We start from the raw sequence: 72,089 nt of genomic DNA, 5'->3' as shown, positions 1-72,089 counted from the left end.
CAAAAAAATGACAATATCCACAAACCCACAAGAATTTATTGTTTCTTCTCCGATCTAGAGGGTACCTAGCAGAAATCTTCGGGTTTGAATTTAAGCTATTTATAGTTGATAAGATTCAGAGTAAAATATAAGGACAATAAAATCAAAATTTAAGTAGTGTACAAATGAAAAAAGTTTTACAACAATGAAGATTTAAATGTTCTACAAATGGTTATGCCATATTTAGAGGACTGTGTCGTTTACATGTGAAAATTCTTACAAGGAGAAGTCAAAAGGTGAAAGAGGAGAAAGCAATAGGTAAAGCATTTAAATGTAAAAAATCAAGAGTTAATATCTAAAATGACAAATTTTGTGAACTTATTTTTGCTCACGTTTCAGCAATATGAAACAATTCCTTAACCCCAATCAATAGACCCGATCACACTAATTAATCATACACACCACTGTCACAATAAAGACCAAATCATATTCATATAAACAGCAAAACTAAGCACATCATATACAATAAAATAAAGGGAAAAACAACATATCAATTATCATAAAATAAATATTACCATATGCATATATATCCCAACGGAAACAAATTATCTCAACCAATAATTCCAATAGCACAAATTCCAGAATTAATAATTATATAGATTTCATGTGCACATATCTCAATGGCAGCAGTTTATCTCAATAATAAACCAGAGCATATAATAAAGAAGAAACTTACCATCTTCTCCAACTGTGGATTTTCAGATTCAACTATTTCTTTCATGTACTTCATCACACATATTCATACATCAACGTATGAATATGGACTCATAGGCACCGCACATGTTTCTTTCCAGGATGTGTACGGCTATAAGATTGAAGTTGGGCCGGTATTTCACACAAAATTCACTTTATGTAGTTATTCGTCTTTCTCTATAATAACATAATATTAAATAATAGTGTCTAAATTAAAATGAGGATGTTGAGATCCAAAGGTCGATATGAGGATTTTGAAATAGGTTATGTTATGTGACGCTTTTTTATTTTGAGTCTATTTTTCGCCAAAGTGTCAAAAAATTTTCGGATATATCGATTAGATGGGAAAATGATATTTTTATCTACTTAGTTGTTTTATATTTGTTCGATAGTTCACGAGCCGCTCGCAGGTCTTAATATATTTCTAATATAATTATATATTAAATATATATACATTTCAAGTCTTTCAGACATTCCGTGTCTTTCAAACTTTCGTTCTCGAAACTTACTGTCCAAATAGTAGTTCGAATAGCTCGCTTATAGGTTCAAAGATTTCATCTGAATTCGAACGCGAACCAAAAAATTAAAAATTTCGAACTACGAATTGAGCTCAACTCGAATATATTCAATTTTAGCAGAATTCGAATATATTCGACCTGAGCTAGCCCATCCACTATGTGTTTATATATTTATACTAGACCATCTAATAGTGAGATATATATGTGATGTGCGTAGATTCATGTTGGCCCATCCAATAAATTTCGTTGGACCGTTTCGAGGGGGTAGCATCGGCCTTTACCAAAAATTCCACCGATTTTTTTTTTTGTAAAATTTTTCATTTTACCAACCAGATTATGAACCTGACAGCTCTGATACCACATAAATGCCATGTCCCAAAATTCAGGGTTGGCACCAGCATTGTTTAACAATCACACAATAAAAAACAACCAGCCTCGTAGCACAATACAAACCAAAACCAATTTATATCATAATTTCAAATAGAAATAACATTGTCTTTACAACTCAATAACCCAAAAAAAAAAGATATAATCTAATGTGGAAGCGTTACAACTGAAAGTTAATAAACTTAAACTAAAAACTTGAAAGTTCACCAGCCCCAAAACTAGTCTGAGTCTTCTTCCTCGGGTTTATCTAAGAAAAGATTGTAAGGGGCTGAGCATTTTGGGAAATACTCAGCAAGTGGAGGGCGAATCGAGCACAATATAATAACATGAATAAATTTCGAAAATCACTTGATTTCATACATAATTCATAACTCATGCATAACATTGACCATGCACTGAGATTCCTCTTCTCTATGTGGTTTACTGATATTAGTCTATAATTTTTATTCCTCTAAGGGTCGAGGTCATATAACGATTACAATCTCACGTTGTAAGCAGAGACGGATTTAATCTAGGGTTGTACAAGGCTGTAGCCCAGCCCACTTTTTTTTTAGCAACGGTTTTTCAGCAACCGTCGCTAATATTTGCGACGGTTTTACTAAAACCGTCGCCGATGTGGATCGGCGACGGTTTTAATTCAAATAGTCGCTATTAGCGACTGTTTTTTTAAAAACCGTTGCTAATAGCGACGGTTGTTTCAAAAACCGTCGTACATCAATGTCTTAGTCCAATCATGTCCCGTCCATTTACAAGGATGAGACCAAATTCATCCCATATCCTCTTATCCGCCCCACATTTTCTCTCCCAAGTCCCAAGCCCTTTAGCGACAGAATAGAATTGCGGACTCCCGAAGAAATCGAATTGCTCATCGGCAAGGCAACAATCCAGGTAAGAATCGGATATACATTTTTTATTTTGTTTTTTATAGCTTCTCTGTGCATGATTTGTGGTTTCTTGATTGTTTGTTGTTGAGTTGTTGATTGACTATTACTTGTTTATTTGTTTAATAATTATTTTATTCTTGTTTAAGATTATAACTTGAACTATTTCAAAATGGAACATCAATAGAACATCATTACCACTTTGATGTTTTTAATGCAGCAATAGATTTCATTTTGATGGAGTTAAATTGTAGAACCCGTAAATCAGTCTACGTATAAGCCATGCATAATTCTAGACTTTTAAAAATTTAATTGACTTCATTGCATGATTATTTTAAATGCATTTCTTTGAAGTTAGTTATTTTATTATTTCAGTTCAGTAGTTTGATTTTTTAGCATTTCAGTTATTTCTGTGAGGCCGGACCGAAGTTGGAGTTTAGAGATAAATTAAAGATTTCAGAAAATATATCCAGGATTTTATTTAGCTAGCAAGTAAGTTAATTTAAGTTAAAAAGAAGTTTAAGGAATTATTTAAGTTATTTGAGCTGAGTAGAATTGGAATATCCAAAGTTTTTATTTTGCTATGATCAATGATTTCATGTGTTATGGTTATGGGATATTCATAAATTGATATGGTCAAGTTTTGGGAGATGATTTTATGCTTGATTTTAGAAGGAGTTTGGTTGTTATAATCCATAAGAATTGAGTGGAATAAGAAAAGGTTGGATAATAAGTCAAGTAAAGGCGTTTTTAGGAGTTCGTGTCGGAGGAGTAGCGCTCGGGTGCAGCAGCGCCGCACCTGCGCTGCCATTGGCAGCGCACCTCGGCCAGGCAGCATTGGCAGCGCAGGGGCGCTGCCTGTGCGGCAGCAGGCCGCACCCGCGCTGCCATGTGCAGCGCGGGTGCGCTGCCTGTGCGGAAGCAGCGCTGCTCCAGCGCTGCCCATACGAGTGCGGGTGCGTTTCGTTCGATTTTTATACGGAAAGTGCATTTTCAAAACACACTTTTAAGGTTGGGAAGGAATTTATATTGCATTTTGTTGAGATCCATCTTCATTTCTTCCTTTCTTCTTCTCTCTCATACGTTTCTTTCTCATCTTCTTCCCCAAAATTTTCTCTTCCAAATCTTCAACCAAGTTCAAGGATTTTTGAGGAAATCTTAGCATCTCCTAAGTCTAGGTGCAAGCTACAAGGTAAGATCTTAGTTATTCTTTGGTTTTACAAGGAATTGTTGGGTTGAAGGTTTGCGTTGACTTTATAGATCTATGTATATATGGTGTTAATTCATAGATTTTATGGTGTTTATTGTTGTAGGGATTCTTTTGAGGTCGTCTTTGCCACCAAATGTTGATTGGGTTGTAAGTAGGGGCTATTTCTTGTGCTCACATGATATATATGTATCCAAGCCATTTTTATTGATGTCTAGCTTCTTTCATGGACATGTTATTGTCATATTTGTTGATATATATTCATTGATCCAAGAATTTCATTGATTTCATTGATAAAGAAGCTAGCAAGATATTGTGCCTATCAAGTGTTTGTTCAATTGTCCCAATGAATTTCATATGCTATAATTCAAGGAATGATAGTAATTCATGCATGTCATTGGCCAATCACATGAAGAGTATCTCTCACAGTCTGGTATATATTTTCATATATCACAGAGATACTATCCATAGGTTATCTCTCACAGTCCGATATATATTTATATATATTAACAGAGATAACATTCACAGATTACAGATCATTGAGCTATTGTTTCATTTCCTTTCATTCATGTTATGAAATACCATCTATATCGATTTTATCATTATTGTTCATTGAAGATGGTATTATTCAATGTTTATTGCCATTGCAATGTTTCAAGCCAAGCCATATAAATATGTATTTGTTATGTAAAGTTCTCTACTTACTGAGTTTTATCTCATTTCAGTTAATGTCATGTGATGCAGGTAATAAAAAGATTTGAAGCAGATTGTCCAAGGGGAAGAAGTCATATAGCTACTGTATTGGAAAAGTTTTATTTGAATATGTTAATGATTTTATTGTGGTGTGATGAACATTTAAAGTTTTTAAAAATATCATGTATTTTATTATATGTAATATTGGTATTTGAATTAGATGTTTGAGATTATGTATGGTATGTATTGTAAGATAATGTTTGTAATGTATATACAGTATAATTATTTTTATTTTAAAGATAAATGCTTCCGCTGATGTCAGGTTATTTTATATTTTAAAATGTTTATTTAAGCGGGTTGTTTCAAGAATAATAATTTATTTAAGTTCCTAAATTAAGGGGTTAGTTCACTAAATTATTTAAAGAATAAGTAAGGCTTTAAAGGTTTAGAAATTCATCAACTAGATAATATTTTCTCTCCTATTTTATTGAAATTTTCTGCCACCCTCATTGACTAGATAATTCATTTGCCAACTCTCCACATTTAACCCCTTTCTTTGTATTTAATTAGTAGGATAATCTTTTAATTTTTGGGAGCACCATTTAATTAACTAATAAGCATTATCTTAGTCTAGCTATCAAAGAGAAAATCGGCCCCCTTTTTATTTGAAAGATTTTATTAGTTGGCAATCTATTTCTTAATTATCCTTCCCTTAAAAGTTTCTAGGTAAATATTCTCCTAACTTTTAAATCCCTATCAAATAATTAATTTAGCACCATTCCTCCCTTGTACCTAGACACCATGATCGACCCTATGCACCCCAATATCCCCTCAAAATCTTTGATATCATTCTTGTTTCCTATCTAGCAAATAAACTAGGATAGAAAGATTATTCTCCTCCCTCTTTCTTGCAATCTTCCCATATATTCCCTAGCCTTCCTCCCCATCTCAGCCACCGAAATTTGAGAGAATTGAGAGCATTTTCAGAGAGGGAAAAACCGTGAGGAAGTAGAGAAAAAAAAGGGTGAGAAATCGAGTAGAAAGAAACAAGAGAAACATTCCACTCCTCCGCGTCGCGTCGTCGTTGTTTTATTCGTTTTTCGTTCGAAACAAACCAGGCATGTATATACTTTTTCTAAACCTCAATCAAGTCATATTATCATTATTTTTTTAACATCACATGATCATCTTTATATGCAAAAACCGAAATACATCAAGGATTTTCAGAAAAATGCAACATGCAGATTTTTCGGCCCTTCATTACATGCTTCACGGGTTTGCTCTTGTTTTGATGTTTCAGATGGATGGCTCGACTCCAGGCTCACTAGGCTACTTCTAGACACATACTAGGGTGTTTCAAGACCATGATGGTCCATTCAAACAAGCCCCATGCATGATAGAAATCGAAAATGACAGCAGCTTTCTTTCTTGTCATTTGAGTTTCGAAAATTCTGTTCTGGGCTGCCAAGGGGGTGGATCTGATCTGGGCTGCCACAAGGCATATAGCCATGGTTAGATCACTCCCCTAGCATGTCTAAGACGTGACTAAGTCGCCCTTTTGGTGGCTTGGTCGGTGGTGCATCGGTTTTAAAATAAACTGCAAGAACAGCCCCTCCCCTCTCGGCCTTCAGTTTTTGACAGCAAGTGTGTTCGTTTTGTTGAGGCGTGGTGTGAATCTTGTTTGGCCTAGGGCCCTTAGCCACGGTTTACACCCTTGCCCTAGATGTCTAGATCGTGCCATGGTCAATGAAATGGCCATTGGAACGACAGGAGACAACAAGCGAAGCCAAACTCCCTACGCGCGCAGAATTTCCTTCTCGGCTAGGTGTGTAGTCTCGTTTCTGGTGTGGTGCGAATTGTGGCTGGTCTTGTGCCCTTAGCCATGGTTCAAATCATTCCATGGAATGTTGGTAAGAGTCTCTGGTCGGTGGTTCACGCCCCTAATGGCCGATAGTCTCGAAACCAACGCAAGTCTTGTAATTGCGCAGCTGCTGGAAATTCACAGCAAGTTGTTGTGACGGTGCGAAGGCTCGTTCGAGTTCTTGGTTGGCTTTTAGCCTATGGCCTTGGACTGGACAGTGTCTCATCGAGTTAGAAAGGTCACGTTTTTGACCGTTCGTGATTCGGATCATTTTTGAGGTCGTACGAGAATTTACGGTGCGATGTGTCAAATTGACTCTCGAAAGAGCGTTTCTTGTTTTGGCCTCCATTTCACCTAGGTTTCGACCCTCATAATTTTAGGAGCATAAATTCATAATTTTAAGTGTATTTTAATCATGACGTCACGTTGGTTCAGTGTTGGTTCGGGTTGGTTCAAAGTCATGATTAAAGTACGAGGTCGTTAGACGTTTCTGTCGCATTTTCAAAAATTTAATTGCATAAGTTTGCCCAAGAAAATCCATTGCATATTTTCATGGCATATTTAGGTTGCAGCGAGCCTGGGGACGATCCAATCCAGTTGGTAACATATACAAGAATTTTCATTATGCCAGTTAATTATTTTACGTGCATTAAATAGAAAATGATTATTTTTTAGATTTATGCGATATGGCTTGTGGTTCATTCACTATGTGGGAGTATTATTTTATACGATCGCCAGTGACCGCTCAGTTCAGTTTGGTACCACCTGGTCGCCAGTGACCGGCCAGCTCAGTTCAGTTTCAGACTCCCCGGTAGCCAGTTACCGATCAGTTCAGCTTAGTGCAGTGGCCACAGGCGTAAAACATAATCTCAACCGAACATTTTTACCAGTTATTTCAGTACAGGGCTCCAAGGAGCAAATATTTTTACTGTGATTTTCAGTTCAGTTAGGCACGTATTATAATTGCTCAGTACAGATTATTTTCAGCATGTCTCATGACATGATATTTTATCCCATGCACATTTTACTTCAGTTTTTACTCGTTACCTGCGATATATGCATGCTGAGTCTTTAGGCTCACTAGACTTGATTGTTGTAGGTACTGATGAGGCCAGGGCCGAGGGCGGGGACCAGTGAGTCAGCTTGGGTTGGCAGTAGTGGCACCCGAGGACCTCAGTGCAGCAGTTGTTATTTTATTCCGCAAACAATTTTTATCAGTCATTGGATAATTTTCAAATTGTTATTGTTGGCAAAACTTTATTTTCTTCCGCTGCTATTATTTTAAACTTTGAACTGGATTTATCAGTTTATTTTATGAATGATGCCATTTAAGTTCTTTTAAAAAGAAAATTTTAATTTTCCGCAAAGTTTCAAGCAATATTTTCGGGCTTTTACAGTTGGTATCAGAGCCTATGTTCTTGTAAAGGGTTACACTACTACTGACCACGAGAAGCTCACGAAGTCACGCCTTCGGTCTGTAAGTGTTACTTTTCAGCATTTTATTTAAAGCATGAATTATTTTGCCAGCATGCTTCCATGAAATAATTTCGACCAGATTTCAGTATTTCAGTGTTCATTTCAAATTAATTATGGAATTATGCATGTTTGTTACGTATGGGTTATGTTGGAACAGTATGCCCCCTAGACGCCAAGTAGGATGCCCGAGAGGTGGTGGCGAGCACCGTCGCGAGGACAAAGACGATCAGAGACAAGAGAGGCAGACACCTCCTCTTCCTCCTCCACCTCCACCTCCACCGGACATGAATGCCCAGATGCTAGCTGGGATGACGCAGTTCTTCGCACGGTTTGCGGGGAACAATGCCGCAGCCGTAGCCGCAGCCGCAGCCAGGCCGACAGGGCCCGAGGCTGTTTACGAGAGGTTTATGAAAATGCGTCCAAAGGATTTTTCTGGGACGTCTGACCCCATGATTGCTGAGGGATGGATCAAATCCCTCGAGGTCATCTTCGAGTTTATGGAGCTAGGAGATGCCGACAGAGTCAGATGCACCACCTATCTATTCACTGGAGACGCCCACTTATGGTGGGAAGGAGCGTCGGTAGCCCTGACCTTGGCTACACTGTCATGGACCCGCTTTACGGAGGTTTTCTACTCCAAGTATTTTGCTGAGGAGGTTCGCACCAGGCTGACCACCGAGTTCATGAGCCTGCGACAGGGTGATATGACGGTTACGGAGTTCATCCGTAAGTTCGAGAGGGGCTATCACTTTGTGCCCCTGATAGCGAATGATGCCAGAGCCAAATTGATGCACTTCCTGGTGGGTTTACGGCCGATCTTGCGCCGGGATGTTAGGGTGTCTGACCCTGCTACATATGAGATTGCCGTCTCCAAGGCCCTAGCCGCATAGCAGGATCTGTGGGACATCGAGAGGGATCGCCAGGGCAAGCGCCCCGTCCAAGTACCACACCGCCCTCCTCCTCATCAGCATCAGCAGCAGAATAAGAGGCCATTTCATGGGCCGCCTATAATCAGAGGCCAGCAGCCGCAGCAGCAGCAGGGGCACCCAGCCCCGAGGACTTTTGAGCACCCAGTCTGTCCCAGGTGCTCACGCCGCCATCCTTGAGCGTGTATGGCTGGCTCAAGAAAGTGTTTTAAGTGTGGCAGTCCAGACCACGTGTTGCTGCAGTGCCCTCAGAGACATTTGCCTACTCAAGGCAGAGTTTTTGCTCTCCATGCAGCGGAAACAAACCCGGAGACTATGTTGTTGACAGGTACCTTTAAGCATTTAGTTATTATTCGAATTTCAGTTTTTTGGGAATCGGGATTTAGAATTTTGAACCTAGAACTGTTATAGGATTACATGCTCTACTCAGATTTATTTCGGGGGAATTAAACTAGAAGAACCTTGACCTTTGCATGTCTATAAGTTTAGTCCTTGTAGTGGGATTCAACTTAGAGTTCCGATCTTTCAAGGAGAATTTTTATATCCGGTTCCGCCACCAAGGCCTTAATAGATTCAGGGGCCACTCACTCGTTTATTTCGGAGGTCTTTGCAAACTTTCTCAAGATCAAGACCATTGGGCTAGACATAGCCTTTTCAGTAGTGTTGCCGTCAGGCAAGGAGATGGCAGCCACCAATGTTATCCGAGATATAGATATGGAGCTGCACGGTAATCTTGTTTATGCGGATCTGATCGTGCTACCGATGCCAGAATTCGACATCATCCTAGGGATGGACTGGCTATTGAGGAACAGAGTGTTGATAGACTTTCAGCGGAGATCTGTTCTTGTCCGACCGCCTGGGATGGAGCAATTCTTATTTGAGCCAGACAGGTACTTTCCTTTACCGCGCATTATTCCATATGTTCAGGCTAGGAAGCTCATGCATAGAGAGTGTCGGGCATTTCTAGCGACCTTTTTATCTGTCCCCGAGGAACCCAGCCAGTCAGCCTCAGATGTTTCGATTGTCAGAGATTTCTTAGACGTTTTTCCCGAAGACGTCTCTGGTATGCCACCTGAGAGAGAGGTGGAGTTTTCCATTGAGCTTATGCCAGGTACGGCTCCGATATCCAAAGAGCCGTACCGACTAGCACCGACAGAGATGGCAGAGCTTAAGAAGCAGATTCAGGAACTTCTGGACAAGGAATTCATTTGCCCGAGCTTTTCACCATGGGGCGCGCCAGTCTTGTTGTTAAGAAGAAGGATGGCTCGATGAGGCTTTGCATTGACTACCGGGAGTTGAACAGGGTTACAGTTAAGAACAAATACCCACTGCCGAGGATTGAGGATCTGTTTGACCAGTTGCAGGGCGCTTCGATTTTCTCTAAGATAGATCTGCGCTCCGGTTATCACCAGTTGAGGGTGAGAGATGTTGATGTCTCGAAAACTACTTTCAGGACTCGTTATGGTCACTACGAGTTCCTTGTGATGCCGTTCGGTCTGACGAATGCGCCCGCGATCTTCATGGATCTCATGAATCGCGTATTTCAGCCGTACCTCGACCAGTTTGTGATAGTGTTCATAGATGACATTCTCGTCTACTCCAAGAGTCGGGAGGAGCACAGTAGACATCTGACCACAGTGTTGCAGACCTTGCAGAAGCACAAATTATTCGCAAAGTTCAGTAAGTGCGAATTCTGGTTAGAAAAGGTGGCGTTCTTAGGCCACATTGTTTCTAGCAGTGGCATTGAGGTAGACCCAGCGAAAGTCGCTGCAGTCAGAGATTGGGTTGTGCCACAGAATGCATCTGAGACCCGCAGTTTTCTGGGGCTAGCAAGATATTACAGGAAGTTCATCCAGGGATTCTCCTCCATTGCCGTTCCACTCACATCATTGACAAAGAAGAATGTGAAGTTTGTGTGGAGCGATGAGTGCCAGAAGAGCTTCGATACTTTGAAGCAAACTCTTATTTCAGGACCAGTTTTGGCCACACCTTCAGGACCCGGCGAGTTTGTCCTTTATACCGATGAGTCGAAGCTCGGTCTTGGCGCAGTATTGATGCAGCATGGGAGAGTGATAGCATATGCCTCTCGACAGCTGAAAATCCACGAGAAGAACTACCCCACCCATGATCTAGAGTTGGCCGCTGTAGTTTTTGCATTGAAGATTTGGAGGCATTATTTGTATGGGGAGAAGTGCCAGATCTTTACCGACCACAAGAGCCTCAAGTATTTCTTTACGCAGAAGGAGCTGAACATGCGTCAGAGGCGTTGGTTGGAGCTTGTGAAAGATTACGACTGTGACATTAGCTACCACCCGGGTAAGGCTAATGTAGTTGCAGATGCACTGAGCAGAAAAGTCGCAGTGATGGCTCACTTGACGATTCAGGGACCTCTTCAGACTGAGATGCAGAGGTTTGATCTCGAGACTTATCCTCAAGGTAGAGTTCCTCGTCTATCTACTTTGACGATTCAGTCATCTCTTCTTGACCGTATTCGCAGTGGTCAGTCAGCAGATGAGCAATTGGCACAGTGGAAGAAGAGAGGTGAAGCCAAGGGCAGTGTCTTGTATACAGTCACCGACGGTATTGTGAGATACCGAGACAGGATGTGGGTTCCTAGCAGTGATTATATCCTATCAGACATCTTATCAGAGGCCCACATGTCCCCGTACTCTATTCACCCTGGGAGTACGAAGATGTACAAAGATCTGCAGCTATTGTATTGGTGGCCAGGGATGAAGAAGGACATCAGGCGATTTGTATCCGAGTGCCTGACTTGCCAGTTAGTGAAGGCCGAGCATCAGAGACCGGCAGGTTTGCTCAAGCCTCTTCCTATCCCCGAGTGGAAGTGGGAGAACATTACCATGGATTTTGTGACCGGTTTGCCGAAGTCAGCCAGAGGATCGAATGCCATCTGGGTGATTGTAGATCGTCTTACCAAATCAGCGCACTTCTTGCCTATTAAGACGACTTTCACCATGGTTCAGTATGCAGAGTTGTATAACCGGGAGATAGTACGACTTCATGGTATTCCAGTTTTGATCGTATCTGACAGAGATCCTAGATTCACTTCCTCATTTTGGAAGAGTTTGCATTCGACTTTGGGTACTAAGTTACTGTTTAGCACAGCTTTCCATCCGCAGACAGATGGGCAGTCGGAGCGAGTTATTCAGATTTTGGAGGATCTTCTTCGTGCTTGCGTCATTGATTTCTCTGGGAGTTGGGAGTCGAACTTACCATTGGTTGAGTTCACCTATAACAACAGCTTCCAGTCTTCTATTGGTATGGCACCGTATGAAGCTTTGTATGGCCGTAAGTGTAGATCTCCTGTTCATTGGGATGAAGTAGGAGAGAGAGCAGAGTTGGGTCCAGAAATTATTCAGCAGGCTGCAGATGTAGTAGTCAAGATCCGTGATCGGATGAGGACTGCTCAAAGTCGACAGAAAAGCTATGCAGATCAGCGGAGGAGAGATTTAGAGTTTGTAGTGGGAGACCATGTCTTTGTGAAAGTGGCACCTATGAAGAGTGTCATGATATTTGGCAAGAAAGGGAAGCTCAGTCCGAGATTCATTGGACCGTTTGAGATCCTCGACAGAGTTGGGACGCTAGCTTATCGTGTAGCTCTTCCGCCGAATCTGGCCGGAGTACACAATGTCTTTCACGTCTCGATGCTGAGGAAGTATATGGCAAATCCTTCGCATGTGCTAAATTTCGAGCCGTTGCAGCTTACTCCGAACTTATCTGATGAGGAGAGACCCGTGCAGATCCTAGACAGACAGGAGAAGGAGCTTCGGAACAAGCTGGTTAAGCGAGTCAAAGTCAGATGGCTCAACCATTCAGAGGAGGAAGCTACGTGGGAGTCTGAGTCAGAGATGAGAGAGCGTTACCCCGAGTTATTCGGTGAGTTCTAATTTCGAGGACGAAATTCCTTTTAAGGGGGGAAGGATTGTAGAACCCGTAAATCAGTCTACGTATAAGCCATGCATAATTCTAGAATTTTAAAAATTTAATTGACTTCATTGCATGATTATTTTAAATGCATTTCTTTGAAGTTAGTTAGTTTATTATTTCAGTTCAGTAGTTTGATTTTTTAGCATTTCGGTTATTTCAGTGAGGACAGACCGAAGTTGGAGTTTAGAGATAAATTTAAGATTTCAGAAAATGTATCCAGGATTTTATTGAGCTAGCAAGTAAGTTAATTTAAGTTAAAAAGAAGTTTAAGGAATTATTTAAGTTATTTGAGCTGAGTAGAATAATAATTTATTTAAGTTCCTAAATTAAGGGGTTAGTTCACTAAATTATTTAAAGAATAAGTAAGGCTTTAAAGGTTTAGAAATTCATCAACTAGATAATATTTTCTCTCCTATTTTATTGAAATTTTCGTCCACCCTCATTAACTAGATAATTCATTTGCCAACTCTCCACATTTAACCCCTTTCTTTGTATTTAATTAGTAGGATAATCTTTTGATTTTTGGGAGCACCATTTAATTAACTAATAAGCATTATCCTAGTCTAGCTATCAAAGAGAAAATCGGCCCCCTTTTTATTTGAAAGATTTTATTAGTTGGCAATCCATTTCTTAATTATCCTTCCCTTAAAAGTTTCTAGGTAAATATTCTCCTAACTTTTAAATCCCTATCAAATAATTAATTTAGCACCATTCCTCCCTTGTACCTAGACACCATGATCGACCCTATGCACCCCAATATCCCCTCAAAATCTTTGATATCATTCTTGTTTCCTATCTAGCAAATAAACTAGGATAGAAAGATTATTCTCCTCCCTCTTTCTTGCAATCTTCCCATATATTCCCTAGCCTTCCTCCCCATCTCAGCCACCGAAATTTGAGAGAAGTGAGAGCATTTTCAGAGAGGGAAAAACCGTGAGGAAGTAGAGAAAAAAAAGGGAGAGAAATCGAGTAGAAAGAAACAAGAGAAACGTTCCACTCCTCCGCGTCGCGTCGTCGTTGTTTTATTCGTTTTTCGTTCGAAACAAACCAGGCATGTATATACTTTTTCTAAACCTCAATCAAGTCATATTATCATTATTTTTTAACATCACATGATCATCTTTATATGCAAAAACCGAAATACATCAAGGATTTTCAGAAAAATGCAACATGCAGATTTTTCGGCCCTTCATTACATGCTTCACGGGTTTGCTCTTGTTTTGATGTTTCAGATGGATGGCTCGACTCCAGGCTCACTAGGCTACTTCTAGACACATACTAGGGTGTTTCAAGACCATGATGGTCCATTCAAACAAGCCCCATGCATGATAGAAATCGAAAATGACAGCAGCTTTCTTTCTTGTCATTTGAGTTTCGAAAATTCTGTTGTGGGCTGTAATGGGGGTGGATCTGATCTGGGCTGCCACAAGGCATATAGCCATGGTTAGATCACTCCCCTAGCATGTCTAAGACGTGACTAAGTCGCCCTTTTGGTGGCTTGGTCGGTGGTGCATCGGTTTTAAAATAAAATGCAAGAACAGCCCCTCCCCTCTCGGCCTTCAGTTTTTGACAGCAAGTGTGTTCGTTTTGTTGAGGCGTGGTGTGAATCTTGGTTGGCCTAGGGCCCTTAGCCACGGTTTACACCCTTGCCCTAGATGTCTAGATCGTGCCATGGTCAATGAAATGGCCATTGGAACGACAGGAGACAACAAGCGAAGCCAAACTCCCTACGCGCGCAGAATTTCCTTCTCGGCTAGGTGTGTAGTCTCGTTTCTGGTGTGGTGCGAATTGTGGCTGGTCTTGTGCCCTTAGCCATGGTTCAAATCATTCCATGGAATGTTGGTAAGAGTCTCTGGTCGGTGGTTCACGCCCCTAATGGCCGATAGTCTCAAAACCAACGCAAGTCTTGTAATTGCGCAGCTGCTGGAAATTCACAGCAAGTTGCTGTGACGGTGCGAAGGCTCGTTCGAGTTCTTGGTTGGCTTTTAGCCTATGGCCTTGGACTGGACAATGCCTCATTGAGTTAGGAAGGTCACGTTTTAGACCGTTTATGATTCGGATCATTTTTGAGGTCGTACGAGAATTTACTGTGCGATGTGCCAAATTGACTCTCGAAAGAGCGTTTCTTGTTTTGGCCTCCATTTCACCTAGGTTTCGACCCTCATAATTTTAGGAGCATAAATTCATAATTTTAAGTGTATTTTAATCATGACGTAACGTTGGTTCAGTGTTGGTTAGGGTTGGTTCAAAGTCATGATTAAAGTACGAGGTCGTTAGACGTTTCTGTCGCATTTTCAAAAATTTAATTGCATAAGTTTGCCCAAGAAAATCCATTGCATATTTTCATGGCATATTTAGGTTGCAGCGAGCCTGGGGACGATCCAATCCAGTTGGTAACATATACAAGAATTTTCATTATGCCAGTTAATTGTTTTACGTGCATTAAATAGAAAATGATTATTTTTTAGATTTATGCGATATGGCTTGTGGTTCATTCACTATGTGGGAGTATTATTTTATACGGTCGCCAGTGACCGCTCAGTTCAGTTTGGTACCACCTGGTCGCCAGTGACCGGCCAGCTCAGTTCAGTTTCAGACTCCCCGGTAGCCAGTTACCGATCAGTTCAGCTTAGTGCAGTGGCCACAGGCGTAAAACATAATCTCAACCGAACATTTTTACCAGTTATTTCAGTACAGGGCTCCAAGGAGCAAATATTTTTACTGTGATTTTCAGTTCAGTTATGCACGTATTATAATTGCTCAGTACAGATTATTTTCAGCATGTCTCATGACATGATATTTTATCCCATGCACATTTTACTTCAGTTTTTACTCGTTACCTGCGATATATGCATGCTGAGTCTTTAGGCTCACTAGACTTGATTGTTGTAGGTACTGATGAGGCCAGGGCCGAGGGCGGGGACCAGTGAGTCAGCTTGGGTCGGCAGTAGTGGCACCCGAGGACCTCAGTGCAGCAGTTGTTATTTTATTCCGCAAAAAAATTTTATCAGTCATTGGATAATTTTCAAATTGTTATTGTTGGCAAAACTTTATTTTCTTCCGCTGCTATTATTTTAAACTTTGAACTGGATATATCAGTTGATTTTATGAATGAGGTCATTTAAGTTCTTTTAAAAAGAAAATTTTAATTTTCCGCAAAGTTTCAAGCAAATATTTTCGGGCTTTTACATAAATACTCGGTTCAATGAGTCATTGGTGGGACTTCTTTCTCTTAGTACAGCTTTAGATCCTAAAAATTCATTTGACTCATTTAACAGTGATGATATTTGCAAGCTTGCGAAGAAGTTTTATCCTGGAGATTTCACAGCTCAAGAAATTGTTGCTTTGGAGTATGAATTGATACATTATAAACTTGATGTGATGCAGAATTTAAAGGTTTCTACACTTGTTGAGTTGTGTCAGCAATTGACCGAGAGTGGACGGTCAAGTGTTTATGTTATGTTGACTAGATTAATTCATCTTGTTTTGACATTACCTGTGTCTACTGCCATTACTGAGCGGGCTTTTTCAGCAATGAAGCATGTCAAGACGGCACTTCGCAATAAAATGGAGGATGACTTTCTTGCCGATTGTATGACACTCTATATTGAACGAGATTTAGCTAAACATATTGATGTAAAATCTATTATTGATGAATTTTATGTTTTAAAATCTCGTAGGGCACAACTTCGTTGAATGATATAATGTAAATTTTTTTTAATAATATATAACTTATCATATTGAGTTCAAGCCCCCCCCCCCCCCCCAACTTCTATTCCTGGATCCATCCCTGGGTGTAAGTGCCATAAACATGTCATATTAGGATTCTCATTCATATACAGTCGAATCCTCACAGTTCCCAAAATCATATGACAACAAACATGAGAACGTAGTAGAAGAAGGACGTGTACTAGGCCGCATTTTCGAAAACGAAATAAATACGCATAAACGAAATTTAATCTTTAAAACAAGCCCACTTATCTTGGTTTTTGAGTGCTAAAAACGGGAGCACAATTGCTTGGCTTGGATCACTTCTTGCTCCTTAGTCGGGTGACACTTCGGCTCACTTTCTTGCCTAACTTTGGACGATTTTTAAGCAATATTTCGGCTAGGGAAAGCTATTGGAAATTTCGAAAATTACAGCAAGAATTTTTCAAAATTTTGGTGTGAGGAATGGCTAGGAGTGATGGCCTATCTATAGGTGAATGAGTGAGGTTTAATGTGGCAGCCAAATCCTTGCCAAATAATTATAATAATAATATTTAAAAAAAACAACAATAATAATAATTAAAAACATGTGATTTCCATCTTTTGCTCGATTAAAAAAATTAAGTTTCTTTATTTTTGGATTTTTTTAGTAAAATAAAAATATTATATAAACATCTTTTGGTAGATAAAAAGGTAAATAAGAATCAGGTTTATAATTTTGAAAGAATGACTGAAAAGTCAAATGTATTAAGCGGTGATTAACCAGATGGGAAATAACTAAAATAATATATGAGTAAATATTTTTTAAAAGAAATTGCTCTTTTTAAATCTATGTTAATATTTTTCTCTTTTAGTTATTTTCCAGACATGTAATATCATTAACATTGAAGAAAGTTTTTCTGAATGTACAAGAGAAATTATATTTTAATAAACTGGCATATATATTTTCGTTTCGAGTCTTTTTGTCTATCAATTTATCATTTTTAGTTTTTTTCCACCAAAGTAACAACTAGGCATCCCACATGTCAACAATGTTCTGTATCAAATTACCATCTTCCAGCATAACATCATTATTTTCTAGTTCCATTTACTTTATCATTTTTTCGACCAATGTTAGCATCTTGGTGAGATGAATTAAAATAATAATAATAAAAATCGTGCAAATAATTAGTTGACTTAAAATGAAAAATAATTGAAAAAATAATGAAAATGAAAATATGCAAGTTATAAGATGAAAAATATAATTGTTCGAAAAATATATGTATGATTATTTGACGATTTTTAAGCAATGTAAAATTTAACCAGAATGGGGAATTCTAAAACAAAAGTTTTTCTGAATGTACAAGAGAAATTATATTTTAATAAATTGACATATATATTTTCGTTTCGAGTTTTTTTGTCTATCAATTTTTCATTTTTAGTTTTTTTCCACCAAAGTAACGACTAGGCATCCCACATGTCAACAATGTTCTGTATCAAGTTACCGTCTTTCAGCATAACATCATTATTTTCTAGTGTCATTTACTTCATCATTTTTCCGACCAATGTTAGCAACTCGGTGAAAACAAACTAAAATAATAATAATAATAATAATCATCATCATCGTACAAATAATTAGTTGACTTAAAATGAAAAATAACCGAATAAATAATAAAAAAAATGAAAATATACAAGTTATAAGATCAAAAATATAATTGTCCGAAAAGTATATGTACGATTAATTGACGATTTTTAAGGAATCTAAAATTGATTCTGAAACAAAATTTCTAAGTAAATAATTAAAAATTTAGTAGTTACTGTTCAAAAGTTTTAAAAAAAGGAACCGTAAATTATTTAATCAAACATCTTCACTTATATGCTTCCGCATGTTCCTATTTCTTTCTGAGTTGTAAAGACGTTGAACTTTTGGAAAATTTATGATAATAAACTGGTTTGGTATATGCTGTACTACGAGGCTAGTTGTTTTGCAATTATGTGATTGCGAGATAACGCCGATGTCGACTAACCCCGGTCTCGGGGCGTGACAACTTTCTTGCCTAACTTTGGACGATTTTTAAGCAATATTTCGGCTAGGGAAAGCTATTGGAAATTTCGAAAATTACAGCAAGAATTTTCAAAATTTTGTTGTGAGGAATGGCTAGGAGTGATGGCCTATCTATAGGTGAATGAGTGAGGTTTAATGTGGCAGCCAAATCCTTGCCAAATAATTATAATAATAATATTTAAAAAAACAACAATAATAATAATTAAAAACATGTGATTTCCATCTTTTGCTCGATTAAAAAAATTAAGTTTCTTTATTTTGGATTTTTTTAGTAAAATAAAAATATTATATAAACATCTTTTGGTAGATAAAAAGGTAAATAAGAATCAGGTTTATAATTTTGAAAGAATGACTGAAAAGTCAAATGTATTAAGCGGTGATTAACCAGATCGGAAATCACTAAAATAATATATGAGTAAATATTTTTTTAAAAAAATTGCTCTTTTTAAATCTATGTTAATATTTTTCTCTTTTAGTTTTTTTCCAGACATGTAATATCATTAACATTGAAGAAAGTTTTTGTGAATGTACAAGAGAAATTATATTTTAATAAACTGACATATATATTTTCGTTTCGAGTCTTTTTGTCTATCAATTTTTCATTTTTAGTTTTTTTCCACCAAAGTAACAACTAGGCATCCCACATGTCAACAATGTTCTGTATCAAATTACCATCTTCCAGCATAACATCATTATCTTCTAGTGTCATTTACTTTATCATTTTTTCGACCAATGTTAGCATCTTGGTGAGATGAATTAAAATAATAATAATAAAAATCGTGCAAATAATTAGTTGACTTAAAATGAAAAATAATTGAAAAAATAATGAAAATGAAAATATGCAAGTTATAAGATGAAAAATATAATTGTTCGAAAAATATATGTATGATTATTTGACGATTTTTAAGCAATGTAAAATTTAACCAGAATGGGGAATTCTAAAACAAAAGTTTTTCTGAATGTACAAGAGAAATTATATTTTAATAAATTGACATATATATTTTCGTTTCGAGTCTTTTTGTCTATCAATTTTTCATTTTTAGTTTTTTTCCACCAAAGTAACGACTAAGCATCCCACATGTCAACAATGTTCTGTATCAAGTTACCGTCTTCCAGCATAACATCATTATTTTCTAGTGTCATTTACTTTATCATTTTTTCGACCAATATTAGCATCTTGGTGAGATGAATTAAAATAATAATAATAAAAATCGTGCAAATAATTAGTTGACTTGAAATGAAAAATAATCGAAAAAATAATGAAAATGAAAATATGCAAGTTATAAGATCAAAAATATAATTGTCCGGAAAGTATATGTACGATTAATGGACGATTTTTAAGCAATCTAGAGTTAACGAGAATGGGAAATTCTAAAACAAATTTCTAAGTAAATAATTAAAAATTTTGTTGTTACTGCTCAAAAATTAAAAAAGAAAAAAAAAAAAAGAACCGTAAATTATTTAATCAAACATCTTCACTTATATTATTCAAATATACATAATTGTTTACATTCTACACACCACATGATATTAACACCATCATACGCAAAACATTCATACAAGAGTCCCACCCTTGACATACTCCGTGTAAGCCAAAGCTATCAATCCTACCATTGCAAGCCTTCCATTCCAAAGCTCTGCATCAGATGTCATCAATCCCCGCGATTTCGAATCCGCGCTCACACCTTTAAACAACGGCACAAGTGATGCCACGGATAGCAAAACAGTTGTCCCGAGAAACCACGGGATCCCTCCGTTTTGTATTTGGGAAAAGATATCCTGTCCTCTGGTTAATTCTACTGCAATGGCTGACACGAATCCGATCATGGCTAGACGCCCGTTGATCCTCTCCGGGCCAGGCCCGTCAAAGGCCATTATGTTTGTTATCTTGGTGCTTTGCTGCATTCACGTAGATTGAGCTCACATGTGAATATATGAATAATTTTTAATGTATTATGTATCGTATTAATTGTAACAACAAGAAATATTGTCTGGATTTGAATTAACCTCAGGTTGCGGCGGTGGAGGAGGTGTTGAAAACAACTTAGGAGGAATTGGAACTGCTGCTTTTTCTTTCTCCCCAGCAACATCATCACCATCCTGTTAAATCAAGAACTCCAATAGTATTTTAATCAAGAAGGAAGATAACCCTCGTATTAATTAATGTATATTATTTACTTAAAAAAGTGTACATCATAAAATAGTTTCACATTATATATATACCTCAGTCATGCTTCGAATTTTGAACTTCAAATCCCTCTTAAAAAGTGACGCACTCTTCAAAGGTACAAACTGGTTCAAACCAACGGTTCTTGAATTAAAACCAGCTCCACAGATCATTTGCATCCCTGTTGCTGCAGCTGCCATATTGTGTATTTTGTGTGAAAGAAAACTCAGAATTTTTCTATCAAAATAAGTTGTATTGGAACAAAAGTCGTATTTAGTTTGAATGTGGGAGTGTGTTGGGAATGTGGGTTTATTTATAGATGTAATATCGGAGCTTTTTGGCCAGAGAAATTGTGGGTATTTCTTGTTCCACGTAAATCCGCTATTATTCGCACAACATCGTATGAATATGGACTCATAGGCACCGCACAGGTTTCTTTTCAGGATGTGTACGGCTATAAAATTCTAGTTGGGTCGGTGTATGAAATTATGTAGTAATTAATAACTATTTCACACAAAATTCATGCTTTATGTAGTTATTCACCTTTCTCTGTAATAACATAATGAAATAATGGTGTCAAGATTAAAATGAGGATGTTGAGATCCAAAGGTCGATATGAGCAGGGCCGTACCTCTTATGAGGCGAGAGAGACTATTGTCTGAGGCCCGGCCCTCACAGAGGTCCAAAAAAAACAAATCATTGGTCTCATGTTATTCAAGCATGCACCTAAATAGTATGTGCATTAGACATTTTAAAAAAAAATTAGACATTCACCCATTGGAAACATGATTAAATATGATGATTGTGTTCATTGGGATTTAATCAAATTATGTACACAGCTCTTTAATAAAATCTTGTATGCCTAAAATGGTAATTTTTGTCCAATATATTTATTATTTTATCTTGTGTCAACTCATGTGTTAAACTTTTATACTTTACTTATCGATTATTTGGCCTCTTTTTTGAATTTATGTAGTCGGACCCATTGCAAAAAATAAAACACAAAAAATTACGATACTTGTCGATTTTACATATCTTTATTTTTGTTTTCTTGAATAAAATATTATATTTGTTATTTTAAAAAAATCATATATTTTTACAATATTGGTTCATTATATTTATCATTTTGTTATTTTGATAGTTTATGTCGATAAATTTCAATTTTAGTAACATACCGTACAATTTTTTTCCAATTTCAATATTTTTCAATATAATTGTTTATATGACACTGCATTAAGTTATAGCTATGTTGATGTTGTGGCGCACGAAAAAAAAATCGCAAAGAGATAAATATATAACTCGTAAAATATATTTTCCTTATATCTATTGTTTGGTTATTTTTAATTTGCAAACTAAGCTATACGGTTATTTATCACAACAAGATTTTTTTTAACATTTCGCCTCAAGCCCAGTGAAACACAGGTACGGCTCTGGATATGAGGATTTTGGAATAGGTTATTTCGGTTTTATTTTTTACTCTATTTTTCGCCAAAGTGTCAATATTTTTTCGGATATATCGATTAAATGGGAAAATAATATTTTGATCTACTGAGTTTTCATATTTTATGTTTTGGTTCATTAAGTATTTAAAATTTAGTTATATTGTGCAGTAACTTTGATTAGTTTTTTTCTATTAACCTTATTTTATCGAAATGTTGTTATGGCACTAAAATCATTGATGTAACACTAAAATTTCTTACGCGTCTAACTCTGCGTCAGTGATTAAATTAAAATAGTTGTAATTTAAATTTGTTGCATCAAAATTAGATTTTGATGAGTTAATGAACTAAAATCCAAAATTGTACGAATTACTGTACAAAAAATTATCTTTCCATTAACATATCCATTGTGATAAATCTCATTACACTAATGAAAGACAATTACAACTTTAACTTTAGTGATTAAATAGTACTGTATTAAATTTCAATAGCGTGTATCCGATTGTCCTTTTGTGATATCTAACTCTTTCAAAATCCATCAGCTGTGATTTTTAATTAAACAAAACAATTAAATTATTGTCTCAATAATTCTTCCAATAATTGCTAAAAAATATGTAAAAAAAAATTATCCCCCTCTATTTTAGTTACCCAACATTCCCCATTTAATTATTTCTTTCTTGCCTAAATTTATAGTTAGGAAATAATTTTAATTTTATGTATCAGACTTTTTGTAATTTTGATTCTCTATATTGAAATTCATTTGTGATCATATATACTTTAGTTTTTGATAATTTTAATGTATTCTCTTTGTAAGTGTTGACATGACGTTATACATATGCTTACTACATTCCACGCCAAGGCGGCACCACTAGGGACGGACCATAATGGCAGTAGATATGTACAAGATTTGAGCCAGGTCGATAAATATTTTTATTTGTGTTCAAATTTATCAAAATCGATTCGAAATAATTTTTTTCGATAGTTCACGAGCCGCTCGCGAGTCTTAATATTTTATTAATATAATTATATATATATTATATATATATATATATATATATATATATATATATATATATATATATATACATTTCATGTCTTTCGGACATTTCGAGTCTTTCGAACTTTCATTCTCGAAACTTACTGTCCAAACAATAGTTTGAATAGTTCGCTTATAGGTTCGAAGATTTCGAGATGAACTCAAACTCGTGAAAAAAAATTAAAATCATTCGAGCTTCGAATTGAATTCGAACTCGAATATATTCAATTTGAGTCAAATTCGAATAAATTCCATCATATCTAGCCCATCCACTATGGGTTTATATATTTATACTAGCCCATCCAATAATGAGTTATATATATGTGATGTGAGTAGATTCATGTTGACCCATCCAATAATATGTTATATATTAACCATATGAGCTTTAGCAATGTGTTCATTATTTTAGTAGTTTCTAATTTATATGGGCTAGGGATGTAAATGAGCCGAGCTGTTCGCGATTTTTTCGGATCTCGGCTCGTTAAAAAGCTCGTTCGGGCTCGTTCGTTAAGCTTATCGAGCCGAGCCCGAGCCTTATTTTGGGCTCGACAATTTTGTTGAGCCGAGCTTGAGATTAATGATGTTCGGCTCGTTAGCTCGTGAACATGTTCGATAATAGGTTCGTGAGCTCAAAATTGAGCTCGGCTCGTTTAGCTGGCTCGTGAGCTCGAGCTCGGCTCGTTTAGCTGGCTCGTGAGCTCGAGCTCGGCTCGTTTAAGTGGTTCACGAGCTCGGGTTCGAGCTCGGCTCGTTTAGGTAGATCGTGAGCAGGAATTTGAGATAATTAATGAGTTATAATATTAAAATAATTATGTATGATAAATAATAATAAATTAAAAATTAAAAATCTATACATATTATAAAAGTGTGAATTAAGGTCAAAGTTATTTGTTTTTATTTGCTTGTAGATGAAGTGAACATATATTTTTCACAAAATATTAAATTGAATATGATTTGTTTTATTTTGTAAATCTATAATCTTTTGAATGAGTTATATATGCAAGAAGTTTCTCAGAAAAAAATTAATATATACAAATTTAATACTTCCAATAATATAGTATGAAATATAAAAAAAATTATGTTATCTTAATTTTGAATTTTTGTATTTAAATAACATATTGCATAAATATGTTATATCATTAAAGAGTTGAACACTTTTTGATAAATATAATAAAATATTAATTAAATCATATTTTGTCAGTTGTCTAGAAGATAGAATAATTAAAATTCATTGATTTTATTTGCTTGTAGATTAAGTTAAAATATTTACAAAAAAAAAATATAATTTGTAGAATACTGAAATAACAAAATTTTTTGATTTTATTTGCTTGATGAAACAAATTTTTTTTCTACAAAACACTTAATTGTGTGGAGATTTGTAGAGGCATCAAATAGAGAAGAATATACATTTCTTCTCATAAGATTTGCGAATGAAGATGGCGAGAATATTGTTTTTCAAAGAGAAGAAAAAATTTATGACAAAAAAAAAATCGTGAAAGCAATATAAATTGAAAATATAAAAGAAGAAAAAATTTGACGCAATAATTTGATTTAAGGTTTAGAATATATTATGTATATTATATTTTTATTTTTCATAAATCAATAACACGTGATAAAATAAGTGGTCAACGTTATGTATTATACTTTTTTTTTCTTTCAAATTTAATTTTAATACCTGATATCAATTTTATATTATATTTTCTCCAATATCTAATTTATACAAAATTATAATATTTATTACTAATATGTTTTTCAACAATTATTAATTTATTTAGATTGTGATAAATTGATTTCAAATTTATGGATTAAAATTATAATTTTATTGTTAACAATGAAACAATATATCAAATTTTGAATCTACACATTACTTATTTACATATTATTATTTATATAAAGTAGAATAAATTTCAAATAACATTATTATTTGGTGGACTTGAACAATATCATAACTAACATGAAATACTACTATATAAACATGAAATGAGTGGACTTGAAGTTTATGATGTTACATCTCTAAATAACAAAAATACATTTGAATGTATTGAAATCCATGGATTTGAAATCCTTCCAATCAAGAATAACCTTAGATTTATAACACATAAAATTTTTTAAACAAATATCTTTTGCAATCATTTTATAATACATATAGTATAAATTATATTACATTGAATTTCCTATGGATAATGCTAAAAGTACAACTAATATATAGTACAGCGATATTTACAACAATTATATCGTGAGATTGTTATTATCTAATGAGATTTTATATTTAATTTATCATGAGATTTTGATAAATGAATTTTTTATTGATTTTTTTGAATTGTAAGAATTATTGTACAAATTTGGTTGCACATAGCATTACTCATTTCTATCGACTAATATAGCATGAAATCATTAATATATAATTTTTTGAAAATTAATCTCTTCTGATCTCATTTCTTTAAAAACAATTATTGATAATAGAAATGTATTTTCATGTGCGTCGCACGTATCTTTACCTAGTTATATTAAAAATGTGAATGTTATGGCAATAATCACTAGTAGAAAAATCGGATTTTATTTCGGCAGGCTTTACTTCGGCAATAATAAATTACGAAGTAATACATTACCAATAACTTCAGTAATAACACAAGCGAAGTAAAATAATATATTTTACATCGGATGTTTAAAAACACGGGCTTCACTATATTTTTTTATTATATTTTACTTCGGTATATCAATGTTGACGAAGTAAAAAAATAAGAAAAATAATTTCATGCTGAAGTAATAAGATGAACCGCGCAGATTAACAAAGCAAACTAAACTATGCTGAACATTTAGCGACGGTTTGTCATTAAAAACGGTCGCTGATTTAATCAGCGACGGTTTGTCGCTTAAATACCGTCGCCGATTTAATCAGCGACGGTGTGTCGCTTAAAAACCGTCGCTGATTTATTCAGCGACGGTCTTTCAAAAAGCCGTCGCTAAATGTTCGAGCCGAGCTCGAACCAAGCCCGAGCTTCATAACTTCCGAACGAGCCGAGCCCGAGCTTGAAACCAAAAGCTCGAGCCGAGCCCGAGCCGAGCCCGAGCCAAGAAAATAGTTGAACGAGCCGAGCCCGAGCCTGATACTGTTCGGCTCGGCTCAGCTCATTTTCATCCCTAATATGGGCTATATAATTTTTTTATATATATTTTTTATATTTTAATTTATACAACTCTTTAATTTGTACAAATACTTTCAACTTAGGACTTATCGCTTGCCTAATAAAAATTCCTAGTACACTCTCGATTATAGGCTGTACCTCACAATTCGCATAATCTTTAACGTCTTTTATATCAAGATTACAAATACAATCATTAATGTCTTTGTATAAAGACTCATTCATCTAAACTTTGAAATTCAACTTTCATGTATATGTGCGAATGATTGTGTGTGAGAATTTTTACATTAGATGTATATATCGAATGTATCACACTTGGGTTTGCTCTCATCCCAACTAGTTTCTTCTTTTAGGATGCTCATGATTTGAATCCACTTTCAACACCTGTATTTGATATTCAAGTTATTGTATTAATAGGATTCAAGAATGATATATACGTTATACAGAAAAACGTGATTGTTTGGAAAGATTCTGGATAGTTTCTGATATTAAACAGTCATTTCCGCCTTACTAGAAGCTTTCCCCAGCCTGACTGATTCTAATGTACGCTGTCAGTTTGGCTCATCAGCTAGACAGCTCATTCAGTTCGGCTCGTCGGCTAGAATCAACCAAACCGATTAGGTCTGATTTCATCTTGTGCAAAACTAGTAGATTCATCTTTGTCACGCCTCGGGACGGGGGTTGGTTGACACCGGCGTTGCTCTCAAATATTCATTCGAAAACAACAAGCCTCAGAAGTACAGAATTTCAGAAACCCGTCTTTTATTCATAATAATCATTGTCTGTTACAACTCAATGACAAATGTTTTACAGCGGAAATGTAAAACCATAAAATTACATTGTCTGAACATATGCAGCGGAAAATAAAACATAAATCAGAACTAAGAACAACGATCTTCATCACCAGCCCCAAAACTGACGTTGCTCCTCTTCTTCTATCAACTCTTCCTCGTTCTTATCTGAGATGGGTTTGGTGGGTGAGTGATATGATTGTCACTCAGTAAGCAGGGGCGGGAATAACTCCCAGTTTTCGAAATCGTTTTCAACAGAAACACAAATACAATAATATACAGAGAACTCTTGTTTTCAGAACAGTAATCAGAATTCAAGAATTACAGAACAAAATTCAGAATTAGTAAGCACTGAGCACGTTAGTGAATTTCATGGCTAAACTGATATCAGTCCCCTATATGTTCTCTCCTCTAAGGGGTGAGGCCAGAATCAGAATCAGAATCAGAATTCAGAAATGTTCAGAATATATATTCCTACCATTAGTTCACTAGGGAGTTTCAGTGCTTCAAAATCATATATCAGAAATCATACAGAAACTGAACTTTAAAACAGAATTATCAAACGGATTTCAAGATATTTACATATAAGCCCACTTACCGTAATTTGCTTAAAGTTTCGATTGAAGTCTACTGGAATTTGGCTGTTCTCGCTACTGGATTTTGCTGCTTGACAAAGGCACTCTTTCTTAACTCGAAATTTAAGTGATAATCTCAAAGCTTGTGTAACTCATTTCAGAGACTTGAGGGTGTTATTTATAGGCCACAATCTGACTGTTACGTTTCCAATTAATGGCCATAATCTGACATTAACAGCCTTTATTCTATGTTAATGCTTCAGTTACAAGTCTGAGCTGAATCAGTAACTGACTGCTGCTTCTTTCTCGCTCTTCTGCTGCTGCTGATTTTTCGTTCTTCTTCTACTGCTGCTGCTGGAAAATACATGTCTGCTGGAAAAGTACCAGCTTCTGAATATTATCTTCTGCTGGAAATTTTGCATTGCTTACTGAAATGCTTTTGCTGGAAATTCGGGTTCTCACATCCCTCCCTCCTTATGAAAAGTTTCGACCTCGAAACTTGGCTATACTTGATCTTCAAAGAGATAAGGGTATTGTTCTCGCATCTTTTCTTCCAACTCCCAAGTAGCTTCTCTTTCGGTGTGATTGGACCATTGTACCTTGACATATGGAATAGTTCGTCGCCTCAGTACTTGGTCTTTGCTATCCACAATTCGAATCGGAATTTCTTCATACTTCAGCTCTTCATTTAGATTGCTCTCAACCAGAAGTGGTCCAGCTTCCAGTATATGACTTGGATCAGGAATATATCTCCTCAGCTGCGATACATGGAATACATTGTGAATTCTTGACATGTCGGGTGGAAGTGCTAATCTATAAGCAAGTGTTCCCACTTTCTCAAGAATTTCAAATGGTCCGACGTATCTGGGATTTAGTTTCCCAGCCTTGTTGAATCGGATTACACCCTTAATGGGTGACACTTTCACATATGCCTTCTCTCCAGCTTCAAATTCCACGGGCCTTCTTTTCATGTCCGCCCAGCTTTTCTGTCGATCTTGTGCAGATTTTAGTCTCTCCTTGATCACAGCAACTTTATCCACTGTTTCTTGGATCAGTTCGGGTCCGACGATGGATTTTTCCCCTACTTCATCCCAATACAGTGGTGATCGACATTTTCGTCCATACAAAGCTTCGTATGGTGCCATTCCAATGCTGCTGTGATAACTATTGTTGTATGCGAACTCAATTAAGGGCAGATGTTCGCTCCAATTACCACTGAAGTCCAAGGCACATGCTCTCAGCATATCTTCTAGAGTTTGAATTGTCCGCTCTGTTTGGCCATCGGTCTGAGGATGATAGGCCGTGCTAAGAGTAATTTTGGTCCCCATAGCTTGTTGAAAGCTCTTCCAAAAGCGGGATGTAAACCTCGGATCTCTGTCCGACAGTATGCTAGCTGGAACTCCATGCAATCGTACGATCTCATTCAGGTACAATGTGGCTAGCTTGTCCAAACTATAATTCATGCGGACAGGTAAGAAATGTGCAGATTTTGCGAGTCTATCCACGATTACCCATATTCCGTCATGACTTTGTCTCGACTTTGGTAAACCAACTACAAAATCCATGGAAATATGTTCCCATTTCCATTCCGGGATTTCTAATGGTTGAAGAAGTCCACCAGGTCTTTGGTGCTCTGCCTTGACTTGCTGGCACACGTGACACTTGGAAACAAATAGTGCCACGTCTTTCTTCATTCCACTCCACCAAAAATTTTTCTTCAAATCTCTGTACATCTTGGTACTGCCCGGATGGACTGAAAATTTCGACTTATGTGCCTCAGACATTACTTCTTGTCGAAGATTATCGATGTCTGGTACGCACAATCGTCCTTTCATCCACAAGGTTCCTTTGTTATCCGTCTCGAAATCTGGTGATTTCCCTTCTTTAACTTGCTCTTTTAGTTTCACCAAAGCGGGGTCTCTATCTTGACTCATCTTGATTGTCTCTCGAAGACATGGTTGTGCTGAAAGTGATGCCAGGATCACCTTACTCATATTCTTTCGACTTAAAGCATCTGCTACTTTGTTGGCTTTGCCTGGATGGTAGCTTATTGTCAAGTCGTAATCCTTCATGAGTTCGATCCATCGTCTTTGTCTCATATTTAGTTCCTTTTGAGTGAACAAATATTTGAGACTTTGGTGATCGGTGAAAATCTCACACTTGGCTCCATAAAGATAGTGTCTCCAAATCTTTAGTGCGAACACCACTGCAGCTAATTCAAGGTCATGTGTTGGGTAATTCTGTTCATACGGCTTCAACTGTCTTGACGCGTATGCAATCACCCTTCCCTCTTGCATGAGTACACATCCTAAACCTTCTTTGGATGCATCACTATAGACGGTGTAGTCCTTACCTTCCATAGGTAATACTAGCACTGGCGTGGATGTAAGCTTCTTCTTCAAAGTCTCGAAGCTTTGCTCACATTTTTCACTCCATTGAAACTTAGAGTTCTTCTGTGTGAGCTTGGTGAGAGGTATGGCTATTGAGGAAAATCCTTCAACAAATTTTCGGTAATAGCCTGCTAGTCCCAAGAAGCTTCGTACCTCTGTCACATTCTTTGGTCTAGGCCAATCCGAAATTGCCTCCACTTTCTTAGGGTCCACAGATACTCCTGCTGCTGATATTATGTGTCCCAAGAATGCGACACTCTCTAGCCAGAATTCGCATTTCTTGAACTTGGCGTATAGTTCCTTTTCTCTCAACTTCTGTAGGGTGAAATGAAGATGTTCTTTGTGGTCTTCTTCACTTGACGAATATACTAGAATATCGTCGATGAATACCACAACAAACTTGTCTAGAAATGGTTTAAACACTCTGTTCATGAGATCCATGAATACTGCCGGAGCGTTTGTTAATCCAAACGGCATCACTGTGAACTCATAGTGTCCATACCTTGTTCTGAAGGCTGTCTTCGGAATGTCGTCTGTCTTGACCTTGAGTTGGTGATAGCCTGACCTTAAGTCGAGCTTGGAAAAGACTGAAGCTCCTTTGAGTTGGTCAAACAAGTCATCTATCCTTGGAAGCGGATACTTGTTTTGTATTGTGATCTTGTTCAGTTCTCTGTAATCGATACACATCCTCATACTTCCGTCCTTCTTCTTTACAAATAGGACAGGAGCTCCCCACGGAGATGCGCTTGGTCGGATCTGCTTCTTGTCCAACAACTCTTGAAGTTGCTCTTTGAGTTCTTTCAATTCTGCTGGAGCCATTCGATACGGTGCTTTTGAGATTGGTGCAGCATTGGGCACTAAATTAATCTCAAATTCCACTTCGCGGTCGGGAAGTTTGCCGGGGAGTTCTTCCGGAAAGACATCAGGGAATTCTTGTACTACTGGAATCTCTTCTAGTGTAAGTGTGGTCTTTCTCTTTACCTCGCTTAACATAGCTAGGTAAACTTCTTCTCCACTTTTCATGGCTTTCAAAGTTTGAGAAGCAGAAAGAAGAGTCTTTCGTTCTTTGGTCTTGCCATGAAATAAAAGTTTCTCTTGGTGTGGAGCTTGGATAGTTACCGTCTTTCCGTGACAGTCTACTAAAGCATGATTCTTGGCTAACCAATCCATTCAAAGGATTGCGTCGAATTCCACCATGTTTAGTTGAATTAAGTCTGCCTTGAAACTCTGATTATCTATGAGAACACCAATATCCCGATATAGAGTGCGAGTTTCTAAAATTCGATTAGCGGGAGTTGCTACTCTATATGGTTCTTCTAAGTTATCAGGCTTAGCTCCTAACTTCTTGGCAAATCTCTTAGATATGAATGAATGCGTAGCACCACAATCAAATAACACATAAGCAGGTATATTATTGATTAGAATGGTACCAGCTACGACATCATTTGAGTTGTCAGCCTCTTCTTGAGTGATGGCATAGACTCGCGCATTGGGCTTGTTCTCCTTAGGCTTATTTGGAGTTGCTCCGCCTACTGGACCATTCCTCGGATCTGGAAAAGGGCATTGAGCAATGCGATGACCCATCTTTCCACAACGGAAACAAGCTCCCGAATTCTTACGGCATTCACCAGTGTGAGTGAATCCACATTTTTGGCACTTGACTCCCTCTTTGCTTGATGGAGAAGAAGTGGTTCCTTTGGCTGGATCACTGGTGAATTGGTTGCTTGGAAACCTAGGCCTCTTGAAGTGTTGGCCCGATTGGTACTGGCTTGACTGAGGGCGTTTGAGTTTGTTCTCGCCTTCACGCCTCTTAATATCGTTTTCAGCCCTGATGGCGGCTCCCATCAATTCATCGAAACTGTTGGGCTCAATAACGGCAAGAGCAGATTGAATACGGCTGTTCAATCCCTTCTTGAAGCGATGCATCTTCAAGGCTTCGTCTCCCATAATGGTTGGGGAGTAAGTTCCCAATGAGTGGAACTTGGATGAATACTCCACAACTGTCATGTTTGGTTCTTGCATCAAGCTTTCAAACTCTGACAGCTTCTGCACTCGAACTGCTGTCGGGAAGTACTGCTTCAGAAATGCCTCTCGGAACCTTTGCCATGTGATAGGTCCCGTTCCTCGCATAGCTGGTGAGACTCCTTCCCACCATTTGGCTGCTCTGTCCACAAGAAAAGGTGTAATCACATCTACCTTGATCGCTTGTGGAACCTCCAGTAGTCGAAGGTGATTCTCGACCTCCTTCATCCAATTTTGTCCGACCTCAGGATCGGAGCTTCCATCGAAGTTTGGGACTCTTGCTCTTCGGAGAGCCTCATAGTGCTGCTTGGTCCCGTTCTGAGCTGGAGGTGGTGGTGGTGGCTGGTTAGCATTAGGATTCACTAACCCTTGTAGCGTGGTTGCCACAATTGTGGCTATAGCCATCAAGTCCACTTGACTGAGGCCAACTGCTGGTGGCTGCTGTTGCTGTTGTTGTGCGTCTGCATCATTTCGGTTGTTGTTACGGTTGTTGTAACGAGGATTGCGGTTGTTTCTCACTGGTCTTCTGTCCATATCCTACAATTATGAAAATTCTAAGGTTTTGGCAGAATATGAACTTAAACGAAAGAAACATATTGTTTAAGTAATTGCTCGAGAATTAAATATGAAATCAATTGATAGAAAGAAATTTTATTGATTTCCCAAGAAAGTGCAATTACAACTGAACTTCGAAAATGAAAACAGAAATGCAAATAGAACAAGTGCTACTACAAAGAAAATGACTACTGATGCCCTAATCTATCACTTCTCCTAATCCCAAATCCATAGGATCCTCTTCAACTTCTTCTTCTTCTTCTGGATCCTCCTCAGGTTCTTCTTGGTTGGCTATTACTGCTTGTAGATGTTCAATATGACCATGCAGAACTGCATTCTGGTCGCCAAGAACTTCAACAGTACTCTGCAACTCATGAATTTGAGCATCAGTCTGCTCAGTATACTGATTGTGCTGGTGCACGAGTTGATGATTTTGATCCTTAAGAATTTGGATCTTCTCAATCAAGGTGTCACGTAACTCTATGAATTCGGCAACAGTCTCTTGAGAGGTCTCCAACTCTTCTTGAGCCTTTCTACTCCTCTCTTCTGCTTCATGCAGATAGTGAGCATAACGTTGAACATCACTTCTCAAGTGTTCTACTCGACGCTCTAATTCGTCTTTGTCCAACTCTAGGCAGTAGTTATTCTCCTTGAGTTTTTCTAGCTTTCTCTCTAGACTCTTAATGTAGTTATTCTGGTCTGCCATCTCCTACATCCAAAACATGAGGTAAAGGTTCAGAAATGATCTCCAAAAATACAGGTTAAGTTATAGACGAGTACTGGAATGAATAAAATCAGTAAGCCTATAACATTCAATGGCAAAAAGTAGCTCAAAATTGTTCGGTCTCAAAATTGCGTGAAAAATTTACTAAAAATCCTTCACATCAAGAACATGAATGGTACCAAGTTTGGTGCAAAAATATTAAGCCAATTGGAAATGAAAATTCCTCAAAGTTTCGAAAAGTTGGAAAATTTTACGGAAATGATGATATCACTATCTTAAACAAGGATTTTGGGCTTTGTCGGTGGTGCTAGAACGATGAATAGTTCTAGATAGGTTCTCCTCGTCGAGAGCTTTCCAACGCCTACTCTTAATAGTAAAAATTCCTCCTGGATCAAAAGTTATGGCCGTTTGAAGTTTGTGCGAAAAACACCTCAACTTCCATGCCATTAGCAAGGCCTACTGCATTTCTGATGCTACTGCAATCAGTCTGCTGTTTTTCCAGCATTGTCTGCTGCTTTCCGGAACTATTAGGACCAGTCTGCTGCATTCCGAGTCTACTGACCCAGTCTTCTGCATTCAGTTCTACTGGTTTCCTTCTGCTGGTTCTGGTTTCATCCTACTGCTTTTCGTCTACTGGTGTTGGGTCTACTGATTTTCTGTTATGTGCTGGATTTGATATACGGGAAATTTTTTTTTTTTTTTCCTACTCATTTCAGACATGCTGGTTATTTCAGACATGCTGCTGAAATACTTAGAGCTCTACTGTATTCTGATTTGTTTTCCTACTGATTTTCCTAACTATACGTAGTTAGTCTATCACTTCAGTAGTCTATTACAGTAGTTAATTTTCAGTAGTTTATTACAGTAACTTCCAGAACTTATTCTCAGAAGTCTATAAGAACTCATTATTTCTAGTTCCTCCTCCCCAGATTATGAAACCTGGTTTGCTCTGATACCACTTCAATATCATGCCCCGGGACGGGGGTTGGTTGACACCGGTGTTGCTTTCAAATATTCATTCGAAAACTACAAGCCTCAGAAGTACAGAATTTCAGAAACCCGTCTTTTATTCATAATAATCATTGTCTGTTACAACTCAATGACAAATGTTTTACAGCGGAAATGTAAAACCATAAAATTACATTGTCTGAACATATGCAGCGGAAAATAAAACATAAATCAGAACTAAGAACAACGATCTTCATCACCAGCCCCAAAACTGACGTTGCTCCTCTTCTTCTATCAACTCTTCCTCGTTCTTATCTGAGATGGGTTTGGTGGGTGAGTGATATGATTGTCACTCAGTAAGCAGGGGCGGGAATAACTCCCAGTTTTCGAAATCGTTTTCAACAGAAACACAAATACAATAATATACAGAGAACTCTTGTTTTCAGAACAGTAATCAGAATTCAAGAATTACAGAACAAAATTCAGAATTAGTAAGCACTGAGCACGTTAGTGAATTTCATGGCTAAACTGATATCAGTCCCCTATATGTTCTCTCCTCTAAGGGGTGAGGCCAGAATCAGAATCAGAATCAGAATCAGAATTCAGAAATGTTCAGAATATATATTCCTACCATTAGTTCACTAGGGAGTTTCAGTGCTTCAAAATCATATATCAGAAATCATACAGAAACTGAACTTTAAAACAGAATTATCAAACGGATTTCAAGATATTTACATATAAGCCCACTTACCGTAATTTGCTTAAAGTTTCGGTTGAAGTCTACTGGAATTTGGATGTTCTCGCTACTGGATTTTGCTGCTTGACAAAGGCACTCTTTCTTAACTCGAAATTTAAGTGATAATCTCAAAGCTTGTGTAACTCATTTCAGAGACTTGAGGGTGTTATTTATAGGCCACAATCTGACTGTTACGTTTCCAATTAATGGCCATAATCTGACATTAACAGCCTTTATTCCATGTTAATGCTTCAGTTACAAGTCTGAGCTGAATCAGTAACTGACTGCTGCTTCTTTCTCGCTCTTCTGCTGCTGCTGATTTTTCGTTCTTCTTCTACTGCTGCTGCTGGAAAATACATGTCTGCTGGAAAAGTACCAGCTTCTGAATATTATCTTCTGCTGGAAATTTTGCATTGCTTACTGAAATGCTTTTGCTGGAAATTCGGGTTCTCACAATCTTCATTTATCAACATCTTAAACTCTTATTCAAACTTCGACTTGTGAATATGATTTGTAGATCATTGTATTAGCTTCGTAATCCATACTGAATCGTTTCATTTGGTAACTGGGCTGATTTGGCTGATCAAAAAATCGCAACTGCTGATGCCCAACAGACTGTTGTTTTCGTTGTAATCAGTTTGATCTTGCAACCATCAGTTTTTCTAAATAACATCCTATTTAGCCCAACTGACGCGAAATACGACTTATTCTAAATTTTTTATGTTCAATTTTTTTGGCGGCTGGTCATTTGCGTCACCGATTTTTGAGATTTCGTCGAAATACTCTAGCTTACCATATTTTTAGTTTGGCTAAATTCGAATTTCAGTTAACATATTGAGTTAGTTACTTTATACTTGAGTAAATATGCTAAAAACACAATAAAAATTTTATTATCATCAAAATCAATATTGCTAGAGTTCCTAAACACAACAAGAACTATTTGATTATTGCAAAAAATCCAAAAAAATTATCCAATAAATATGTTTTTTTTTTTCAACTATTCTTCAAAAAAAAACTTTAATCACTTAAATATAATCCAATTTTTAAATTAGATTTAGAGAACACTGACATAATAAAATTTTGTTTTTTCTCTCAATTATAAGAAAGAGTGGTACACCAATTTTTTTAAAAAAAATCACACACACACACAAATTATTTGACTTACGTATTAAAATAATATAGGGGATCTCTTGTTCCATTTACTTTTTTTACCGATAAACTTAAGCACTCCCTATGTAAAATTCTGGTTTTGCTCATACATGCCACGTTAGCGTCATATTAAAAAATTAACTGAATATAAATAAGATTTAGCAATACGAAAATCAAAATTTACAAAGAGAAAAATGTATAAATCAAAATTATAATTTTTTTTTGTAATTGCAATATTCTACTAAATATTTTTTAGTAGAACGATTGTTTCTCATAATATGTCAGCTTTTGAGTAGATTCGGCAATTTTGTTATCTTTTAAACAATAAAAATATATCATATGTTTAATTATGTTCCTGACTGAGAATGAAATTGAATTTAGTGGAAAAGGCCCCAATCCGTTTGTGATATATTGTCCCATAATAATTAATATCTCAAAACTAAATATTTTTTTAAAAAAATATATGAATGATGTATCTACACGTGTAACGTATCAACCAAACGCGACTTTAAACATACGAGTCAGAGTCGGCAATTGATTCCATTTATTAGGAAAAAAACAAAAAAATTGCACATTCCGAGTAAGATTTTTGAAAGGCGTGCCTAAAAGTAACACGATTTGCTTCTCGTGATACCTAATGTACAAAAGACAGGCACGTAGAGAAATGTGTACGGTAGGCATGAATCTGAGTAAATACATACGCTAGCTGTGCGGTGCCTCGTGAATCCATGTTACATACAATGTTGTACCAATTGTACCCATTTTACGTGTCCTAAATAGTGGCCACAATTTGGTCTGCCCCATGCAACTATAAATAAATGAGACCCCTTGCTCTACTTCCCTACATTCAAACTAAGTACGAATCTTGATTACGAAATTATAACCTTTACTTTCTTGAAACAAACAAACCAATTCGAAGTGTCTTATATCACACAAACACTCAATATGGCAGCTGCTGCAACTGGAATGCAAGTGATCTGTGGAGCTGGTTTGAGTTCAAGATCAGTTGTTGGTCTGAGCCAGTTTGTTCCTTTGAGAAGCGTGCCACACTTCAAGAGAGATTTGAAGTTCAGAGTTCGAAGCAATGTAGAGGTGAGTAAAATGTTAAACTCTAAATTTTAAGTCAGTGTAATATATATGAAGGTCATATATTTTGATACTTGTAAGATTTGATTGAATATGAAATATTTGAGTTTAATTATCGATTCAACAGGATGGTGGTGATGTTGTTGAGGAGAAAGAAAAAGCAGCAATTCCAGTTCCACCACAGGTGTTCTCCACTCCTCCTCCACGACCGCAACCTGAGGTAATTTCAGATCAAAATAATGTTTCAGTACTGTTATTACAAGTGTTTTTATGATAAATTTGTTATATATATATATATATATATATTGCTGATCACTTGCGAGCTAAAACTATTCTTGCAGGAGAGCACTAAGGCTACAGACATCATGGCCTTCGACGGGCCTGCCGCAGAGAGGATCAACGGCCGTCTAGCCATGCTCGGATTTGTGACAGCCATTGCGGTGGAACTAACCCGAGGACAGGACATTTTCACACAAATACAAAGTGGGGGTTTCAAGTGGTTCATCGGTACGACTATTCTTTTCTCCGTGGCATCTCTTGTCCCGCTTTTTAAAGGGGTGAGCGCGAATGCGACATCGAAACCGGGAGGATTGATGTCATCCGACGCAGAGCTATGGAATGGGAGGCTTGCCATGGTCGGGCTGGTGGCATTGGCATATACCGAGTATTTGAAGGGCGGACCTCTTGTGTAAATAGATATGTTTGGCTCGAAGATTTATGTAATTATGTTGAAATAGTTTGTGATGAATATATATATTTAAGAGTTTGTTTTTATATTATTATTAGTTTTACATTATTATTTATTATTAAGTAAAAATTAAAATTTTAATTTTTAAACATTTTATGAGATATAAACCAGTAAATCATCTAATATTGTTTTGGATAGATTATGTATCATCATAGATTATGTAGCAGGAACAAATCCATATTATACACATTAAATTAAATGTAAATTAAAACAAAAAAGAAAAATAAGCTAAAACGACACCTAATTTTTCAAAATAAAAAGGAAAATATTATCGTTGTTTAGATAAATTTTAATATATATAATATGGACTTTATTATAATCGCATGTGTAATCTAGAGTGAATATAAGCCATAGTTTGTGAATTAAGTTGTTTCAAACGAAAAAATTAAAGACTGAAATGAATATAAAATATTAAATTATCAGAAAATTCAAAACAAATTTCAATTTACAGAACTAAAATTACCATTTTCTCTTATTATTATATAGTATCTCAACGATAAATTGAGCATTTGATTGAACAAAATGGCAGTTTTGTAATAAAGTGTTGATGCAATATTAAGAAAATTTACTAGAACAAAATATCAATTGCATCTCCTAAGTCTTTTTCATAAGTCAACATGAAATCTAACTTGTGCTCTGATAATACGAAGTTGAGATGAATTCGACGAAAAATAATAGAGTTTTTTTAAAGGACACACTAAGACAATATTATTGAACTATAAAAAGGCTATATTTGTTGTCAAAGGACACACTCAAAAGTGCGGGAGCCGATTATATGGAGACGTTTTCTCATGTATCTAAGAAATATTATTTTTTATAAACATGGCATTAATGGCCCATTTTGATGTTAATACACGTCAAATAGATGTAGAGTGGGTCTCATATGAGACCGTCTCACGGGTCATAATCCGTGAGACAGGTCAACCCTACCCATTTTCACAATAAAAAATAGTACTTTTAGCATAAAAAGTAATATTTTTTCATTGATGATTCAAATAAGAGATCCGTCTCACAAATATGACCCGTGAGATCGTCTCACACAAGTTTTTGCCGTAGATGTAAAAATAGCGTCCTCGATGAGGTTTGTAGACAAAGAGTTATATATGAAATAACCAACATGATCCTTTAATTATATCGGGTCATTAGTATATATGCATTCAATCTTAATAAATGGATCGATACATGCATAAACATTCCAGTATCACATTACTAATATTAACTATTCATTTGGTTCTGTTACGAATATCATGAACCTATATATTCCTTGCAACTAACGATAAGGATGTTGAAAATAAAAATGTTGACGGTTGAAAATAAGAAGTTGTATGTTGAAAATAAGAGTTGTAAATATTGAAAATTAGTATGTGATGATGTATATAATTATTTATTTATTTTTGGATTATTTTCAAAGAAATTTTATATATATTTGTATTTTAATACATTTCGTGAGTTTAAATTTTTACTTTTTACCATAAATTAACACGTTATCAGCACGATACTCGAAGGTTCGGTTTTTCATATTTTTTCATGCTCCAAAACACAAGAAAAAGGTAATAATATTCAAAAGTGAGAATATTTAATTTATTATTTATTTATTTTTATTGTGTATATGTTTAATATATAATATTATGTTATTATATAAAAGGAGTCTATGATACCTCATTATAATAACGTGATGTGATTATATTATTACATTGCTTATATAATTTTATTATGTTACTGTTTATTTATTGTATATGTGTAACGTCCCGAAAGCCGGAAAGTCCACGTGAACCACATGCATGCAAATTATTAAATTTCTTTGGTATTTTATTAAATTCTTTTAAAGCATAAAATGTATGTTTATTTTATTAAATTGTGTTTAATTATTTTTATGCATTATTATTGAATGATAAGATTTAATTCATGAAATTTTAAAAGTTCACGCATTAGGGTTTCTAGGTGCATTTCACGTTCGGACGAGGATCGGAGATCGGAAAATTTTCAGGAAAATTATTTTAATACATGATTAATTTTTATAAATTAATATATGGTGTTTTAAGTGGAATTTTCAAATAATGGGATTTTACTGGGTATTTTACCCGCATGACTTTATTTTTTACGATACGCAAATTTTATCGAATCGGGAGACTTTTAATGGTGCGGCTAATATTTTCAAGAACTTTCCAACTAAAAATATTTTTCGGGAGTGCGTTTGGATTTAATGGGCCTACTTTTAAGCATATTGGGCTTAAAACTATTTTTAAACTTTTAATTGGCAATTTAGGGCCCATTATTTACTAAATTACTATTTAAATAACCCTTAATCACCCTCTTAACCTAATCCTAAAACACCTATCAGCCGACACCTCCCCTTTCACTCTTCATACTCTCGGTTTCAGCAGCCACACTCCAAGGTAGCATCGGCCATCTCTTTGTTCTTGCAGAATAAATTCCCCGGCAACTTCCCGACGCTCGTTCTTCGATCTTCTCGCGCAAATATCATCAAGGCACGCATGTATCTTTTATTCTGCATCATACATGTTAAATATTTGCTGATTTGTGTGTTTGGTTGCATAGAATTCTCGATCTGATCATTATCATGAAGGATTTACGGGTGTTGTTCATACCATGCACTCTTTTAAATGACACTCACGTTTTTTCTGTATAAAGTGCAAGGGGCTGCGGCTTAGGACTCTCCTGAGTAAGATGGTGGTGTCGTGATGAAGTCTTGGAAGGAAAATGGTTCGACGTTGCTATAGGAGGAGAGATCGAGTGTTTGGGGCTTGGGTTGGTTCGAATGCTGTCGGGCAAGGGCTGGGGCTGTGCATGGGCTCGAACCCAGCCATGTCTCAGTCTTTGTAATGTCTGGTAGGATACTAGGTGTGGACCATAAGCATTTGGACGAGGGAGAAGCTCGGTCCTTGGAGTTATAGCGTGATCGGGAGAAGGTGCGATGGTTTCGGTCGGTTCCTACGTTAATCTATACAGCCCGCCCTTTTCACTTGTGTTTGGCTTGGTTTATAAGGGTCATTAGGGCCCTAATGATGAGTCTTAAAGGCTGGACAGGTGTTGGTTTAAGGAGGGACCGAATGTGCAAGGGTAGGAGCCATGGGTAGTTTATTGATTGCACCAAAGGGGTGGTGGCCGAGAATTTTGTAGGTTCTGGAACTAGCAACCGAAGGTTTAAGGGCTGAGATTTATATTTTTGGACCTTTATAGTGTTTTTAAGAGAGGATAAAAAGTTGGGAAAATTTCGGTTGAGTTTCGAGTCGATTCGGGTTAAAATCGGGACCGCGGTCCAAGTTTTAAAACGAGTCGGTTAAGTTCTGATTTTGGCTCAGGTTTACGTCTAGGGATACTTTAAAAAAAAATATTTTGGGATATTTTAAGGTGTTTGGTAAGTTTCGGGTCAATTTTAGAGGTTCGGGGTTAAAACGATAATTTTTGGGTTTCCATAACATTTTTCCGGGATTTAATCGTCGCACGAAACGTTAATTAAAGGATTAATGGAAACGTCTATATTTAAGCTTAATAAAATTATTGGAAATTATATTTAAGCTCAAATAATTATTAGAAGTCTAAGTTTTTAATTTGGGAATTTTATGCTAAGGTTTGGTTTAATTCGGAATTAAACGCATTAATAGGTTATATTTAAAGATTAATTTAAAAGTCATAGATTTAAGCCAAATAAAAATATGGGAAAGTTCTTGTAAGCTTAAATAATTATTTGGGATGTGTTAGAGTTAATGGAATTAAGAAAATGTCAAGAAGTGAAATTTTACGTCTATGAGCAAAACGATAATTTTTGGGTTTCCAGGGACAAAATGGTCATTTTGCACCCGGGTGAGATTTTGGTTATGGCAGCACCCTGAGCACAAATTTATGATATTTTAAATATTCATGCATCATGATTCACGATTTTTAAGATTTTATGAAAATATACGTTGCATGCTTGAATTTAAAGAAAAATTGCATTGGTGCACGATTTTTATAAGTGATGTAAATGATGATGTTTTGAATGATGGGAATTAGTTGTGGCTATCGAAATATATGTAAATGTTAAGATGTATATGTAAATGATAATGATGATGATGAGGCCTAGGCACAGTGGATAGGTAATCCTGTCACTGATGTCCGACAGTCGTCCGGTACCGCGGTTTTATGTATGATGGATCCATCGTAAATGATGATGATGTACGATAGTCACCTCTAATGAACTGAATTCACCAATGATGAATGATGAACGACGAATGATGAACGATAAATGAATGATGAATGATGAACGATGAATGATGAACGATGAACGATAAATGATAAACGATGAATGATGATGAACGATAAACGATGAATGATGATGAACGATGAGTTGTTTTGACACGTCATGATTTTACACGACACGTTTATGTTACGTTTTTAAAGTTCATGAAAGGTATGTTGAGTATGGTATTTTTCACTGCTGTGTGCTATGTATATGTATTTGTTATTAACGGTGCAGGTGTGTTGAGTCTTTAGACTCACTAGGCGTGTGTGATGCAGGTGAGTTCGATGTTGAGGAGACTGGAGGTGTTGGACTCTGAGTCAGCACACCTGGTGGGCGACACGACCCGAGGACCACATGTTTTCCGCATTATGATTTATGAAATTGAGATGAGATGAACATTTTCTTACGATGATGAATTTAAGATTTTTACTCGTTTATGCTTACGTATGATTTTGAATGAGTTTGATTATTTTAAACTGCGCTATTTTTATTGTCTAATATTTAAGATAATTTTTAAATGTTATTTCGAAAATGCGAACTTTTAGCTTTTATTCTAGAAAAAAAAAATGTCCAGTAGAATTTTAAAAATGAGTGAGACGCTACAATATGTATATATATTTGAATAATATCATGTTATTATATAAAAGAAGTCTATGACACCTCGTTATAATAACGTGAAGTGATTATTTCATTGTTTATACATTTATTTTGTGTCATATAATAATTATATATATTTGTATAATGCCACAGTATTATATAAAAGGAGTTCATGACACCTCATTATAATATTGTGAGGCAAAAACTTGTATGAGACGGTCTCACGGGTCGTATTTGTGAGATAGATCACTTATTTGGGTTATCAATGAAAAAGTATTACTTTTTATGCTAAGAGTATTACTTTTTGTTGTGAATATGGATAGGGTTGACCCGTCTCACAGATTAAGATCCGTGAGATGGTCTCACATGAGGTCCACTCATATTGTGATATGATATACATAATTATTTAAAAATTATTAATATTACATATATCATATTATTATCATAAAATTTACATATATGTACATATAATTTTTTAAGATTTTGTAACGGTCATGAACGACTAGTTTTTACCCTATAAATATAACTTCACAAACATATTCAATCACTTCAAAATTATTCTTCCTCCCTAAAAAATTTCTTCATCAAGATTTTCGAAGAAGAAGAAGATGGTTCTTTCAAGGTTATTTTTGTATAATTATTTTGGTTATTATACTCACTAGTCTTGTATAGGGGTGGGAAAAAATACCGAAATGCCGAAATACCGAAAAACCGTGCCGAAAAAAATACCGAACTTACCAAAAAAATCGGTATACCGAAAATTTCGGTTCGGTATCGGTATGAAATATTTTTTTTTCGGTATTTCGGTATATACCGAAATACCGAAAATAATTTTTTATTATTTTTTTAAAAATTTAAGTTCGGTATACCGAAAATATATTTTCGGTATATCGACATTTTTTCGGTATACCGACAAAATTTTCGGTGTCGGTACGGTACCGGTATGAGTTTTTTTCATACCGAAAATTCGGTATATCGCTCATGCGGTATACCGAATTTTTGGTATCGATATCGGTATCGGTATGAAAAAATTTCATATCGATATTTTCGGTACGGTATACGGTACCGTAATTCGGTACGGTATACCGTACTGTACCCACCCCTAGTCTTGTATTTATCGGAGAATATCCGCTTCACGATTTTTATTTTTAAAAATGTTTGTACTAATAATTTATATGTTACTTTATATTGTCATTTTAATAAATTTACAAATTAACTAATAAAATGCATTGTTATTTTTGTAGTACCATTTGTTGCGCTCGACATTATATTACGAGAAAAAATTATATGTCATGGACTCTCGATGTAGAAATGAATCTTTAGTCATTGAGTCTAAGCGAAACCATCAAAAAAAATTGTATATCTTCATCAAAATAAAAAGCAAAAGCTATAATATTTTTGCGTCGACATCTTGACGAAGGTTTAAAAATGTGAATACCTCATCGAAAAAGATCTCATGACTGTGGAAATGATTAAAAGAAAGATTTGAAAATATAAAGGAAGTTATACTTCCGACCACCCTTGATGAATGGAATACGTTAAGATTCCAAGATTTTAAGAAAGTCAGTGATTACAATTCGGTGACGTATCAAATAATTTCGCAATTAAAATTTTGAGGTTACGGAATCGGAAATGCTTGAGAAAACATTTTCCACTTTTCACGAATCAAATATAACTCTACAGCAACAATATAAAGTGCGTGGATTTGCGAGATATTCTGAACTTATCGCATATCTTCTTGTGGCGGAAAAGGACAACGAGCTGCTAATGAGAAATTATCAGTTCCGACCCACTGGATCAACAACATTTCCAAAATAAATATTGTAAGTAAAAATGAATTTTTTCATTGAAACCAAAATCAAATTCAGACACAAGGTTTTGGTCGAGATCATGGTCGTGATTGTCGTGGACATGGAAGTGGTCGTGGTCGTGGTTGCGGCTGTGGTTTTGAAAATAATCGAGATAGTTACTTCAATAACTCATTTCAAGAGTATATCACGAAGCACCCATAGAAAAGACATCATGAGAAAATTAGTGTTAATGAAATTCACTCAAAACAATTTGAAAGTTCTTGTTTTAGATGCGGCACTCCAGGACATTGGTCTCGTATTTATCGAGCCCCCGAGCACCTTTGTAAGCTCTATAAAGAATCGATAAAGGAAAAAGAAAAAGAGACCAACTTCACTGAACACAATGGTCGTTTGTGTGATTCTACTCATTTTGATACTGCAAATTTTCTGAAATGACGACTCATTTTGAGCCTCCGAGCACCTTTGAAAGCTCTCTAAAGAATCGATAAATGAATGTTAATGAATATGATTCGACTCTATGTCACGGCGACATTCAAGTAATCTTGATATAGAAACGGACACATGAAATACAAGTCGGCTCCTTGAGGAATATTTAAATGTCTTTAGAAAATGAAATACATGTACCTAAAAAGTATTCCATACCTATTTACGTAAGAAGGGCACGTAGAGAGATGTGTACGGTAGCCGTAAATACGAACAAAGTCTGCGAATACTCTCGTTTTAATTAATTTAATCGAACCCATCACAGGAAAGCCAGCTGTGTGAATCCATGTTGTACTAATTTTACCTATCAAACGTGTCCCATAAAGTTCCCACAATTCGCCTCACCAACGCAACTATAAATAAATAAACCCACTTAGTATATTCCGCCATAAATCAAACCAAACACGAATTTTGTGCTCATTGACAACTTTTCATTCTCAAAGATTAAGTTATCTTTTCACAGTTTCACCAACAATCACACATAATGGCAGCTGCAGCAATGGGAATGCAAGTGATCTGTGGAGCTGCAGGTTTGAGTTCGAGAAATGTTGGCTTGAACCAGTTCGTTCCTTTGAGAAGCGTGCAGCTTTTTAAAAGGGATTTGAAGTTTAGAGTTCGAAGCACGGCTGAGGTAAATATAATACATAAAGTTTATCAAATATTATGCAGATCGAAGGGTTATATATTTTACGATATATATATCAACCGACTGTTGATTTAACATGCAGGATCGTGGTGATGTTGCTGATGAAAAAGAAAAGGCAGCAGTTCCAGTTCCACCTAAAGTATTTGCCACTCCTCCTTCACCGCCGCAACCTGAGGTTAATTCAAGTTCAACTAATATTTCTTACTGTTGCAAAATGTAACTATTATATATTCACAATGGGTCTCGAACTATTCCTGCAGGAGAGCACAAATGCTAGGGACATCATGGCCTTTGACGGGCCTGCGGCAGAGAGGATCAACGGCCGCCTAGCCATGCTCGGATTCGTGACAGCCATTGCAGTGGAACTAACTAGAGGACAGGACATCTTCACCCAAATACAAAGTGGGGGGTTCAAGTGGTTCATCGGGACGACTGTTCTCTTCTCCCTTGCATCTCTTGTGCCATTGTTTAAAGGGGTAAGCGCGAATTCGAAATCAAAACCTGGGGGATTGATGTCATCCGACGCAGAGTTATGGAATGGGAGGCTTGCCATGGTCGGGCTGGTGGCATTGGCATACACCGAGTATTTGAAAGGGGGACCCCTTGTATGAGCATATATATTGTAGAGACTATTATGTATGTGTTTTGTTATATATAAAATTATAGATGTTTTTATGAGAACATTTACAAGAATTTTCGAAAACCGCTTTTTTCAATATCTACTATTATGTGTCATATCATTTTATATAATTAATTAATTACTAACATTTGTTGAAGTTTTTTTCTGCTGCTATATATCACGTTCACATATCAAAAATATTTGAACTCTTGATGCTGCAAGATGATCATTACTAAGAATGGATTTCTTCAAAAGAAGTCTTACATGAGACAAACGATGTTGACTTTTGTTTATTGTCATTGTGTATGGCATAATCAAAGGAAACTGTCTTTGTCCGAATTTAAAATAAATTCTTGGACCAGAGGAGTCAATGACATCATTGGAATAAGCATCTGATGACCTGCATCACTTCCAATAAAAAAAATTCCTTCCGAAAATGGTTTTTTTTGTCTTGTCACAATCAATTTAGTGTCGTTGCATAAAACCCAAGAGAGTGATATATATTCCGCAACAACTAATCGGAGTTCCAATTTCAAATTTAACTTGTGCTTCGGTACTCGAAAAAATCTTATTTGATCAAGAATTCAAGAGTGTGCACATCATGCAGTAGATCGATATTTCTATATTTCTATCTGAATGACATGTTGTATCTGAACTGAAATACCACATTACCTCGTAATGGTTCAAAGAAATCATATACTCATTTTTGGATTGAACGACATAAAGTGTCAGCGCCATTATAGCTATCTACTGAAAATATGATATGTCACGTCCCGAAACCGGGGTTAGTCGACACATGCATTGTTCAACAATCATATAATCGTCAAACAATATCATTTATAGAAAAATATAAACCAAATCATTTTCTTTCTCACAATCAATCATTAAAATGTCTTTAATACATAAAAAGAAAATATACAATTTTTTATTTTTATTTTTTGAATTATAACTAGTTGACATAGATAACATATACAATTTGAAATATTTTTATAAAATTTATATTAGTAAATAAGTTTATTTATTTAAAAAATTAAATCATTTTTAATCCTTATATATGTTAATACGTGAGTTTATATGTATGTTTTAAATTTTTTAAAATATATTAATGTATTAATATGTGACATTTGTTTGAATTGATAATATATATACACATATATCTTCAAGATCAGAAGTCATAAAATAAAGAAATATTTTATTTTATTTATGATAGTTGTTATGAGATTATTCATTATTCAATTATTATAATTAAGTGTTGTTTATGATTGAATTAATTTTTAAAATTTTAACATTTTTAACTTTATTACTATTTATGATTATAATAAATTTATTTCTTATGATTTATTGTTTCTTTCTTTTCAAGATTATGACTATAATTTATTTATTTATTATTATTTAATGTTATCTTTCTTATCAAGATTATTAAAAATAATTATAATTACTGGAACATCGTCTGCCCTGTCACCTATATGCCTCGTCTCACTATCCAATCAGCTTTCTACACGTCATATAGGCTTACGTGATAAAAACGACGCCGAATTGGTGAATAACATTAACATCAATTGCGGAACAGATTCCGTCGTCTGCCATCTCCTCCACTCTCCGAGACGCAGAAACCCAAGAATCAAAGGTCTTCGGCTTCATCAAAAACCCGCTCGGAACTCACACTCGGGGCTCCGAAAATCGGATCTCTAATGGAGAGTAGGCGAAGATTGCGGGGCGCCAGGGTGGTTTACACCTTGTTGGTGCTCCTGTTTCTGGCTATGGTGAACCTTGTATCGGCCCTTTCGGTGACCGTAAACGACTTAGAATGCGTGTACGAGTACGTGTTATACGAAGGAGACACCGTTTCGGGGAATTTCGTTGTTGTAGATCACGATATCTTTTGGGGCTCTGATCATCCTGGCATCGACTTCACTGTAATACGCCTACTTTTGTATTATATTCCCTTTATTTCTATGTGGGTTTTGGTTGGTTTATGTCTTGGCAAATTAAGCATCGACTTTTCCTGCATTTTAATTGTTTTAAGGTTGATTTGTTGTGTTAATGGTGTAGTTTTTGAAAATTGGGTACAAATGCGTAAGAAAGTTCAAATCTTTCCCCTTTAAGCATTTTGTTTGTTGAGTTATCATAAAGGCTAGGTTGCCATTTATAATTTTTTGGGAAAGCGAATTAGTTGAATATGTTCATATTTAGCTTGATCAGGGGTTTGTGTTTTTAGACTATACGATTATGTAAAAAAGAATTAACACACACAAATGAATAAATCAAGTGTGGCTTATTATTTTCTCGGGCTGGTGCATATATTATATTTATGTTTCAATGTCAATAGAATTCTTTAGAATGATCCAGTTATTGTTAGAAAATTACTTTCGTTGTCAAAGTCTAGTGTCAGTTAAGTTAAGTCGTATCACAAAAATAAATGTAGACAAAGCTATTACGAATTGATCAACTTCGGCAACTTAATGTCATCAGTTGAGCCAATAAGTCATTCAATTGGGAATGTGGGTGTGCTGCTTTTTCCCTACCGATGTTTTTCTCCGTAAATCCAGAAGTCATTCCTAGAAGTAACAGTCTTTGGCAACTTGAACTTGAAACAGCTAAGTTATTCAATGAAGAATACAAGGATTTCTAATTTTGTTCCAACTAATGATTTTCTCTTGAAAAGATCACCAGAAAGTTTATCCGTGTATTTTAATTTTTTGACTTTATTCAGATTTTTTTGGTCTGTCGCATTGGCAAGCTTATGGCATGATATTTATAATTGTTACCGTGCTGTTTATGTATGGGCTTCAACTTGTATCATTGTTTAGCTGCTTATTATCATTTATATTTATATTTGAGATTATTGGTTCTTTGGAGGACATTTAACATCTGCTCCCTTCTGTTAGCTACCAGCGTCTTTTATTATCTTCCTTGCCTCCAACAACACGACTTTTTACCATCCAATTAGCATTTGGCTTTTGAATGGTAACTTTTATTTTTGCATATGGAAGATTTCTATGCATAATTAATTTAGTTTTTTTATGATATTTGGCTCTCTATGTTTGCCTTCCCTGAAATTGTTTACCCGAGTGGAAAAAAAACTTGTTTCAATTGAAACATGTTCCCATTTCACAATAATTTGTTTGTTTGATAGTTTATGGTGCTGATGTTTTGGATGTAGTATAAGTGGTCGTAACTGTGGTTGACGCAATATGTTATCAAGCTGAGCATTTTAGCAGGAAAAGGATGGTACAGAACTCAGTGTGAAATTTAGTTCCTTTGAGCATTCTGCTTAAGTTCGGACTCAAATTTGAGATGATCTTCAACAAACAATTTTAGGTACAAAGACTAGATAACAAAAAATCATAGCATCTGAAATTGGGATGAAGAGTCACAAGTTGCTTGTTTAATAGCATTGTTCGAATTAAATAATTTGAGGGTGGAGCTTGAATTGGGTTTTGGAGACATGTTTGCGAAATATTTTCTTTGCCTTTTGAAGTCAACCTGCATGAACCCCAATTATCACTTGGAATCATTGCTTATATGTACAATCGACGTCTCTATGTAGGTGACTTCTCCCGCAGGTAATGTTGTCAATAGTTTGAAAGGAAAATCTGGTGACAAATTCGAGTTTAAGGCCCCCAGTAGTGGAATGTACAAGTTTTGTTTCCACAATCCTCATTCCACACCAGAGTCAGTCTCGTTCTACATTCATGTTGGCCATATTCCCACAGAACATGACCTCGCTAAGGATGGTTTGTCTCGATATTAGAACCGCACCATCATAAAAATCAAAATTTGTCTATTGCTACCATTTCTTCTTAATTAATGGTTTTACTTCTTGTTCGTTTTACAGAGCATTTGGACCCTATTAATGTGAAGATTGCGGAACTGAGGGAGTCCCTGGAATCTGTTACAGCAGAGCAGAAGTACTTGAAAGCACGTGAGGCTCGTCATCGTCATAGTAAGAACCTTCTTTTGTTCTCTTTTGGATAGTTATTATGACTTTGTGATTCTCAGCATAAAGATTGTATGATCCTATAGTTGCATAGCTATCTGGATTCGGTACTTCGCAATCTTAGTTGGGTAGAACCAGGGAAAGGCCCAGTAGAAGACGAGGGGCCGGTCATCTTCCTTTTAAGAAATTTGAAATTTTGCCTGTGATTTTTTAAAAAATCCTTTTGGCCCTTTTGAATGATAAATGTCTCTAAGCCTCCCCTCCCCTCCCTCAACTGATTTTCTGCGTCTGCAGGACCCACATTCATGATCAAGACAACTCAGTGATATCCTCCCCCATCAGATGTCGTATAGTGAGACCAATAAAAAACATAAATTGTATAAGCATTTTAGAAAAAACGGATTCTTGAATTTAGCAGTATAGGTGGCATTTAGTTGGGGGGCTTCAAACCAAAAACTCAAAAGGTTTGAGTAAAATATTTGAGAGATTACATTTGATATTTGTGTACGGATTTGAAAGTTTATGACTTGCAGTAAGAGATATAGTGTAAAAATGATATGAAATAGTAAAATAATATAATTCATAAAAATGTAGAGATAAAAATGACTAATTGTGTATTTGTTGTGCTTCGAATAGTTGGCTGAAATATGAATTATAAGCAGATGAAAACATTTGAGAAAAAGTAGATGAGTGGAAATGTTGTGCCATTGTGGATTGCTTTAACCCCCATCAAACACACCCATAGCATTGGGGTTATAATATTAATACATGACAAAGACTTGATAATCCAATGAACTGGATGAAATTTATTGTTGAATTGTTCTCTATGTTTGCTGTACCTCATCGTTTGGTGAATAGTTATTTGAAACCATAAACGTCCGAAATCCCCGGGCATTGTTTTTTTTTTACATGGTTGGTATATTGTTATCTGACAATACTTGTAAAAGATTAACATTTGTTTGATCCATATCAATTCCAGGATATGAATATTCCTTTTCTCAGTTTGTCTATCTTTTAGCTTAAAATTATGTATTTTCTATGCATGTTGGTGGTGCAGCAAATGAGAGCACAAGAAAGCGTGTTATATTTTACACAGTCGGAGAATACATTATGCTGGCTCTTGCAAGTTCACTCCAAGTTGTGTATATACGTCGCTTGTTCGGTAAAACAGTTGCATACAATCGTGTTTGATCAACATACTGTGCTGGCCGAGAATTTATCCTGCTTTCCTTCGAGGGCTGCTCTCGTGCTTCTGAAATAGTTTACGTGAAAATGTGGCTCGGATAAAATATACTCTCTATTTTGGTGTTAGCTGCTCTTTTTCCTCAGAATCGTAAAGTAAATTTGTTGGCTCGAACTGTATTTAGCTTAGAGGAGTTTGAATTATATCGGTGCTTCTTTTAATTTATTAGGTGAGAGAGAGATCGAGGATGGTTATTTTTTTCCCAAAGCTTTTTAAGTTATTTAATCATTTTTTTTGTTTGAAGTATGATTCTTGAATTACTTCTGCTTATAAATAATCGGTAATAGTTTTTTGAGTAAGTCTTTTGTGAGACGGTCTCACGAATATTTTTTCATGGATGATTCAAATAAGAGATACATCTTACAAAATACAACTCGTGAAATTGTTTTACACAAGTTTTTATTTATTTTTTTTTCTTGAAAGGCCAAATACTCCAACGTTTTGTTTCACGAATCACGCAATTAATGATTTATGTACACAAAAGTAATATCTTGGCAACATAATTTGCATATTTTTTTATATTTGCAAGATAGCACTTTGGAGAAAAAGATAATAAATAAGATTAAAAAAAATGAAAGGTAATGGAATAAAATCTATTTTCTTGTATCACATAAATATTTTTTTTGCGTCACATCATCATCATCTGATGAAAAAAAACCTAAAAATGTTGAAACCATGCAAGTTCAAAATGAAAAAAAAAAATTCACAATAAAAAATATTATTGTCCCTTTAATTTATACAATGAATTATGAATGTTCTCAAATAGAAAACAATTTAATATTATTACATCTCTAATGTCATGTGTGGCATATACATTATCAACAAAAAATCAGTAATATTTGAAATTATGTATGGAGTCAAACGAATAAACCAAATTAATATGCACATGAAGTAAAATTATTGCATTTGAAATTGAAATGTGATTGCATCATCAATTTTAGTTATCACTATAAAAAATCGTCCTCGTCCTTGATTAATCTTGGGTCCGATGTTGTCGGAATCAAAAGATTTTGCAACAGTTATTGTGAAATCCTTATAATTTAGTAGGGACTTGAGGCTAATTGACCACAAGATTGATGAAATTGTACCTTCATGCATAGCTAGCCTACAAAACAAGTACTCCAAGCCTTACATGCTAAATATTAGTCTTACAGCTACCAACTCTTTGCCGTGTTAAAACAAAATAGGTATTGATATTATGTAGGGTCCAATTCTAGTAAGTGATATTAGTCCAGACGTAGGTTTCGAGTTTATCTTGAACATGAAATTACTGATGATATAAGAAGAGAACAGCTAAAGATGATGTTGAAAAACAATATATTGAATTCATGAATTGGACGCTCAGAGCTGTTATGTATAAGAGAATATTTGGGTCTGTCGTGGGCCTTCTATCTGGACTAGAGATGGTCCGAGGGTTTGGGCCTGATCTTGAGAGGCCCATTTATGGGGTATCAGGTATCTTTGTTAAAACGCCTCAAAATTTTAGTAAAAAATTGTGAAATATTTTCGTGGATATATATTATTGAATCGAACATTTGTAGTTTTATCAAAATTATAATTAGTGATAATAGTACAAATCAAATCTTTTAAATCGTACATCAGCTCAAGCACTATGTTTCGATTAATCTATCCCCAGTAAGGAAAATTATTGCACCCAACAGTCTCTAGCACTCCTTACGATCAATGGAAACTGAACCAGTGACATTGGCTCAGATACCAATTACAGGACCGAGCGTTTATCACTTTACCAAAAATTATAGTTAATAACGACGAATTACATGTGAACTACTTACGTTATGCTATTAATTCATGTCAAACTAATATCTTAGTTGCTTCGTCTTCATCGAGTTTAGTATATTGAAAACAAAAATGATGGAACTCAAAAGTGGTGGTTCAATATAAAATTATATATCACAACAAACATCAGCAGCTGTTATAATTTTGAAACAGTGATAAAGGAGCAAATGAGCTCAAAGCTCAAGTAGCACCCAACTCGAACTCAGGCAGGGTCTTTTATGCTCAAAAAATATTTTTTTTTTAAAAAAAATATTGTCACGTCTGTAACCAATAATAAAATTAAAGATACATGAATAATTTAATAATAATTTTAAAAATATATTTATTTTATCGAACTCGGACACTCGACAAGTATTCAAATCATAGACATTGATCCGAGCTCGACTCAAATTTAGGTGCAAGCTATTTTCAAGCATCTAAAGTACTCTCATCAGCTTGAGTGGGATATTTATATAAAATCGATACTCATTTCATACAAGTATTTATCTTGTTTCGACACTAGACAACAAAGACCATCCAAAAGTGATCTTGAACATAAATATATGATCTTATGACTTTTAATGTCATGTTGAAACCGGCGAAGAATAAATAAAGATTTGTACTTCAACATTTTTCTAGTTCTAACAGTAAGACAATTAATGAACTTTTTAAATCATAGCTGATTGTCTTGATTTTCCTACTCTTTGCTGGATAATAAATTGTTTGAGTTGGGAATAATGATCTCTCTTAGATTCTTAAATGAAATTGAATTAATTCAAGAAATGGCCTGAAATTTTTTAATCTGCAACCATATATCCACATCCCATACTTTCTGATGTATCATCTTGTGTTGTTGTCTTTTCTCCAGAAGGCATAAATATGATTTGACAGAAGCCATTTATATATATATATATATATATATATATATATATATAAATATATATATTCTTCATCTGGAGTACGTACTAGCTAGCTATTCCTGCAGTTTTAACAACACACAGTGAATAATGCATGCTATCACAGAATTATAACTGCGGTGCAGAGGACGGACCACTCTAGCTAGGTTTTAGGGTTTGTAAATTTGCTACTTGAAATGTCCTTTTCAGGCATGGAACCGAAGGAAGGAAGGAGAAGTACATTGATTTATAACCCTCCAAGATTTTCTTGTAATGTAATATCCTTCGTTTTTATTTTAAAATTTTATATTAAAGTGAGTAAGATTATAATATATGCTACTTGATACTGCTATATATTTCTGATTTAGTAGGAATTCGAGCATGGTGGTTGAGAATTCGCCACTTTCATATATGTACGTGGATGCCTTATATGTTATATCAAGTGAATGGAATATATCCCAGAAATCTTTTGCAAGTTTAGAGAAATTAATGAATTCATATCGAAGTCGCGACAATTAATACCAAGATCGTTTCGAGATCTATATACGATGGAGAATGGCCATATTGCATGAAGTTCTTGTAGATATCATCAGTTCAAAAATCACAGAGACTTGCGATTCTACGATTATGGTATATCTGAACCATTGAAACTCGATCGATCACTAAACGTACTAAAAATAGGTTAATTAAAGGTCGATGATGCTTACGTTCTATTTTGTGTTATATATTCACTCCACTTGATATATTAAATTTATTCACAAAAGTGGAGTACAAATTTAAAAAAAAAAAAATGAGTGCAAATAACAAAGCCCTAATTAAATTCTTAGTCAATTTATATCATGGAACTTTGTGAATAAGTACCGAGGATTATAATAGTGGGTTAAACTCACATTAAAAAAAAAGTAGTACTTCCATTTTCCACAAGTTTCACTTTGGAAAAGCTCGTATTTTGAGCTTTTGTGATATGATCTCATGATACCGAGCTCGTCAAGCTCTTTCTAATTATTAATATCGATATAATTAATTTTTCTGTATTACGATATGGTAATTGGATGGATTTATGAGTCCAACGCCTTATATTTTTATTGTAAATTAAATCATGGGATATAATCCTCGACTCTTACATGCAGTTTAAACACAAATTGTTTCGAAAACAACATATGATCACACCTCGTTAACGAAGAACCCAGAATGTTTGAATTTCCATTGTGTATCAATTTTTACAACACTAATCAAATTAAGCACTTGGGATATTGAACGGCAAGCATGCATTTAACATTCCGAAGTAAATAAAATATTATATTCATCTTTAGTTTTAAATATTTTTATAAAACATCAATAAACATATTAAAAAATTGGCAAAAACTTGTGTGAGACGGTCTTACGGGTTGTATTTGTGAGACGGATCTCTTATTTGGGTCATCCATGAAAAAGTATTACTTTTTAAGCTCAGAGTATTACTTTTTATTGTGAATATGGTTAGGGTTGACCCGTCTCACATATTAAGATCCGTGAGACGGTCTCACATGAGACCCACTCTAAAAAAATTGGGGATTTTTAACGCTCTCAGAGTCATTTATATTAAGGAGAAAATATAATTTTGTTCATTTATACATATTGCAAAATGTAGATGTTTATATTGTCATAATTTAGCTATACTGCGATGTTTTTATAATTTTAGTTATTTTTCTCATATATGACTCTGAGGTGTACAGTGTCACGTTAAAACTCCAGTAAAAAATGAATGAATTGTCAAAAATTGAAAGATATAGAACTAATACTTAAATATGATAACATAAAAAATAAAAAAACACAAAGAGACCGATATAAAAAAATTGCAAATTTCTCTTATATCATCGTCATATGCTACTCAAATCGGCTCGATATATTCACATATATACTAGCTTTTCATAACATACATAAGTTTGGCACATACTCGAATCTCACCGGTGTCACTTTTTTCTTAAAAAAAAGTATGCGATTGATATCCCTACAATGTAGATAGCTGGCCACCAATTAGACGATGTTTGGATAATTATGTGTCACGGAAATGGCAATTAAATATCGATGGAACTAAACGAAGAAAAGATCTCGAAAGGGAATGGCATAAATGCACGTCACTTTTGTATTATTAATAAGAGAAACACATAGATAGTGATATTTAACCTAAAAAAATATATGTTGGTTTTGATGAGATGCTTCTTGATTTCCTCTTGTGTGTGAATCTTGCTATGCATCACTTGTAAACAAATTTGCCCTTGAAAAACTATGGTCCCCTCTTGCTACAAGTTCCTTTCTTGCATATTATTGATCTTGGCACCTTCTTAGATGCCTTTTAACAGAGGCAAGATCAGGAAGTTCGATATGAACGTAACGACTATAATTCTATTTAGCGTCCTATTAAAACATATATCTAAACATAAAAAGAAAGTGAGATAAATTTATATTTTAAGAATTTTTTCGATTAAAGGAGCGATTATTTCCTCTATAAACCGCTAATTTCTTTTTTCTATTATTTTTTTTTTTGACAAGCAGAAAAATTTACCATGGAGCTGATTTTGAATTGCAAAAGTTTCTTATAATAATAATAAACAAAAAATATATGGGTATATAAATTCCATATATCCATTATTGTTGCATCCTTTTCGCAGATCTAGCTAAGAGACATAAAATGAATATATTATGTAATTTTCACATTATAGTTTATTGGATATCAATTTGTAAATTCCATATCCATCTCTAATTTAGCGTGGTTTTGTTTTTTTTAGGAGGATAATGGAAAATTATTTTTTAGTTTTTGTATATTTCACATTTGCGGTTATAATCGTTTATAATGTCAAATTTCAGTCCATATACATCTCTAATTTAGCCTTGTATTATTTTTTAGGAGGATAATGGAAAATTGTCTTTTATGTTTTTGTTTGCACAATATTTGGTGTTGCGGGCGTGCCAGGTGCGAAAGTGCACCGCTTTGTGTAAAAACGATAAAAATCTAACTTCTAAAATCAAACGACAGTGAATTCTAAATTTGATCGTTGGTTCTAATCTCCTAAAACATATGCGATGCCAAAATTAAGAAAACTATTGGAAAGTGACGGAAATAAACCCCTGACATGATTTTGCATTTACAAAACTGTAGGAATTCATCAAAGACATGAAAAATATAATAATTTGTTGCTGAAATTTAAAATGAGAAGACGTAAATTGCTAGAAAACGTAAAAGAAAGTGCTTGAAGCAGAGAGCTTTTTTTTTGTAGAATTTTGTTAGTAGTTGAGTTGTGTGTTTGTGTAGCCGATGAACCTTTTTCTTCACTGTGAGATATGGTTTCTTCCACTCCCCCATGACCCATGTTTCCCCGCTTCTCATTCCACGATCTGTCTCGATCCTCCCACGATTTTTCCCATGTTTTCTCCAACTCAACGTCTCGTGATCAGTTTAAATGGACTGGGCTTGCTCTGCTAAGTTTGATGGGCCCATACAATTTAATCGGGCTTGTATTAATTTAACATGGGCTTCATAATTTAATTATTTTTAGCCCAAACAGTTTTGTATATTTGACTTTTGCGATTTTGGTCCTCTATATTGTCAAATTTCAGTCTTATTCTGCTATATTTGTTTTCTGTGCAATTTTAGTCATTTTTTGACGTGACGCTAATGTGACATTGTATAGCACGTCGATGTGTGCAGCGTCACATCATCACTCCTGTGGAAAAAACTAAAATTGTCGTAACTTAAAATATATATGAACGAATCTAAAATTTGTCATACAAATGGTCAAAACTGCGAATATACAAGATAAAAATTGAAATTTTCTCATGTGGACAAAAAACCAAAATTGTCATAACTTAAAATATATATGAACGAATCTGAAATTTGATCATACAAATTACAAATGATCAAAACTGCAAATATATATGATCAAAATTGAAATTTTCTCGAAAACAAAGATAATGATAATAAAAATAATGGTTTTTGTGACGCACCCATTTCGACTGTTACATCACTGCATGTTGCACATAAAATTTCTACAACTTAGCCTTGAAATAAAAGTACATGAGCCACATGATGAAAACAAGAACCAATACCTTTGCTCCCCTAATCCTAACTAATCTTTTGTAAAACACATGGTTTGACAGAAGAAATCTAGGGATAGGATAATATATATAATTAACTTTTTTATGTTTAAAAAGTAAAATTTCAAAAGTTTTCAGCTAAACGGATGTGATCGTCTTCTAACATTTCCGTCCTACCGACGAATTACAATAATATATAAATGTGATACATACATACATATATATATATATATATATATATGTATGTAAATATAAATTAAGGTCCCCACCAACCCTCTCCCAACCCTAAAGTCAATAAATGCTCTTAAACAATATAGAAACTCTCACTAACCTGTCTGCAATCTGCATGCTGGAGGCGATGGCGTGACATTTTTCAATTATTTTTTTGTAAATAGGGACCACATCTTCTCTCTATTTACTTTTTGTTCTATTTTCTAAATGATTTCCATAACTTTTTCCTTCACCAATTCTCTTATCTTTTATCCGACCGTATTCTCTATTTAAACCCCATATGGCCGCACTCTTCTCCATACAGCAAAACCTTTCTCAAAAGTTGAAGAAAACCCATTATTTTTTCCTGGTCTATGTGCCCTGATTCTGAAGAATTTTCAACTTTTTTTGTTTGTCGTGCAGTGGTGTCCGCTGAAGCTGCCAGCATGATCTAAGCTTCTCCTTTTTTCCGTTGTTGTCAAGGGAAGATTGGATCATGTGGTAGCTTCATCTGATACCGGATGCACGAGTAAATCGCAAGCCTAGTGATGGTTTTCAAGAAACGTTGAGTGACCCTGAATCATCTTAAGTTTAATTCTCATGTTAATTTGGAAAGGTATGTTTCCAGCTTGTTGCACGAAGAAACCCTAATAAATTTCGAGAAATTAATATCCCATCAGCCCAAATCATAAAGGGTTTCTGATTTTCAGAAAGGTATGTGAGATATATCCTAACTTAATTTCTTGTGGTCTTTTATAAACTTGTTATGCCCTTAGATTTTAGGATTGGGTTTTTTTGCTAATTTTAGGACAAAGATTTGTTCGATGTTTGCAGTGGCCGGATTTTAAATCCTAAATTTATATTCAAGATTCTGGTATACTTAATCATTTAAGGATGTTTGTATATAAGTCGTGATTGATAAAAATTGCAGATAATTAATGGAAGAAACTTGAGATTCATGTGTATAGAAGTAGCAAAGTTGTACAACAATGGCCGCAAGTTAAAATTTGTCTGATGTGGAGATAACAGCAAACCTAGGCATCTTCGTCCATCCTTTCTTTTTGGATTCATTCGACAAGTGATGCTAACAACGTACCCCACCCTGTCTTAACTCACATCGCCCATTCTATCTTGGATATCTTATACTACCACATTTTCTACCAAGAAACATTAATTAGTTCGGATTGGTTTTGGTTATTTTTTAAAACTGGAAAGGCCAAACAAACCGTTATATCTAATATTTCGGTTCGATTCGGTTCGATGATTTTGAGTACTATTTCATTTTCTATAGGGTGTTTTGAAATTCGTCCCATCGGTTCGGTTTTGATGAGAGTTGTGCCCTCTGTGCCTAGTTTTTCTCTAAATAGGTAAAGTTTTCAATTTGTGAATACAAACCCTAACCATATTAACTCGAGATTGGATTGGATACCATATTTTCTTGAGAAATTACGAATGGAAATATGAAAAATTCTTTAATGGCTTATTATGAACTTGAGACCATATTTTTTACCATTTTTATTTATTATCAAATTATTGTGAATCTTGATAGATAGATATATATGCATCACATTTTCTACCAATATTTGTGCGAATAAACATAATGTTGAAATTACTGCTTTTACCCTAGCTTAATTTAGTAAACTTTGATGCTCATTTTCTTTTTTGATATCTTTCCTTTCGTTTTTTTATGCGTATGTTCTATGTCGACTTTTGGCACTGCATGGTTCTGGTTTTATATCTTGTTTGGTTATAATATGGTCTGTTATGTATCAAACAGGCGAATAAAAACTACTACAGTGAGTCTATTAAAAAAAATATGAGAATGCTAGAAGTACTAAAATGTATAGCACATAATATTTCATGGTACTCGATTAACGATTTTATGTAGAATAAATTTTACTAATTTTATTTTCCAGCCAGTGCCTGCGCGTAGCGATGGAAATTAAGTCGATTTTATTGTGCAATTGTCCACAAATTAATAATCCATAAATTTTTTCCCTTCGATTTTTTGCTAAACAGATTCTTCGATCAAAGATTTTTATCAGGAGGATTGAAGCTAAAAAATTATAAACATTTGTGACAGATTTAAGAAAGAAAATCGTTTCATTTGTGAATTGTGAATTCCTTTCCATGATGGAAGATTTATTGATTTATTATCACTTTTCAGTTGTTTATAATTTATGTTTTTTTTATTTTGGCGATGGGCTTGTTCGAACAGTCGCAAATTTAGCGACGGTGTTTTGATAAACCGTCGTTATCTTTACTAGGCGACGTTTTTGTGTGCAAAAACCATCGCTATATAGAGACGGTTTATTCTATACCCGTCGCTAAGCCAACCATTTTTTTGTAGTGTTAAAGTTGTTTTTTCAAAGTTGTTTGGTTGGAAATTGAAATTGGAAACAAGTATGTTGTTGGAGAAACAGTCAAGAATTAGTTTATTATTATTTGAAATAACTGAAATAGATACTGAATAAAATTATATTATTTTTAAAATTATATAAAATTTATTTTACAGTATCAATCATATTAAAAATAATTATATAGATCTCTAAATTATAAAATTATTAATTTTTATTAATTATAATTAAGAAAAATGGATATCAAATAAATAGAATCCCCTCAAATTGTATAAGTTTACTCCCTTGCTATTTCTGAACCATTACTTGTCACCCTCACTATTTTCTAGGTTTGTTACATTTAATTTCAGGAATGGAATCTTACCATGAAGTGACATCCACCCATTTTTTTTGGTAATATGACACAGATGTTATGGCATGTATCATGGGAATATATACTCTGTTAGAGTAACTTACAAATTTTGTTAGCAATTTATTTTTCCCCTCCCCAAACTACTAGTACAACAAATTATGGTGAGATCGTCAAATGATTTAATTTTGTAAGACAGATCTTCAATGCATAAAAATTATTATTTTTTATGTTTAAATATTATATTTCAATACAAAAAAATATGTTGGATTAGTTATGTCATGAAAAATTATTAGAGAAAAGTATCACTTTTTACTCAAACAAATATTATGAAATATATGACTTTTTATTCCAAAAGTATATTCTGAAATATATGATTTAAGTGAAAAGTATTATTTTTAATGTTAAAACTGTTATTTTTCAGTTTAAATATGAATCAAGTCGACTTTCCGATTTATATAAATATGTGAGATTGTTGCAACTACCCTCGCTCTTAATGCTTTGCATGAATCTCATACCAAGAAACACTCATTACAATACAGCTTGAGTATCGTATGGAAGAGAGTCGAAATTCAAATTTTTTTCAGGAAATTATTATTTTCGACGAAACTTATATGAGCACGGATCAAGTTGCATTCATCAAATAGAAAAATTACACATTCAATAAGTGAGTGTCAGCTCATCGATGTTCATATAAGTATACACGTACGATGAGTGTGCAGCATATAAAAAATATATATATGTGGCAAATTGCAATTTTAACCGTGTAAAAATGATTTATTTAGGTTTTAGTCATATAATTTGTTAATATTTAGATTACATCCAATAACTTGGATTTTTTTATTTTTATCATTTTTCACTCGAACTACAAAAGTTTTAGATAATAGAATACGTGCAAATAACTTTAAGACTTGGTAATCTTTACATTAATATCTATGTCGTTGCGAACTTGCAGTAGTGATTTGAAAAATCATCCCCTCATTAAAGGCATAATGCGTCAAATCTGCCAAGGCTAGCAAGAAGATTTCCTATCATGCCCATGGTTCGCTGTCGCGGTTGCAGAGATCGGAACGGATGCTACCGTTCCAGTTACAGTGGAATTTCGCGGAACTGTCGTGGAACGGATATTTTAAAAAAATATTATAAATATATTAAAATTAAAAATTTTGAAAAATATTTAAAAATATGAAAATTAAAATAAATATCATTTAAATAGATTTTTGATGTAAATAAGAAACTATATATCGTCATTATATTTTAAAATATTTTCAAACATATCAAAAATTAAATATACTATTTTTGTTCTTGTTGCAGCTGTACAAATCCTTTCGGTTCCGTGCCGTTCCGCGTGTCCCGTTCCGTTCCGCCGTTAAATCTCCGTTTTCGGTGTATGAAACGCGATACAAGCCATCAACCTACACACCCCGGAACCTCGTCAAGGTTGCTTGTGTTCTGGCCGTTCTGTTCCCGTTTCGTCCAACCATGACTTCAATCATCTTCTTCTCCATCAACAAAAACAAAATTCATGTCCATGTGAAAGTTGAAAATTCGGATTTCACGTTCCACAAGGTCGTTCCGTTCCGCATCGCCGCTAAAAAGCCGAAGAACAGCGCTACATAACACTCAAAGATTTGTCCTGGAACTTTGGAACGGCGGTCACCGTTCCCGTTCCGGCGAACCATGATTCATGCCACGGCAAACACAGCATGTATACCGTGTTTCGGCCGATCTCTATACGGCTACTTGTCTCTGCGTATTCACCAATTGGTCGATCGCTTAGTCCTCGAGATGATTCTGGCTGTCTTGATGCTCTACTAGTTTTAACTCGAGCATTCATTAGATATTCTGAGCCTCTTTTTCATGTACATGCTTTTTTTAATTATCTAATAATAACTTGAATAACAAACAAGCCATAGCTTCTTATTTAGATCGACCTTAACGCCTACTTAAAAGAGGTAAAAGAGGTGCATGTATATTTTAATTGTCACGCCGCGAGTCCGGACTCGTGCATGCATGACTGCACAATGAACCCCTATAGTAACTACTTCGTATTTGTCCTCGCTTTTACGAAAATTTTAATTTTTAAAATATGAGACAAAGATATCACATTAATGGCATTCAAGAATGCAGGCTGAGATAATATGATGCACATTGCACGCCATATTTTGAAGAAAACTAATGCTACCATTAATATACATCACTGGTCTAATTTCAAAACCATGCGCATCTATCTGCATGAATCGGTCATAATACATCATACATATACAGCCACATTGCTACAACTCTACATCCCTCATTCTAACTTCAAAACCATGCTGCCAGGTTTCGCATATATATCATTAAAAGAGGCTAACCCGATTTCAACAATAAAACATTACTCTTTTTACGTTGTCTTTCAGGGCCGGTAAAGGTCGAACACCACACTCTCCAACTACCCCACGTGCTCCCTTCCCACCTTGACTGACATTGTCTTGCGCATCAGGTTCCATGTAAAATCTTGCCCGAAATGCAGCCAAATGTGCGTAATAAGCAGGAGGAACTGTGGCAATTGCAGATAAATAACATGTATAGTCGACACTTGAGATAAAACTAGTGTAAAACGAACTATATACATGCATGATTTTGGTAGCATGTGTATGTATTCTCAAGAAACCCTTTGATGATGTTTTTACTTACCAACAGAGACAGAACGTGTGCATCTTGCATATGTATAGCAGAGATTGTTAGTCAATGATTGAATTCCGTCTGCCGTGAAATTGTTCTCGTCCCAAAGCACATGGTAATGAGCTGGCCTGCTGGTTCCCTGCAAGTAAATGAATCGTGTACTCGACTTGACAATTCTACTCTCGCAGAAAGATGTTAGAGACCAAGGCAACATTACTTTGGTGTGTACCTGTATTCCAGCATGGCTGCATAGGTAAAAGTCAAACTCCGTTGGATGACAGATTTTAGAATCCACCACCGTGCCTGAAACACAAACTAATTTAATCAGAAATGCATGAGTGCGAAAAATCACTCAAAAAAGTTTATGCACAGGAAGGATTAGTAGTTACCAGGTAATATGTTCCCACTTTTGTCAGTGCTGCTCTTGTCCCTATGATTGTTAGCAAACAGTCTAGTGTGGTGTCGTTTTTGAACAACGATAAAAGTCACTGGAGGTTGGTAGTTTGGCTCCAGTGACGCGCATGCCTGCATGGAAATTCTTACTGATTGGTGGCTCTAAACATAATATTGAAGCACCAATTTATGCATCAAGTCCAGGTTGCGGGATTAATATGGAGAAACACCCTCACTGACCTTTCGAATTGCATCCAACTCGAACAACAGCACTTGATAAAATTGCCCTTCACTTACGCCATCCCTGTTCGTTTTCTTTTACCGATTAGAATAATATATAGTTAAAATTGTCAATCGTGTTCAAAGTTTAAAACGCATTAATTCGCACATATCCATCATCAGTTTCATCAGTTTCCTCCAGTTTGTGATCGATTGTGGTACAAACAGCTAAGAAGCCAGCTGTTCATTTCTGATAGCCATAAAGTGAAAATTGGACTTCCATGAATCTAACAAAAAGGACCATACAGGCTACAGCAGACCACGAATGCACTGTAAATACTAAATAGTCTCTCTTGTATAACAGACCATTCATAAGAAAGAAAAATGTATAATCCGTGTGATCAAGGTTGTTCCTTTTTATGATTTGAGAAGTATTTTTGCATAAAATTTTCTTCATCGTCTTTTTTTCTCTCTCAATTATTCATTTATTATTTCTAACAAAAACAGTATATCGACCTGTAAAATATTATCCGCTGTGGCTTTTGCCCAGTTGCCTTTCTGAAAGAAACCAAAAGATCCCTGCAGAAGAGAAAGAAGATTATATAGATCATTCACCATGCATATCCGTATAAAACACATCGACTTTTAGCTATTTAAGCAATGAACCTGATCATGCCACCACTAACTGTCCCTCGAACAGGATCATGCCAAGTCTTGTATAAATCTTGAATCAACTCTTGTCTGTGAGCTTGCGCACAAACCAATCCCGCATATTTCGTAACCTCAGGCCAATCCTGAGAAGCTACAACCTATATTTAAAAACATATTTTGGCAATCTTGATTTCATATACAAAACAATTGATATGCCAAAAAAGTTTATTTCAGGTTATCAGCTATACCGCAGCAATAGATGGACTCGACTCCTCTCCATTTTCAGGATGTGTCACATCTGCTCCAAATATGATTGTAGGAATATCACTCACCAACGGTATTCTGCAGCTTATGGCATCCAAGAGTACGGTATTTCTCCCACCCATCTATTCAACAGAAAAACAATTCAAAAAACTTGTGAAACATTAAGCCCTATGGTGTGCTGTTCCAACAAGTGATCGTACCTTCACATTTATTTTCAAGGACACATTAGCCAAATATTGTTTATTGATCTTGAAGACGTGTTTCGTAAGGCAGCACTGGGATATCAAACCAAGATCGGTTTCGCATATTCTCTTTAAATCACCTATCACCAGAGACATGCATGGATGTAACGTATTGTCAATATTCTAAAAAAAATCTGCATCTCAAACATGGCATACCGTATAATGACCCATTATTGTCTGGTAAAATAGCTAGCAGAAGCTCTAATTCTTTCCCTTTTAATTTGTTCATGCATGAGTGATATACGTGCTTCAACGCTTTCTCCACTTGATCGGGACGTGCTGTGTAGACTGGAATAATGGGTTCTGGATTAAATTCCTGTAAAGATAAGATCAAAATTTTTTTTGTAACGTATTTTAACAGGGATGTCAGGAAAAAAGATGAACTGCAAAATGAAAGGAAATCTACCATGCCAGATACTTGACACATTTGAGCCAGCTCATTACAAAATCCACGAGCAACACTATCTTGGACACTTCTTGAAAAGTTAATGCATGCCCAACGGTTAACAGTCATGCCGTTGATCATTTTCTGCGATATCAAATCCATGTACATGATTATGTGTGAGCCTAGCATTTTATGATCAAGGAACAAAAAAATTAACATTAAAAATGTTAGAACCTTGTTCATCATGTTCCACTGCCCAACTTGTGGTAGACAATCCTTTTCCTTCCCTGTCTCGTGGTATTTCAGCTGCATATAAAATTCTCAACAATGTGAGTGACAAAATCAAGCACATTACGGAAAATAAATACGTTTCATGAAATGGCAACTGTACTTACCCAGGGAGCAGGGAGAACTCTTGCTTCCACAGAAGCTAATTTTTCACTTATATTAATTCCAAACTCCTTTGCATAAGGATCTTGATCATAACCATTGTGTTGAACAGTCTGAATTTGAAGATCATAGACAAGAAATCGGGTTTAATCAAAACTTTCATAAGACATAGATAAAAATTGAATCCCATAAATAAAAAATGAAAGTTACATGGGGTGGATACTCTTAACGTGGAATACCTGTAGAATATCATTCTCTCTATCCCTTGGCCTCTGACACGTAACCTTTAGAAGAGAGGTAATTTGTTTTTCACTCAACCTTTTTGTGTATCGTTGCCCCTCGACAATTTTACATGCCTAGAGAGAATAGCGATGAACACTTTAAAAATCGTCATACAGACTAAAACCGAAATATACTTGCTACTAGCCCATTCTGACCTCCATCGGTAAGTAGTTGGCCTTCTTCTGGTTTCCCACTTGAAGGCAAGGCAGATGAGTGTGCTGAATTGTGAAACCATACATTTCTTGAAAATATTCAACAACAGACTTCATGGTTGAGTTGTCATCCACAGGAAATCTAAAACCAAATAGAATGGCTAGATTACTTCCAATTGTTTGTTCACCTTTCCGTTTAAGAGTACTTCAACAAACATTTAAGTCGAAGTAACAGTAACGAAATTAGGGTAGCTAAAATCATACAAGATTTCTAGTAAAGCAGTCGGCGTTAAAGATTATTCATTGTACCACAGGACTATATTGTGTTTAAAGACTATTCATTGTACCACAGGACTAGATTGTGTTCTAATGTTTGATGACATATATACTTGTACAGTAAGTGTGTTGCAACTCACCAAATGGTAAGGACATCTTTAATGTCTCTCCAAAAAGCAGTGTGAACTCCTCCTATAGGCTAAATTTATTGACACAACTATTGTTCAAGGTTTACTTTTTATGTTATAATCTTTCTTTCAAACTGATGCCTACAGAAAAGAAACTTTACTTGAAGATATCAAAATTTATGAATCTAGTAATTCATTTGCACAGATATCTTACACTAGTTCTCGAGTGGGTTGAGTTGTTATGCCAGAGACGCGATATTTTCTCCGTACATTACCCCGGTGAGTAACTTCAACTTTCACTCCTCTAAGAGCCTTCTTAACCTGGATAAAATTATGGGTCATCATATTTACATGAAAATCAGATGAATAACTGATTCTAATCTATGTCACATAAAATGAGCATGTACCTTGACACGATCAGAATCAGACAATGGCCTTGACAACACATCTTTCCCCAGAAGTTGGGCAACAAACTCCATCACCGGAAGAGCCTCAATAAATGCAGCAGAAGCAATATCTACAGTCCGTGAAAGGAATATTTCAGTTAGAATATATATCACAGCATTTGTGTTTGCGACATTTCCAAGTAACATTAAAAATGATAATCAATTACCAATGTTCAGCGACAAGCCCATCTGCGTAGGCCTTATACTCTGGTAGAATCCGCACCATGCCTCTAACCCATCACCAATACGTTGTGGTTTCCGGATAGCAGGAGAAAAGAATGATCTCCCAACAGGGCAGTACCTATTTGCAAGAGCGTGTTAAACTTAGTTTTTCTATTTAAGAAAACATCAGTAAGTACTATCGATAGGATCAAACTCATTAAGAAGTGTTTTTTTCTTACTTTTTCATTGAAAGCTCTCTCAGTACAATATCCAGAATTTGAAGTGCTTCCTTGGGACCCTCTGCTCGCTTACCCGCAAGAAATTGACCCAAATGATGTAAGTTTGCCCGAGCAACAAACTTGATCGCTACTTTGTATTCCCTCACTCTCCTGGAAATTTTTTGAAACAAAACTTAAGAGTTACTATTGTAACATACAACTGCAAACTTTCTAACATATACAATCACTTGAGATGAATTACAACTAAAACCAACACAATCCTCAAAAGACATTCTCAATCGAGGGGAGGACTTATAATAGATTTGGGAGGGGGTAAACTAGCATTTTCAGAAATTCTTTATTTTTTGTGAGGCGAAGTCTAGCTCTTGCTGAGTCAATCGTTAGTCGGTGATATGCTGATAGCAATGAAATCTTACTTGGGACCATTGACATTGTCCTCCTCATCGATAAGCTTAATAGTGAACTCCTTCCAAACAAAAGGGAGCTCACCAGCCGTGTACAAACTCTTTCTTCCATCATATGCAGGTAATCTCATCCCCAGATCAGATTCTTTGTGCAATTTCACTAGTTCTGCTATAATAGCCCGATTCACCGTTCTTGATGCTACTTCAGGGGTAATGGTTACCTGTAAGCGAAACACCAGACAATTAAAAGTACACAAAAAACAAGAAACAAGAAGATACAGATGTCCCACGTGTAAGACTCCTTAATGCCACATAATCAAGGGACATATGGACTTACAGAACTACTCAATTATACCAGCAAAGATACATCAGAAAAAAATGAAGAAAACATCCATAAGCATAATGAATGTCAGCCCCAAGGGCCCCAAATGTGTCATAGAGCTTCTCAAGTGCATCATTTATGACAACAATGTAACCTGCAAGCATGCCTAATTTAAGGCCATGATAATGAAAAAGTACTCTTACATCATACTGATTCAAGTCCTTGTTTGGTAATTCAGCAAAGAAATGGTTAGCCTTCACAATGCATCTTGTCCCTAGCTGACCATACCCTGGCCTGGATGCAAAATTCAATGACTTGCTTGAAGAAGGAAAGCCATTCTCCATTTCAGAAAAGCTAACACCTCCGTTCTGGTATGATCCATTTAATAAAGCAGGTACGATGGCTCCAACGGGCTCCGAGGTAACCGGTTTACTTGCGGTAGTGCAAGGCCTGGAACTTGGCGGCATAAAGGCGTCACCTTGGTCCGATTTCCTGCCACCTCTTCCCCTTCTCCGACCTCGATTTCTTGATACTGGGGATGACTGGTTTTGAGGCTTAGTGTTTTGGGATTCTTGAGTAGGTGGCGGTGGTTTACCATTTTGAATTGTCTTTGGGTTCTTCTGAACTGAGTTCATAGTGTTCTGTAATGGCTTGATAACCAAATGTTGTTCTGAATTTTCTTTCATTTGCCTCATAGGCATGATTGAGGTGGTGAGGTGGGATTTTACTTCTCGATTTAATGTGTAAAGAGCGCAATAATCTGTCTGTTTGAAATTGATATTCTTGACCAAAAAGCAAGCAATTTCCACTTATTCTCCTTGCTTATAGGCCTTCAAGGATTGTAGATTCCCTGTGCATAAATAAATAGCAAAAAATTAAGAAAAAGAAGTAGAAAAGGAGGCATGTCAGCAGGATGACCCAAAATGAAAAGCGTATGCAAAAATGGTAAAAAAATATATAATAACGCATCAAGATTTCACACGCAAAAGCAAAAGGGCAGGCATTAAAAAATTCAGATCTTTAATGCAGACTACAGGGGTTTCCATTTCACTGCAATTTCAAAGGACCAAAATAGCTCACATATGTTTCAACAACCACCTAAAAATAAACTCCACCGGGAAGACAAATCAGCAGTAATAGTTTTTGCAGCAAAAGAAACTGTAAATTTAAAATAAATTTCTTGACCTTTACTAATTGTACAGCCTTCACAAGAGAAGGTGAACTTTTAAAAAAAAACATAGTGCTCACAGTTTGAAAAAAAAAAGAGAGAGAGAGACCCGTTCATGAACGCTATAAATTGAGAAAATAACTTCAAAATTAATTTAAAACCCCACTATTCACAGTGTTGGAGATTTAAGCTTGGACTGAGCAAAACTACGTACATGCGGAGACAAAAGCAAACACTACCAAGAAACCGAAACCCTCTTCGAATCTTCCGTTTTGAAACCAATATATGCGTTCAAGAAGAGAAGAAGCATTTAAAATCTTTAAAAAAATGATGCACATGTGCACATATATAGAAATAATATTCAAATTAGATAACTAGAATGAAATCTAATCAAATAGTGGAAATACCCAGAAGACAAAACCATCCTTCATCTTGTCCCCTAACCAAAACCAAGACTTCCAGCAGCAAAACAGAGAAATGTGAATAAATCCAAGATAGTAATGACACAAAACATATATAGATACAGGCATATACATACAGCCACATATTTGTACGCTAGTGTTTATGTGTGTTATCCAACACAAGCATAAATAAATGTGAGGACCTAATATGACTGCTCAAGAAAGAGAATAAAATAAAATACACCTAGAAAGCAACAAAAAAGCAACCAAAAGCAACAGCTAGTAGCGCATATACACAAAACCATTGAATTAAAAGGAATAAACGTTGAAAAACTCACCGAGAAATCAACATCCCAAGAAGATGAAACCAAACAGCATTGCTTCACAGAAAATGACGCCTCATAGAGCAAAGATTGGATACAAGAAACAATTAAAAGAGCTCAAAATTTTTCAAAAACTTGGACTCACCAACGTTGGGCAATGATGACACCATGAAAGACTGGATCTTTTTTCTTGAATCAATGCTTTGAAACCTGAAATGGGCTTTAATCATTACAATATAGACAGGTTTAAAAAGATGAGAACTGGAAAATTTTAAAGGAGGCGTGGAAAAGAGTCGGGGAAAAGGTTGGGTTAAAAAAGATGGTTTCTTTGGAGTGGGTTTAGATTGCGTATATAATGAAAGAGAGAGGACTCGAAGTGCGCAAAAGTGTGGGTTTTGAAATGGGGAAGAAAATAGTGAAGAAGATGATGATGATGAAAATGAATCTTTTATACACGCATGCAAGTGCTTTTGGTGTTTCTTTATCACGTGTAGAAGGCTTTATGTGAAGCCACTACTCTTCCTCCTTTTGCTTTTTCTTCAGAAAACACTGCTATCCATGTATAGATAGGTATTGTGTATGTATATCGAGTGGGTATCATGTGAGACTGTCTCACGGATCCTAATCTGTTAAACGGGTCAACCCTATCAATATTCACAATAAAAAGTAATAGGACTCGTGAGACCGTCTCACATAAGTTTTTGCCATGTATATTTATGTGTTTTGGAAAATTATATTTTTAAATTAATTTTTTATTTTATTTAATTTAGTATTATCTTTGTTTTTTTGGCAAAATTAGTGATCCATGTGTTGTGTTTACTTGATGTTAACATTATGCTAATGTGTGGGATTTCATATCAAAACTCTCGAATAAAAAAGTTAAAATTGTCAAAAAAAAATGAAAAATACACTACTAAAATTTAATTTAACAATTTTCTTTTATTAAACAACATACAAGATTTCGCTGCCACCTGAAATCCAAATACCTCAATAGAGGTTTATGTCTAGACTTAATAATGTAATCTTATTTTTAGATAAATGAGGTTGTTATATATAGGTTGAAAAAAGATTGAGACAGATCAATCATACCGATATTCACAATAAAAATAATATTATTAGTTATAAAAAGTAATATTTTTTCATGGATGACCCAAATGAGATATATGTCTCACAAAATACGACTCGTGCATGAGACCGTCCCACATAAGTTTTTACCAAAAAATTATCAAACCATGATAATTGTTACGATCTCCGTCTCAATAATAAAATAAGCTTGTTTTTGACAAAGATTAAGAAATTCATTGAAAATATAATTATACAAACAATCTTCATCATTCATGTGAATTGTTTGCATCTTTCCAATATCAATATTACAACTTAGATTATGAACAAAATAGAAAAAAAAAAATATGAATAAATTGAATATATGTCTATATATTTGGAA

At 35.3% G+C, this 72,089-nt stretch overlaps 5 protein-coding genes across 10 annotated transcripts; 2 read left to right on the top strand and 3 right to left on the bottom strand.

The window, feature by feature from the left end:
- Positions 1-19,835: 19,835 nt before the first annotated feature.
- Positions 19,836-20,819, bottom strand: LOC140828570 (early light-induced protein 1, chloroplastic-like). Its single transcript, XM_073191509.1, has 3 exons — positions 20,605-20,819; positions 20,389-20,481; positions 19,836-20,280 (listed from the first exon to the last, which is right to left on the bottom strand). The coding sequence occupies exons 1-3, from the start codon at positions 20,746-20,748 to the stop codon at positions 19,936-19,938; spliced, it is 582 nt and encodes a 193-aa protein (XP_073047610.1). The 5' UTR covers positions 20,749-20,819; the 3' UTR covers positions 19,836-19,935.
- A 5,683-nt stretch (positions 20,820-26,502) lies between these two features.
- On the bottom strand, positions 26,503-28,503 carry LOC140827470 (uncharacterized). Its single transcript, XM_073190145.1, has 2 exons — positions 28,132-28,503; positions 26,503-26,550 (listed from the first exon to the last, which is right to left on the bottom strand). Exons 1-2 carry the CDS (start codon positions 28,501-28,503, stop codon positions 26,503-26,505), a joined length of 420 nt encoding a protein of 139 aa, XP_073046246.1.
- An 8,417-nt stretch (positions 28,504-36,920) lies between these two features.
- LOC140828569 (early light-induced protein 1, chloroplastic-like) lies at positions 36,921-37,921 on the top strand. Its single transcript, XM_073191508.1, has 3 exons — positions 36,921-37,148; positions 37,270-37,362; positions 37,484-37,921. Exons 1-3 carry the CDS (start codon positions 37,002-37,004, stop codon positions 37,832-37,834), a joined length of 591 nt encoding a protein of 196 aa, XP_073047609.1. The 5' UTR covers positions 36,921-37,001; the 3' UTR covers positions 37,835-37,921.
- Positions 37,922-47,838: 9,917 nt separating this feature from the next.
- LOC140827889 (transmembrane emp24 domain-containing protein p24beta3-like) lies at positions 47,839-51,617 on the top strand. Its single transcript, XM_073190828.1, has 4 exons — positions 47,839-48,205; positions 49,840-50,026; positions 50,128-50,235; positions 51,287-51,617. Exons 1-4 carry the CDS (start codon positions 47,981-47,983, stop codon positions 51,418-51,420), a joined length of 654 nt encoding a protein of 217 aa, XP_073046929.1. The 5' UTR covers positions 47,839-47,980; the 3' UTR covers positions 51,421-51,617.
- Positions 51,618-63,340: 11,723 nt separating this feature from the next.
- On the bottom strand, positions 63,341-71,074 carry LOC140827888 (protein argonaute 10-like). Of its 6 annotated transcripts, none has more exons than XM_073190827.1 (23): positions 70,791-71,074; positions 70,661-70,702; positions 68,957-69,603; positions 68,444-68,652; positions 68,028-68,177; positions 67,794-67,927; positions 67,588-67,697; positions 67,395-67,501; positions 66,780-66,918; positions 66,582-66,698; positions 66,348-66,455; positions 66,187-66,258; positions 65,974-66,096; positions 65,724-65,883; positions 65,526-65,647; positions 65,310-65,447; positions 65,077-65,204; positions 64,927-64,989; positions 64,432-64,495; positions 64,188-64,323; positions 64,028-64,101; positions 63,811-63,937; positions 63,341-63,673 (listed from the first exon to the last, which is right to left on the bottom strand). In XM_073190827.1, exons 3-23 carry the CDS (start codon positions 69,452-69,454, stop codon positions 63,495-63,497), a joined length of 2,958 nt encoding a protein of 985 aa, XP_073046928.1. In that variant the 5' UTR covers positions 69,455-69,603; positions 70,661-70,702; positions 70,791-71,074; the 3' UTR covers positions 63,341-63,494. The 6 variants fall into 6 exon arrangements, with proteins under 6 accessions (XP_073046928.1, XP_073046923.1, XP_073046926.1 ...); XM_073190822.1 differs by having other exon boundaries at positions 65,077-65,219; positions 70,791-71,072; XM_073190825.1 differs by lacking the exon at positions 70,661-70,702 and having other exon boundaries at positions 65,077-65,219; positions 70,791-71,072.
- Between the last annotated feature and the right edge of the window lie 1,015 nt (positions 71,075-72,089).

Source organism: Primulina eburnea, chromosome 3 (assembly GCF_022965805.1).
Source record: "Primulina eburnea isolate SZY01 chromosome 3, ASM2296580v1, whole genome shotgun sequence".
Lineage (NCBI taxonomy): Eukaryota > Viridiplantae > Streptophyta > Magnoliopsida > Lamiales > Gesneriaceae > Primulina > Primulina eburnea.
Note: the sequence above shows the minus strand (reverse complement) of the source record. Positions and strands in the feature narration are given on the sequence as shown.

Bases quoted from the DNA above. Each gene is read 5' to 3' on its own strand.
- LOC140827470 (XM_073190145.1), bottom strand. From the start codon at position 28,503: ATGAAAAGAAGGCCCGTGGAATTTGAAGCTGGAGAGAAGGCATATGTG. The intron at 26,551-28,131 runs GTACAATGGTCC...TATCAAATACAG, and splicing joins GAACTATTCCATATGTCAAG to GTGTTGAAAGTGGATTCAAA.
- LOC140828570 (XM_073191509.1), bottom strand. From the start codon at position 20,748: ATGGCAGCTGCAGCAACAGGGATGCAAATGATCTGTGGAGCTGGTTTT. The intron at 20,482-20,604 runs GTATATATATAA...TTGATTTAACAG, and splicing joins AAATTCGAAGCATGACTGAG to GATGGTGATGATGTTGCTGG. The intron at 20,281-20,388 runs GTTAATTCAAAT...ACGTGAATGCAG, and splicing joins CTCCACCGCCGCAACCTGAG to CAAAGCACCAAGATAACAAA.
- LOC140827889 (XM_073190828.1), top strand. From the start codon at position 47,981: ATGGAGAGTAGGCGAAGATTGCGGGGCGCCAGGGTGGTTTACACCTTG. The intron at 48,206-49,839 runs GTAATACGCCTA...GTCTCTATGTAG, and splicing joins ATCCTGGCATCGACTTCACT to GTGACTTCTCCCGCAGGTAA. The intron at 50,027-50,127 runs GTTTGTCTCGAT...TTCGTTTTACAG, and splicing joins ACATGACCTCGCTAAGGATG to AGCATTTGGACCCTATTAAT.
- LOC140828569 (XM_073191508.1), top strand. From the start codon at position 37,002: ATGGCAGCTGCTGCAACTGGAATGCAAGTGATCTGTGGAGCTGGTTTG. The intron at 37,149-37,269 runs GTGAGTAAAATG...TCGATTCAACAG, and splicing joins GAGTTCGAAGCAATGTAGAG to GATGGTGGTGATGTTGTTGA. The intron at 37,363-37,483 runs GTAATTTCAGAT...CTATTCTTGCAG, and splicing joins CTCCACGACCGCAACCTGAG to GAGAGCACTAAGGCTACAGA.
- LOC140827888 (XM_073190822.1), bottom strand. From the start codon at position 69,454: ATGCCTATGAGGCAAATGAAAGAAAATTCAGAACAACATTTGGTTATC. The intron at 68,178-68,443 runs GTAAGATTTCAT...AAAAATTTCCAG, and splicing joins GACAATGTCAATGGTCCCAA to GAGAGTGAGGGAATACAAAG. The intron at 63,674-63,810 runs GTAAGTAAAAAC...CAATTGCCACAG, and splicing joins CACACGTTCTGTCTCTGTTG to TTCCTCCTGCTTATTACGCA.